Here is a 61,756-nt window from a genome sequence, read left to right on the forward strand (position 1 = left end):
GACAAGGCATGCCCAGAAGAAGAGGTGTAGGCTCTAGAGGTCATTTAATGCCAGAGGCTGAGCAGGGGTTTGGTACCCAACAATGTGGGGTGTTGACAATGGGAGATAGGTTAACAAGTGCCTTTCGAATATCACCTCACTTCCTACTGAAACCTGAGATTTAGGATTTCAAGTCCCATTGTTCTGTGTGATGGTCAGGATTTTAGGAGCCTGGGTTGTCAAGGGGATGCTGGCACCTGTTGTTACTCCTGAAAATGCTTTCTTTTACCACTGAGACAAGGATGTGAACAAGCAATTTGCTTCAGAAAAAACGATTTACTGTAGAATCCACAGTAAATATGTGTCCTGTTATATATTTAACAGTTAACACTCTTAAATGAATAAACAACTTAATTTACTTGTTAAAATCAAATGAAATAAAAGCAATCTGTAGCAAAGAGTGTGCTGTGGAAGGCAAAGCCGGGTGTAGTTAGGCTGATGGTGCTTGGAGGGAAAAGTACTGCAGCTAAACCACCTCCTTCATGCTACGTCAAATACAGCCTGTGCTAATGCCTAAGCATGGCTTTGGGGTCACAAGAGAAGGAGGGGTAGGCACCAGTTAGTCCATCAGAGGGACTGGTCAGACCAAACAGTATGTACCATTCTTCATATCTTTATTTTCCTTTGGGGGAGGTTGTTTTGGTAGCGTTAGGTGTTAAGCAAGGAGCTGTCTCCTCTTGGCTTGGATCGTTTCAGGGCACTATAGGCTGTAAAGGCATCTGTTCAGGGCCAGAGGAGAATGAATGGGACCTTTTCCTCTCCACAGCAGAACAAGACTTTAATGGTCTAGTGGAAGTAATTCTGTATTGCAAAGGAAGTTGATAAAATAGAACATAAACTTCTCTAATAGAGGATTTAATTACGAGGAAAGCCAGATTGAATGAAGCATTTGAGCAGAACTATTTCATTGCTGAAAAGGTAAAGATTATTAATCCCCTTTCTTCAAGGCCACATTATTTATTCAGGAAGCCTTCAAGTTCTAAGAAATCACACATGTGTCTATGTGTGTGCATGTGCTTGTATGTCTTTGTGTTGTTTTGGGTTTGATTTTTTTTTTTTTGCATCCAAACAGACTGTCACTACCCTTAAAAAGTCTCAGATTTTCTCTGACTTCACCCAGATTTCCAGCTAAACTGGTGTATCCACAGGATCAAGCTGAAACCAGCCAAAGTAATCAGGTCTTAGGGCTGGAAAGTAGGCACAACAGTAGTGAATCAAAAGGCTTAAAAAGCTCTTAAATTGCTATTTCATTCTTCAACACACAAGCATGGCTATCAAGGTTTAACTGGAATAGAGGGATTTATTTATTTTATTTGAGAAACAGGCACTTCTCTGAAGCCCTCTATTAGTCGATATATCAGCTTGTTCATGTTTTATGCTGTTGTTTTTCCAATATACACTTGGAAAAGAAATAACTGTGCCTGACGATGCTGGGGTGTACGCTTGTAAAGTTTTAAACGCAGTTCTGGTATTTAGCCTTTAAACTTAATGAGATTAAACACAGAATCCATCCATACAATTTACCCTAATGACTGCTTTGTAGTTGTTTTTGGCAGCCAAATCGTGTCACGGTTTCTGCCATGGTTGGGCAGTAGCAGCTACTTTTGGAGGAGAAAACAGGCTGGGAGCCTCCTGCTGTGAACTCAGCCGTGGCCAAACTGCCCAGGAGTGGGCTGAGGGGCTGCCAGGCTGCTGGGAAGCCCCCGTAGGGACCTCCTCACCTCCACCCTTTGCCCTTCATGGCCAAAGCTGTGCTTGTTCCCTGCATCAGTACCGGGGCTGGTCTCCAGAGCCCCTCTGTGATGCTATGCACGGCTTTCGCCAAGTTAAGATTTTGGGCGTTTACACTTTTTAATACCAAAATAATGATAAGCTCATCACCTGGAGGGTGGATAGCGGCACAAACTGCCGTTCTGCTGGTGTAACTTCTCTGCTTTCTGTTTAGGACAGCGTTTCACTGCCATCACCATTTTTACTGGTAGAGAAGTAATGCTGTGACTGAGAGTGTGGCGAGGGTGGGACTACGGGGTTTGCTTTACCTGTATCCAGTTAAAGCAGTAAAATTTATGTGTGCAAATACACTTCGAGATTTACAAATACTGAGACTCTGTTGCTTTTATTAGCCAAGGCAAAAATCAACCGTGGGAGGCAGAATTGGGTCAGCTCACAGTGACTTTTTTTCCACACAGACAACTTCACATTGCAAATGCCTTCTTCTCCCCCCCCCACCTCCTCCTTGTCCCACCCAAATACCTAATGACATAGATCCAAGCTAAGGAAATGCAACTACAGCAAAGTCTTAGCTTGTAAATAAAGCTATGCATAGCCCCTGCCCTGCTATGCTGGGGAATGAAACCTGTGGGATGGTCTGTGTGGGTCTGGCACTGACTTCTTCAACACAAGCAAGCAAAGAGCTGTGAGGCCAGCGAGCTGGTGAGGCTCTCTGTGAGCTGTCAGGCTCAATTTCATCTTAGAACCAAATCTTCACAAGGAGTTGTCCAGGGAAATCTCTTTCTAGACAATTTTCACTGTTAGTGTATTTATACTTCAACAGTGGATGCTTCTGAAAGGCTTTGGAAGCTTTGGTGACACCAGTGTTCTCTATGAGGACTGGCTGAGGAAAATCATCTGAAGGCAACAGGTGATGCTCATACAATAATGCATGTTAAACCTTTGTGTGGATGGTGTCATTTGGGCCCAGTGTGACTTTAGTCTGCTGTAGCTGAATACTAATAATTTAAAGTAAGAATAAACGAAGGCCACTCCACCAATGAAGAAGAAAGCTGCAGAGACGTACTGACCTTTTGTTCATCTCTTTAGTTTTCTTAAGTAGCTTTATACAGCAAATCCCATGCAGTGTGAGTTTGCAAAAACGTATTTTATTTTTATTAAGAAAGATCTTTGAGAGTAACCTGGAGGGATCAAATTGGAAATGGACCCTGTTCACTCTTCTTCCAGGATAAGACACTGTCCCTGTATGGCTTCTTCTACATGAGTGGGCATATCTCTCTTTCAATATAAATATGTGATTCCTACAATGCACCAAATCCAAACTGAGTAAGAACATGTTGTCTTTAGATCTACAGTAGGTGTGTGTAAAAATACGTACTAGCATTTTAGAGCACATTCAAAGTGATTGCTAAGCCACAGTGAAAAACGGTCAACAAACAATGAAAGAACAATTTTACTTGGCATTTTATTCACTTAACAGAAACATTCACTTATCAGGTATCACTGAAGTGCAATTTACAGAACTTAGCAGCAAATTCACATATGTAAATTCAGATTTGTTTTCTTTTGTTGTCTTTTTTGTTTCTTTTTTTTTACAAATATTACAAATGTACATCCATTAGTACAGTATTGCCATTCACTCATGCGTGTTATGTACAGAATCTTCACTAAAGAATTACTACTGAGCAATTTCTCCTTTGCTTCAGGAAATGCTGCGTGTAGGTCACGTGTGCTTCTGGGATGTGGTCCCATCACACTCTACCGCTGCACATAATGAGAAGAAGTAGACATTTAAGGTCATATTCAACCCTAGTGCAAGCAGGTGCAATTCCATCGCCTTCAATGAGATCAGCTGATGCCCACTTGCAGTGGGGACTCTGTTTGGTCCCTACTACTAAATTCGTTCTGGCAGCTGAATCCAGGATTGCATTTATATATTTCTTGCAACAAAGGATAATTCAATCCCACCACATTTTTCTTTTTGTCCTTAAAAATAACCAGGCACGGTGTTTTGTTGTCACAGTAGCTGCAACACCAGCCTGTGGAGCTATATGCATTAGTTAAGCTGATGTCATGCCAGGGCTGGAGGAGGATAGATGAGGGCAGGCAGATGTAAGGAGAAGCCGTCGAGGTCTCTTGTATGCTAGATAAAGACTAACTTGGAAAGGAAAAGTAGAAGACATTGCTTCCTCCTGCCTTGTGGATCTCCACATGAGAAACCTTGCTCTCATCTAGTTGCCCTGTGGTTTCTCTCCCTCAGTGGGAGCAGGCGGAGCCCCTGGGACCACCGCTGCCAGTGTCACCTCCAGTCATGGCCCTGAGCCCCTGCCCTCCCACTGCCCCTCTGGGCACCTTTGCTGCCCAGATCACACTGGAGGTCTGCACCAGTGACAGCTGTGTTTGTTAGAGGACGGGACCGTGTGGAGGTACCATGAAGCTCCAGAAGGTGCCAAAAATATTCTGAATATTAACCAGAAGAGCTGACAAAGTGGTCAAAGTACTGACAAAGTGGTTATCACAAAATGTTTCCATTATTGAAACATCTCAGGCTTTTGTTTGTTTTTGTTGTGTGTTTTTTTTTTTTTTTTTTTTAAACTATTTCTACCCTACTTTTTGTTAAATATTTTTGGTAGTTAATATGGAATGTGTTACTTTGCTGAAAAGGTTTCTGGAAGGGGAGAGCTTTGTTTTATCTAATTTAAAAATTCTAGTTTATCACAATTGTTTTTATACAAGACACTATAGATACATCTTGTAGTTTATAATCTAAAAATAAAATCTCATCAAAATACTGTACCTATTCTATTGTGGGCATCAATAAACAATGTATTTACTGTATATGGCTCTCCAAACATGATAAACCCTATACAAAGAGCATCTATCTTTATTGATAGGAAGAGTTTCCCGTGTAAAGGAAATTACATGGAAAAATATGAGCCTTGTGTTGTTTGAAAAATAACTCAGCTTGACAGTTCTGAGAAAATACCAAGACAATTATCACAAATCAGTAGCAGCGTGTTATATACAGATTTAAAGAGAATCACAGGAATAAAAAGAAAACAGTAGTTATATACCCGCAAATCCTGTTATTTAAAAATCCAAAAACTGAAAGAAATGTACAGGGCGTTTGAAAGTTGGTTCTGCAGTGGGACTATCAAAGATCAGTTCTCCCATGACTGTGTCTTCTGCATTCTGATGAACTTTGAGATGGTTCAAAGATGAGATTATACCACACCCAGCCACATTTACGAAGAAAATATTTAACTGATGGGTGCTACTCGTCTCCTAACTGAAAAACCCCACCTGCTTTTCAGGCTGCAGATGAACATGAATAACAGCAATACTTGGCATTTACACAGAGCTAGAATCTGAAAACTCTTACATTGAGTAAGACCTTACCCAAGCCAGTAGTTGCATCTGCTGCACTTACATCAATTGGACTATGTGGGGAGGTGAAACTCACTGCAAGTAACAGTGACAGAATCTGGCTTACACTGCTGCATATGACCACAGCACTTTGATCCTGCCAAGTTCCTTAGATGTGAAGTGGGTAAGTATTATTATCCCCATTTGACAGGTGGAGAAGCCGAGGCAGGAAAGACCCAAGTGTCAAATGTGCTCTCTTGTTTGGGATGTCTTAGTTGTGGCTACCCAACCTGGTGTTTTTTCGGATGTGTGGAGCATCCTGAGCTCACACCCGCTTAATTAGAGCTGTGGGTCATCAGAAGCTTGGAAATCTGAGGCTCTGGGTCCTGGTTCCAGCCTGCCTGATTTTAGGCAGCTACCTGAAGCTCCAGAGCTAGGAGCATCGTCACATTGGTCTTCGCTGGCAGCCCCTGCAGAGCTGTGCACCCCCACAGGCAACGCAGGGTTGAATCACCCTCTTGACAAGCACCTGCATCCCAGCTGGTGTCTAGAGGGCATGTGTGATCAACTGGGCCTGCATAATTAAAATTTGCAGTGTGCAAAACTTGTGGCCAGATTTGAAGATTTGGTGGGAAGTGGTTTGTCCAAGGCGTCAGAGGGAATAAGTGTAAAAACCAAAGGAATCCCGACGCCCAGGTTTGTGCTTAGAGCCAGCAGTGGAAAACAGAGCTTGAAAATGCTGCATATCTTTGAGGCTCAAATTCTTTCTCACAGATTTAGGCAGCTAACAGGATGATTTTTGCATAGAGGTTAGACACCTTTTTTGTGGATTATTATGGATGCTCTGAGACCTGCTGTCACACCATGTGCCTGGGGTACTTCCATCTTTGCTCACTATTTTCCATTATTCAGTGATGACTCTTGCACTGATTGTGTGAGGGAAAACAAAGCCTATTTTGGATCAGACAGGTGTCCCGCTAACACCTCAAATCAGTAATAGCCAACAGCAATAAACAATGAAAAGCAAAATGTTTGTGGGGGTGGCATTACAATTTGGGCAGGTATATTCCTGGGATAAAAGCAGTTTTCTAAAGTTGAGTTCAGTGCATCAGCACATTTCTATTTACGTAATTCCAATACAGAATTAAAAGCAAATATTCCCATGGAGGTTGCTATTAAATCTCAAACTGCTTCAATTCTCTCAGCTCACGCATCCTGCCTAGCCTTCTCTCCAGCTGATTTGATCCAGTCATGTAGCAAAGGTGTCAAGTGATTTATACAGTTAGTAGGAACTGATCTTGCTCTGGGGGTTTCTTCACCCAGGTGCCCAGACCGGCTTTCTGAAATGCTTTAAACAGCTGCTGCTTGACAGACTGGTATGTCTGAGCCACCAGTTTTGCCTCGCTGTACACTGACGGCATGTCTCCATGGCTTGGTATTCGTGTGCTCAGCTGTAGAACAAAAATCAGGGAAGGGGAAAAAAATAAAAGAAAAATAAAAAAATCAACCGATGAGCCAAAAGAAACAGGAGGCCTCAGTAGCTGTATAATCTTCCTGTCTACATTTCATAAGCAACAATCACTGTGCTTTGTGTGCTTGCTTTTGGTTTAACAACAAAAAACCAGGGAAGCAATAAATGCCTGTGGCATGGGTTTGAGCCATCGCGGAGAGGAACAGGGTAAACAACTTTGCCTTGGAGTGGGCATAGGCAGTAGCAAATCTTGGTGTGTTTTACAAAGGCAAAACCTTACTTTTCAGTTAAGATGATTTTTAGTGACAAAAAAGGGAAAAATCCTTTCTGGGGATCTTTAAAGAATGCGCTCAGTTTAGCCTGGGAAGCAGAGCAGCTCAGTGCTTCCAAGTAATGCCAAGAGGCACAAGAATCCCACACTCCCCCCTTTTCCTTCTTCAATCTTATTGTTGGAAATACTGTGAAACCTGCCCAACACAGAGCAGAAATCAGGCATCAGGGTTCGTGCTGGTGCTGGAAAACTGAGTGCTCTGCTGGGATCCCCAGAGCTGCCTGCCGGGAGCTGCCTCGGGAGCCAACGCCACATGTCCACCGCCCCTCATCACCGGGAGCACACACGCGGCAGTGAGCAGAAGGACTTTGCAGAAGGACTTCACTTTGCAGAAGGACTAAATAAACAACCTCCTCTGACCTGTCCAAATCTTAACAGTGCCGAACCAACAGTGAGGCTCTGACATTATATGAAAGAAACTGAAAATGCCTTAGAGCAAGCAGAGGGGTGAAAGTCCAATGCTTACAAGCCAGCGAAATAGCATACTGTAAGAAAATGCACCCTCAAAGCACAGCCTGGTGAGCAAACAACACTCTCTTCCTTCTCTCTTAAAAGGAGAGATGCTGAAAGACAGATTAAAGGAAAAGGTGAACACACAGCCTGAAATGAGCTGATATGGTCTTCATGGTGCCAGCACGCCATGGGGCTGCGCTGGCCGGGGGTGTATCGGTCCAGCCAGCAAGGGAGGGTGATGCTGCCATGCTTGTCCTCATACCTCCCCACCTGCCTGTCCATTGCCTTCCCGAGTGACTTCGTTGCTGGAAGTGGCTCCAGACTTCCCTGCCATCACTTTGCCTTGTTCTTTTCCACTCATTTCCCAATAGGAAAAGGGTTTTGGCACTTAATAAAATACTTTTTTCTTGTTCTTGTCTTCTCCCACTCTACATGCACTCCAGGACAATTCTCAACAAGCTTTCTTACAGCAAATTAAGATTCTAGCAGTGTAAGTAGGTGGGATGAAGAAACAGCTTGCGTTTTCCCTGCTGCTTCTCCTGGAAGTGGTGAGGTCTGGCTAACCACCTTGTTATCTATGTCCTTCTCTCCCCTAGCACTTCCTTGAAGGGTCAGGCAAGAGGACAAATGGTGACTCCAGAACCAGGAATAATGAGGGGAAAAGTTCTTTATTCCACATCAAGCTTCTTCTTACATGTCCTACATCCCTAGGCTCCACCCTGTAGTTTTTGGCCATCCATTTGTCCTGACGTTGTCTCCTGTGGGAAGGAACTGAAGTGTGAGGGCAGGTTGACTTCAGTGCCATTTCAAATAAGGAGAGTTCATGGCTATCTTCCCTAGAGAAAGCAGGGATGTCAAGGGGTGATGGCCATTTTAATTAAGTACAACCTGTAGTTTTAATGCCATTAAATTGTACTGCTGCTGAGTATAATGAAATCAGAGAGCCTTCAGCACCTGGCCACTCACCTTGAGAGGAGCAGCCTATCATTGTATGGATTAATCAGCACATCTGGGAGAGTGGAGAAGAGAAGGGGAATGGGCAATCCATAGCACCTGCTTTAGTCAGCTAACTTGGGTGAGATTGGGAGTGGTTTAGGTTGGGAGTTTAAACCCCTGTGGAATAAGGAAGTGAGGTAGATGCCTGCAAGGTGATGAGAAATACTTCCCTCAGACCTCTAAAACTTAGTGAGTTGAATACTCCCCTTTAGAATCAAAGGGATGCTTGGGGTGAGATGCATAAAAAATTACCCAGTTGTGCTTGTATGGACACTTAACACTCTCCTATGTTTTGACTGCTCATCTGAGCATGGCTCCATCACCAAGGACAGCCAGAATACTCATCTCCCCTCCAAACTCACCTGGTTTTCTGCCCTTGGCTTTCTCTGGACTCTCCTCTCCCATTGCTGACCCTGCAGGCTCTCAGCTCCTGGTCCTCTCCCAGGCCCTACCAGGAGGGATGCAGGACACCTGCGGAGGCTGCAGCTTCATCATGACATTGCTAAACAGGGTTGACTCTGTGGTAAGGACTAGCCCACCTAGGGCTGGCAGCACTGCATCAGACCCACCTTGCCATGAAGCTTTGCCCACCGAGTGAAGAACATGTGTTTGCAGAGCCGTGAGGGACTCCCGCAGTTCCTCTTCCCCGTCATGGCATTGATAACCTCCAGGTCGGTGTTCCCCACAATCCAGTTCACACTGAAGATGGGAGATTTTCCAGGCTGCCGAGCATCAGCGTGGCTAACCCCTGACAGGAGAGAAGGACACCAGTAACATCCAGTGCTCAAAATTGTCAGAGGCTGCTAGCACGTGTTGGGTCATTGTGGCACATGAGACATCCTTCGGGAAACACGCTGGTGTTGTGCACTGCACGTGCATGTCACCATTGGTTAAATGTTACCAGGCCAAGTACCCTAGAGAGACATAATTTAGTGATTCCTATAGATCTTTTTCCACCTTGCAGACAAACCTTTTGTTAGCCTAAGGAAAGCCATTAGATTGTAGCGTGTGCTATTGACAACAGTGTAATGGTTGCTGAGTGAAATCTTTCAGAAAGGCTTTAATGGGATAGCTGGTTTTTAAAAGGAACTAAGCAGCAAAGTGCTTTTGCCATGAGTTCCTCCAGGTGAGCTTTCCAAGGTCCAGCATATTTATCTGCTATTAAGTGCTGGAGCCTTTGCTGTTATGGGAAGTCTAGATCACAGGGGGTATAAATGGGGGATAAGAAAATAGAAAACATGCATTTTATCATCACAGAGAGATTATTAGTCCCAAGTTAATAATGACCTTGTAGACATCACAGACCTAAACAGAAAGTTCTTGCTCCTGACCTTGTGCCTGCCTGCAAGATTCCTACCCTGTATGGGTGCAACAATCTCTTCAAGAGCTAGTTAGTGTCCTAATGGCAATATTTTGGACATCTTTAAGTGGAATGCATCTTATTTAATTTTAGACAGCTACAGTGATGATGCTTTCAGTCACCTGGGGTGACTGCATGACCTTTGTGTCATTCACCTGGCCAATTTTGGACATCTGAATCACATACTGGAGTCCACTACCTAGATGGGTGAGATCTCCCTTGGCTCCAAATGCAGATCAGGGCTGCAAGGTCAAGCGTGGGTGTGTATGTGAGAGAGTTATTTTTAACCAGGTAAATTCCTGTCTCTTCTTAACTATTTAGTGTAGTTCAACCTTTCCGTGACTCCTGTTGCTTTCTCGTTTCTTATACCTGAAACCAGGGAAGGATTAGTCTTTGCAGGGAAATACGAGGAATAAAGAAAGTGGTTGGTTTATTTTCCAGTGCAGGATAAATGTAGCCAAGTGAGCTCTGAATTGCTCTGCTCATTAGTGCTTTTGCGAGCAAAGAATCAACACTGGGAGCTTCCAAGGCTGGAAAAGATAGAGTGACCTGAAGCAGTTTGAGTATTTTGGAAAACGTGGGCATTAGATGATGCATCTGGATCCAGCCATTGAGTCTCTCTCTACTAATTTACTGTGTGGGTCACTAGCCTGCAAACCTGGACAACAAAAGCCACTGTGAGGAGCAGGCAGGTGGGGACCATGCTGGTGGGCAGGAGGTGCCTGGCACTGATGCCCTGGCACAGGCCAGCACCAGGACTGGATCTCTGTTTCCAAATGGCAGCTCCCACTTCAGCCCCTGCCTGCAGCAGCTCCAGCAGCAGCTCCAGCAACAGCTCATGGTTTGCACAGCTTGATGGGACCTGCTTTCATTGCTCCTGGGTGGAAAGGCAACAGAGAAAGGTCCTTTGCATTTTCTGCTGAAGGGTTTCAAAGAAGTTTTGCAGAGAGGGAGAAGTACTGATACAGGCTGTTCAGAGAGGAGGAGATTAAAGAAGAGGAGATCAAAGCCCTTCCTTTCCAAAGTGCCCCTTCTCGCTCAGGTATCTAATTTTCGGAACAGATGCACAACATGACCATCTGCTGATCTCAGGCACAACAGGAGGAGTTGGGAGCTGGTGGGAATGCAGCATCCGTCACCGTGTTAAAGATGCTGAGCTGGGTAAGTCCCTCAGAGATACCACAGGAGAAGCAGAGGGCTGTGCAGGGTCAGTTGTGGCGGGGACGCTGCCCCTGTAGGCAGCTCCTGCCTCCTGCCTGGAGCATGGCAAGCAATGTCAGTGAGAGATATGCTCCCTCTCTCTTCCTGACCCCTCTGCCCTGGGAGGGACCTGCGAGGGCCAGCTGGAACTGAGCACGCATAGAGAGAGAAAGGCGGCCATTGAAGGGAAAAAATAATATGATACAACCGCTTTGTATCGATGGCAAAACTGGAACTGCAGAAATTATCTCCCAGTCACTGGGACTGAACTTGCTACTGTGTATAGAAGAAAATGACAGCTAAGTCATAACCTCACCCAGGATTTGTAAACACATTCATGTCGTATTAATACCTCTTTCAATTTTCCCCACCCCAAGATAACAGATCAGCCTGCATCTAAAACTCCAGTTCACCTAGGCAACAGGATATAAACCGAGAGCTTGAAAATCAGATAGCTCTCTGGTGCTATTCAAATACCTCTACATAGAACAAGAGGCAAACAGATCAAAATCAGCTCTTTGACACTATGCACCACTCTCCATCGAGATAGCACCCAAAAGCTTAGATGACTTGAATGCCAAAAAACACAACAGCAAACATCCTGCTGTGCAAAGTTGCCACAGGCCACTAAATAAATAAAAATGTTGTGAAAACACTGACCAGAGGGAAAGAAGGAAAGGCTGCATGGAGGACAGAGCAGGCTGTGAGTGCCCATCAGATGGGGACTCTACACCCCTGCCCAGCCTGGGACCTCCCTCTGCTGTCAGTGGACTACTCTGAGAGCCGGGAGCTTGCTCCGGTGCCTGGAAAACCCTCTGTGCTGGTTCGGCTTTCATGATTTCTTTTTCTAGCTATCACATGTAAGCACATGTATTTAGGTAAACAGAAGATTTTTTCACATCATTTTCCGAATGCCAAGAGAAGAGACTATAAAGAAAAAAACATGAGACTCATGACAGATGCAAATATAGAGCCTAGATATATTCTCTGATTGTTGTTTTGATCTTTTTTTAACAGTTCTTTCATGTTTTTCTTTTGACAAATAATTGTTCTTATTTTATTTGAAAGGTAATACCCAAATAATCTAGATCATTTTCTCTCCTTTATGTAAAACATCCTGCTTAAAACCAACACAACAAAGAGTACAATAGGAGACTGTAGAAACTGGAAGGAAAAAGAACAGTCTTTATACAAATAATATGAACTTGAGTATTGTGGGATATGAACTGAAATCTGTTCTCATTGTCCTCAATCTCCTAGTGAAACCTCATGCCTCTTCAGGATACCCTTTAGAATGGCCTCAATCTTAAGAGAACAGTAACTAAAAATGGCACAGGGCTTGCTTTCTTCTAAAAAATACACCCAAGAGTAATCCCAGTAAATGAGTGGATTTCCAACTGGCTGGGATTGGTGTGAGTGGAAAACCTCACTGATTATTTTTCTGTGGGACCAAGGAGTTATCTTGGGATATCTCATCACGCATCATGACTCTCCTCTCCATTGAAATGTTTGCATTGCTATGATCAAGTGACAAAATAATTGGCATCCTTATAATTGCAGGATTCCTGCAATTTGAAATATCTGGCTGGCCTGATCTCTGAGATGAGTGTGGGAGATGGAGTTGCCTGGCTGAGATTGCTGAGGTTTGGTCTCTAATGCATTTGGCATGGCTTTTGCTAGGTGCCCATCTCCTTAGTCACTGGATATGCTGCCGGCAGTTTTCCAGGTAAGAGGCATGCAGCATAAGCCTCAGCAATATAAGTTTTAAGCAGTATTGGCTCCCTGGGATTTGTGGGGGAAGGAAGATTACAAATAATGGCTTTAGAAACAAAAACAATGTAGACAGAGAGAGACAGATTCCTCCCACTGCTTCTCCTGGGCTGAAGAAAACCCACAAACACAACTGAAAGCAAAGCAAAAGCTTTTCCAAACAGAAGTCTCTGGGAAGGAGGAAGCCAGCCATGAAACATGCAAATATTTAAAGTGACACAAAGGCCCTGCTGATGCATTTCTAACTCCCTTGAAAACTCTGGCAATGACTCTTGGATGTAAATACACACCTGGGCCAAGTATGAGCCATTACTTTTACTCTGCAAGACCAACCCAGAAAAGCAATAGCTGTTCTGTGGTTAAATCTCTTATTAAATCCCTTATTGCGTTTCCAGTCCTTCAACAGTTCAAATGGGTTTCCCTGGACATCCTGCAGACAGTGAAAGTGGGTGTAATTTTGATCTTAACGTATGGGTGGACTTACAATGAGTTAGGGCTGGCACAGGATGAGATCAGCTTCACCAGTGGGAGATGACATTCTGGCAGACAGGACTGTGTTGCCAAAGTAACAGCCAAGTTCGGGAAATCGGGAAAGTTTTCCTGACCAGCTGTGAGTCCTTTCCTCCCTCCCATGATGTGGTGTGGGAAGGAAGAGGGGGCTGAGTCTTGCCCATGCTGGACCAGGACAGGAGGGACAGGAGGGGACACAGGGTGGAGGAGGGGTGTGGAGCACAGTTTCCTCCATACTTGCATTGCACAGGCTTTGGCTATCTGCATTGAAGAGTTAAAAAATGGGGATAAGCTGTTCAAATAAGGATAAGGCTTTTGACCTACTCACCTCATAACACGTACATGCACATTACACTTGCCAGATGTACTAAACCACACAGAACCTGAGAATTTCCCCAGTGGCTAAACTATCACTTCTGCCTCAGCCAAACTAATTTTGTCACAAGGACAGAAGAACATGAAATAAATAAGGGATAAAACATCACTCTCCTGACTGAGGAACCTAGAGGACTTTGAAAGGCAATGGTGTACTCCACTAAAGGATCCTGATCTCCCAATTCTGTAACCCTGACAGTATATTGGTGTCTCAGGGAATTCTCCTGAAGAACAATTATCAAAGAGTAAAATAAGGGTCTAATCCTATGCAGAACTGGTGGCCCTTAGCACTCAAATGCCTTGTAAGGATCTGCAGGCATTCAAGACTTTGTGGGATTTTGCTAGGATGAGGCCAGTCAGCTGCTGCCTGGCTGGGGGTTAGGGAAGTGGGAGTCAAGGAGATGGAGAGAAAATGACCAGAGATCTGGAGTAGGGACAGGGACTGGGAAGGAGAAGTCGTGACAGTGAGAGTAGCCCAAAAGATAGCTGGAAATCAAAGAGATGCTCACACGACAGGCTGCAGCCTTGTTAGACGGCAGCAATGCCTCTCTGAGGTCTACTAAGCAGGCAGGGTCTCCTGCATGAACAAACAGCCCTTTTCTTACAGCCACTTGCTCCAAACATGACAGCTAGCAAGCGGTGAAGGAGCAGGGGCTCCGAGTGAGGGACACTGGTGGTGGGGCTGCATGCACGGTGCCAGAGATGCGAGGGCTGGTTCTCCTGACTCCACACATTTGTGTGTTCGCTGGGCGAGGGAGAGCAGGACGGGAGAGAGTTAAGCCTAAAATTTGCTGAAAACTTCCTCCCTGGTTTTTAGAAATCTTTTTCTTACTCATACAGGTTTTTTCCACTTTGAGCATTCTTTGTACAGTGTTTGTTTTCCTGGTCAGCTTATATCCACTACTGATCCTTTTTGTGGTCACTGCATATGAAAAAAGGAACTGGATTTAAATGGATGAGTTTCTTCATTCTACAAATTCATACTCTGCAGGAAAAAAGAAGGCATGAGCTAATGGTTTACTTACTTACAAACAAGTAAACTTTCTTGTTGGTGACCAGTACAATTAGTGATGGGAGAGGGGGATCATTTGTCTTTCAGGCAGGTGTTTGCTTACCACTGAGAAGCAGCTGATTGCGCCGGTATGAAGCTGGCAGCTGACCAATGTCTTCTATTCTATGGCTCATTACCCGGGAAAGGTGACCAGTGTGGTACAGGCTTCCCACAATGATGCTGTGCAAGTACATGGGTTCGATGAAGGAGCTGAGGAGAGCACCTTGGAGCCCAAGGATGTTCCATCTGGAAAAGAAATTCAGGAGCAATAAAACACTTGGGTGGAGGAATGGCCACAAGAGAGCTGCCCTAGGAAAATCAGCAAAGGCCAGCACACAGGTTGGAGGGATGAGGGATGAAACCATTCCTGTCCCTGTCCTATGATGCAGGAAGCACCGCATCTTTGGGTTATTATACACGCGTGGACTGATTGCCCCTCTACGATGGTTTTAGATTGCTGTGATGCCACTGACTTAGGGGATGTATTTCTGTCTTGTGTTATTGCAAACAGAGGCCTCTTGTTGAGAGGTATTCTTTATAAAAGCATTTTGTGTTTGATGAAAGCTCATTTAGCATGTCTTAGGTAGAATTTTAATTTTTTTCTGCATCTATAATTTTACACTTGTAATGGTAGAGCTAAAATGAGAGCTTTTGTTATTCTACCTTTATTTACTGTTTGTAATACATTAGTACCATCCCCTAGTTATACAGCCAAAATAACACATGACTTAGGTGGCCAAAATTCCTACAAAATTGTTGTCAATAATTTCCAAAAGCGTCGCAGGCTGAAATTTCTATGTAAAAATGATCATGCAGATATAAGGACATCCATAAGAATCAAATCCTGTTCCTGAAGAGAAAAAAAAAGAGTTACTCTTTTAGGCAATTTTTTTTTAACCAATAGTTTGACCTGCTCTAAAGTGTTGAGAGTCATGGATATGTTTCACCCTGTTACTGTCTTAAAGGTGCAACAGAGTGAAGGTGGAAACTTTGGGGCCTTCAATCTGTTATTGACTGTAAACTCCATACTCTGATGTTGGATTAGTTGCCAGAACTGTTCTGCATTTTAATAGCCTACGAATTTCTGCATCAAGCTAGGCACAAATATGACAGGATGCTTGCTCTAAATTCTTCAGAGGACAGGTAATCAGTTAAAAAGTGGAAAAATTAAAAAGGAGAAAAAAGTCATGAGGCAGTTATCTTCTTGGCAAACCTATTTAGCTCAGCTCATCTTACAAGAAGTTGTTCCACACCACACAAACACTAACATGCTCTCTTACACTTGGATAATATCTTTATATAAGTCAAACACTGTCAATCTGTTTGAATAGTTTTGAGTTCAGGAGTTCAAACTGAAAACACTTCAGAAAATTTAGTTTTGGAGAGCGTATTTTGGCTCATTAAAAACCAAAACACTGGCAACATTTGGAACTTTGTAGCTGACTGAAGGAAAGGGTAAGAGGTGCCTGCAATTTAATGCAACATCCAGTGGCTGCCATGCTAAATAATGTGTTTAAAGCGCAATCTCCATCAGCAGCAAGCATTATGTAGCTAATTTCTTACATCATTGTTCTTTTCATTAATTAACATTTCTCAACCGTTAGTGCAATTATTGCAGTGCCTCTGTGCTGTATGTCTCTTTTCATGATTAATAAGGAGTCATTATATTTCCCTTTCCTGAAGCAGTCAATTAACACGGAATACTTTCCATTAATTACTGAATGTTTAAAACCAGCATGCTGTACCTGGAGAGCAATCTGCTCTAGGAACCTGTGACACCAATTGCTTTAAAAATTTCTCTTTAAATTTTATTCCAAAAACACAAACAATTTAGCTTGCTATATTAATTTGCCTCTGAAGCAGGGCTGTGAATGAGAAACATCTTTTAATCTCATGCAAGAAAAGGCAGCCATCTGGCTGCTGAGGATTTCAGAGTCAGTCTCTCTCCGTCTCCCTCTGTAAATGCAGGTCATTAAAGTAATGTGTTCATCTACATAAAACTCAAATGGAATATAAAAGGTAATATTTATATACAAACAATTTAGTCCCACAATTTAAACAGTCATTGGTTTTATGAAACATTTACTTTAGTCGATCAGATTTGCATAACTTCATTTAGGGAAAAAAAAAAGTGTGGTCATTCCTGCAAATAACATCACTTTTAAAGGAAAGAACTAGCTGCCTCTTTGAGTAAATATCTTATCATGATGCAAAATTAATAATGCAAGCTTAAGAAATAGAGTCGAGTTCAGCTAACAGTACTATGCCTCTGACCAGCTTCTAAGGTGAGTAAAAATATTAGACTGTGATATCTTTGTCCAGATGGAAATTTGTAAGATATCAGTGTTTTTTTAACATTTGACATTTCCTTAAAAAAAACCTTGTATATTTGATTGAAGGAGAGAAAAAAAGCAGCTAAACAGAAAAACAACATATGTTCAACAATATTTGAATTTTAGCAATATGCACATCACAAGAAACCATCCAAGCTTTATTTACCAAAATAGGGGATTGTATTCAGATCATAAATTACAAGGTAATAATGATTATTTAATTTAAATTCTTTGCAAGGAACCTGCCTTTTCTTTAGAGATATTTCTCTGCCTAATTCTGAACATGTTCATCCTAGGGAAAAAGGGATTCGGATGTTAATGGAGTTACATTATTAGAAATCATAGTATAAGCATGATCAGGTCATCCTCTATGTATTAAAAGCATTTCATAAACATTAATTAATTCTCACAATGCTACTGTGAGGTAAAGCCCCACTTTTATACACCCTGGGGAATCAAGGCAGAAAGGCAGTATGATTTTCTGAAGCCTGCTGCGTTATTTGGAGGCAGACCTGGAGTCTATGGCTTCTGGATGCGATAGTTGTTCCTCAGGATAGCCCTGTTTTCTCATCCCAGGCAGGTGTAGGGGGCAATGAAACTTCTGTATCAGCCATGCTGAGTTTTGACTTCAAGGCAGAAGTAAATACAAGACAAATTGGACAGAGGGGCCAGACCAAAAATACAAGGGAGAAGAAACATAACAAAGAATATAAGGCATGAGAGCAAGCCTTGATGGGTAGAAGGTGGTGTAAAAAGAGACTGTCCCAGAACCAGACATCATCCAACAGTAGGAAGGACAGAGAAATCAGAAAAGGTGCTGACATCGAGAAGGCAATATTCGGTGGGGACTGCTTGCTGGGTCTTCTTGAGCAATGCTGAGGCTGGTGTCCACCATGGTGGTGGTGGTGAAATGGGAGGAGGGTGATGGCACTGCCACCTGCACACTGGGCACTTCCCAGTTCGACACAGCAGTGTTTTAGCAGCATCCATTCAGAGAAGAGGGATGAAAAAGCAGAGAAGGAACTTTGCTTTCAAGTCTAGCCCAGGTTCAGCAAATTGTTGGCCAGTTGTTTCTTTCTGGAAAGCAGCCCCAAGCACCCACATGAGTCCCACTAGGTCAGCACAAGTCCTAGAAAAAGAAAGGTCCTGTGCTGAGCTGGCCAAAACAAGACTTTCGCACTGCTGTGCTGCTCTTGTCCTTCAGAGCACAGTAAAAGCACATTGACAGGGGAAATTTTTGGTTACCCATTCTGCTTCTGTTATGTGGATAAAAAGACACACCTTGGAGGACAGCCAGTTCAGTGTTTTGCATAAACAATAGATTTAACTGACATATATTTGAGGGAAGGTATCTTTCATCATGTACATTGTTGATCCCTTGACCAACACACATGGCTAATGTATTGACTTGATCCTTTGATACCTGAACATCTATGTCAGTAGATGATAGGGGAAGATCTGTCTGAGCAACAATGAAACTATCAATAAGGGTGTCCATTTTTGAAGGAGCTATTTCTCTGTAGTCTAATTTAGGTCCATGAAAGTAGCTGTGTTCCCATCTGTAACAAAGTGCTCTCTTCAAATGTGGCTTTTCAAAATAAAATTATTATTCAGAGCAATGCAGTGTTACATTTTGGGTCTTCAATATATCAAAGTGACTTTTCTTGCCATTAGGAAATATGCTGGATCATTCTGAATTTTCCTAATTGTGCAAGATTTTAAGGGCTGTTTTCAAGGGCACACATCTCTCTAATAACTTGTATGCTGTGTGTGGCGTAATAACCCTTCCAATAAAGTGAAAATCAGCCCACTTCTCCCTTAGTCACAGATCTTATTTAAAAACCCCAAATCTTCAGCCAGCAAGATCAACAAAACCAAATGTCTCCCCTTTTCACTTAAATAAAGGAGCTTTTGGTGCTTTAAATGGAAGGAAAGTATACCCTTCCTTTTGTTCAAACAGCAGATATTACTGCACTGTTTACAAAGACAAAATCCCGCGTCCGGTTTTCAATATAGATAATCCTTGAATAAATACATTTTTGCCTGTTTGTCAATCATGGAAATGCCAGCGATGAGCTGGGAGGCATCCCAGAACAGCCTTTCTTTAATCAGATGCCATGCTCCCTCAGCCCGGGACATGGGGCGGGCCGGGGCTGAGCCCCTGCAGAGCCCCCACGCTCCTAGCAGCCCAGGACCACTGGCGAGGTGTGCAGAGAAATGTGTCGCCAAGTCATAACCACATCACAACCTCCACACCCACATGCTGTAGCATCATCTCACCATGCAAGTTGGCCATGGCCCCTCCCGGGACCAACTGAAATATGAACGATAAAAATACTGAGGAAGAGGCTTGGGGACAAACCCATGGGGCTGCAAAGGGCTGCAGTCTCACTTAGGTCAGCACGTGGCTCCTCAGCCATTGCTGAGATGTGATGTGACACCTGGAGCCCCTTCACTGAGTATTTCCAGCATCAGTTTGCACACAGCATTACTCAAAGCTGAATGCTGACACGCTCCTGCCCTTGAACACCTTCGAAACTGAGGTGTGGAGAAATTTGCACGATGCTTCAAAACATCTCAGGGAACTGTGTCCACCTGCCATTGAAGCTTGGTGAGACTGAAGTGTCTCCTCAGGACCTTTGGAAACCTTGCCCATTAAAAAGCACTGCTGATGAATTTCAAAGCTTATTTTGTTAAGGCTTTTTACAAAAAACACTTTTTTTTTGGTCATTGTTAACAGCTTTAAGTCTTACCCGCTTGGTGTGTTGTTAACCTTCTGTACCACAGTTTCTGTTACCAATATTTCCAGCTATGCTTCACACAATATAAATTGTTATTCCTGGTGGCCTGTGCTCAGCAGAACACCTGTGGTGTTCCTATTTATATGACCATTTAGCTATTATTGGTTTGGAAAGTGGAACTAGTGCATTAGTTTTTGATCTGTATTTTAGCAGTAGGTGGTTTATATATGTTTTCTGGAACATACCTTGTGGTGAAAGATTGAAATTGAAATCTCAGTCACACAGAAAGGGGTTAAGAGAGAGAATTACAAATCACGTACACAAATCATCTCTAATTGAAGATCTAGCTGTGTTAATTGATTTTCATTTACATTAATATGTACCTTTTGAAGTAGCTTTTCTTATGAGTTACCTTGTCAGGCTGAGTCTTCTGTTAACAATGGCTCTGGTCGACAGGCTAACACTAAAATAGATCTAAGAATGTCAATTTCTAACACTGACTTTTAGTCTTGCATTTTTATATGCTACATTTAAATACAGCTTAATGTGCTGAACTCGTCTTGTAAAATGCTACTTCAGACTCCCACTGCTAAATCCTGAAACTGTGCCTTAAGACTACATTACCTCGCAATACTGTGAACATATTCTCAGTAAAGATTCCTTCCTATTCTCTAGTTCATGGACCCAAATAATCCACAAACCTTAGCCATGGGACATGAGTAGACTGTCAATGCTGTAATGCAAAGTTTGGCGGTCCTTTGTTACTGTTTGTGTCATCTTACAGGTGAGGTATAATTTAGATGTTCAAGGTCTTGTTTAACCTCTGGGCTTAATGTCACTGTTTTTGTGAACTACAAGGAAGTGTACGACCATTAACCTGGTGGCAAGAAAATACACAGTCTTTTAAAGGTGACCTTTTGAGAAGCAATAGTAAGAAAACAATTTTAAGGCCAGAGCTTACTAAATAAACACTGAATTCTGGCTTTTATTTGCTGTATAAAGACAGTGTTTGTGAGGATTGTTCCCTCCAAATCCTGCACCCTGCAAAGTATGTTCCTCAAGCCTGCACGCTGCAAGGGGACTTCTGAAAGAGGACAAGTGCAAGAGCTCATGCATTTACAATACAGTCTATACACTGTTGGTGTGTGTAGATGCACGTTTGATGCACAGAAGCTTGACATCTCTCTGAAGTAAGTACATGAGCCGGCAGTGTGCCCAGACGGCCAAGAAGGCCAACAGCATCCTGGCCTGTATCAGAAATAGCGTGACCAGCAGGACCAGGGCAGTGATCATCCCTTTGTACTCTGCGCTGGTGAGGCCACACCTTGAATACTGTGTTCAGTTTTGGGTCCCTCACTACAAGAAGGACATTGAGGTGCTGGAGCGTGTCCAGAGAAGAGCAACAAAGCTGGTGAAGGGTCTGGAGAACAAGTCTTTTGAGGAGCGGCTGAGGGAGCTGGTGGTGTTTAGTCTGGAGAAAAGGAGGCTGAGAGGAGACCTGATCGCTCTCTACAACAACCTGAAAGGAGGTTGTAACCAGGTGGGGGTCGATCTCTTCTCCCCGGTAACTAGTGATAGGACAAGACGAAATGGTCTCAAGTTGCCCCAGGGGAGGTTCAGGTTGGATATTAGGAAGAACTTCTTCACTGTAAGAGTCATTAGGCATTAGAACAGGTTGCCCAGGGAAGTTGTGGAGTCACCATCCCTGGAGATGTTCAAAAAATGTTTAGATGTGGTGCTTAGAGACATGGTTTAGTGGGTTTAGTGGACATGGTGGTGTTGGGTAGAAGGTTGGACTTGATGATCTTTGAGGTGTCTTCCAATCATAATGATTCTATGATTCTATGAGTCTATCAGCTAGATACCCAGTGAACATGCTCTGCCCTGGCCACAGTGTAAGGTCTCCAAGTCCTCTTGCTAAGGTCTATCAAGGAAGAGGGTCTTGGGGAAGAGCAATGCACTGCAGAACTCTGTCTCTAATGCAACACTCAGATAAGAACTATTTTTTAAAATAAACATTAGTCTTGAATGTTTGGATCAAGATCCTCATAATAATTTGCACATGCATGGTAGCAGAGGTGATCTGTTGACATAGGACCTGGGCATGCCTGTTTATGCTATAGGTCTGCCGTGCTGTGAGACGGTGTGGTGGCCTTCTCTACATGCTCTTGCACTTTTCTGCCAAACCACAGGGAACGGCAATCACTAAATCTTTCTGTGCAGCTATCTGGGGGAGAACACCCTGCTATTTTGGATTGGCTGATGCTAAGAGAAGTAACGTCTCCAGTTTATCTTCATGGAAGAAGAAGGGACCCAGGTGCTGCTAATGAGATGCATAAACTTGATGAGCTCAGAGCATAGAATAGGGAACTTTATACAGAAGGGAGGTATGTGTTGTCAAATCAGGGGCATGGTGGGCCTAGAGGATGAGCTATGGTGGAAAGAGACTAGCTTGAAGCTCTGACAGTGTTCCCATGAGTCAGAGGACTAAGTGTGTGGAAGGGAAGGCAGTTTCTGTACTCTGTGTCAGTCTCTGAATTTTACCTACAAATCTATCCAGAGGGGGGATCGACTTGAGTAAGAGAAGTGCATAGTTCTTTCATATTTTGTCCAGTCTTTCATATTCCTTCTGCTGTAGGAATAAGAAGTAGAGAAATTTGGAAATTCTTGTTTTATATATGCATGCATTTGATTGTGTGAAGTATCACCTGCAAATCTGGCATACACATACACACTTTGTGTGCTGTGGGAAGCCAGCAGTGTTGTGCAGGGGAGAGGAGAGGCTCAGCACTGGGCTGGCTTTGTGTAGCTGGAGACCGTGTCACTGAAGGGGACACAAAACAGAGAGCCGGTGTCCCTGAGGCCCCACGGCACTAATGGGGTGCTGCAAATCCCAGCGCTGCAGCTGGTAGGAATCTGAGCACCTCTCAGTCCTCACTGGTCTGAACATTTCTGGGGGTCCAAGACAGAATTTAGTACTGAACCTTCCTAATGTTTGGTTACTGCACTTAGGTCCTCAAAGGGGAGCTGAACTCTAGAGATATCATTGTTTTTTTACCTAAATGTGTGTGCTTGTGTGTGTGCATGCCTGTGTGTGTATGTGTGTACATATGTCAATTTTCCTTCAAACATTGGTCTGCTCCCAAACAGCAACTGCAGAGACTTCCACCACCAGCAGCATTAACCTTGCACGGACCTTCTAATAAGCAAAGGTATGAGCTGCTCCTGTGTCCAGCCTTAGTGTGAGAAAGGGAGAAGAAAAGAGGTTTAATTTGACACATTGTATGAATGGGTTTGCTGTCACAAAAAGCCTAAATTCTCTTAGGGCTATGAAGTCTCTGTTGACATAAAGGTCTTCATATAGGTTATGATTAGCATCAAGAAAATGTTACGAGACAAATTTTTCCCCAAACAGCTGATCTTTTTCAAAATTATTTGGCTCATGATGTTGCTGCTTTTTCACAAGTGTATGCAGTGTACATTACAGAGGAAAATGAAGGACAAAGTGTTAGGTGTTACTGTAATTAATGAACTATGGGTCTAAAGAACGTGGTTTAATCCTAAAATCCATGGCACTGAGAGGCTGAACTCACTTCAGCTGCATTGTGAGACTCACAGAAATGGTGAGTGTAAAACCTAACAGTCTCTTAGGGTGGGTTATCTGGGGATTCACAGAGCCCAAACTTTAAATTTGCACATATAAATGCATAGGTTTTTAAAGCCAGAAGGAACCACCAAGATCTACTCTGACCTCCTTTATAATGCAGTCACAGAATTCCACCTCGTAATTCCCTGCCTGAGCCAAATAACATGAGTATTCATGCCAGAAGTGTTTGTGCTTTAATTCAGTAAGGGAATAGGTATGATACCAGGCTGTTTATCCTGCAATCTCAACAAAGCCACAGAGCCCAAATAATGCATACCAAGCATCAAATTCTCTCAAATTTGTGGTGATAGTAGTAAAAATTGCTAAATGCCTTTGAATAACAAATAAATCTGATTAAACCACTCTCTGGTTATGGCTATCCTGTGAGCAAGAAAGAACATAAATTTTTAGATACATGATTTATAGAGTTTTATTCACTTTTCTGAGTAATTTTCTCCGTTCTTGGGTCTTTGATATTCTGATAGCAAAGTCCTTTGCAAATAATGCAAAATGATGTATATTTTAGCATTTACTGGCTAGGTTCTCAAGAGGAAACATTCTCTAATAGCCCAGTGCTCCTGAGGGACTTTAACAAGCAATAAAATCCAAAGTATACAAGCCAGATTTTTGTCAAGTCTTGCTTATACCAACATGAATTTCAGCTTTGTAGATCTTTTTTCTCATTGCAAGACAACTCCAGATGATGTGTAACCAGATTCCTGCATCCTGCAGACATTTGAAGAGTCAGCTGTCTGCGTGATAAAGCATTTGGAGTCTGAAGCATGGCACCAGAAACCAGTTACCGAACTCTTCAGTGGGGGCAGGAGTGGGGAAAGAGCCCTCACACAGCAATCTCCTTGTCCATGGAACTCCTTTCCTGCCTGTACTTTCTATTGCCAGAGGTGAAAAAGGCAGAAAGCAGCCCTGTATGTGCTGAAACAAGGGTCAGGTGAAGAAACCTTTGACTTCTCCCCCTTACAGGTCAGGATAATAAGGATAAAGATTGATCATAGATTGTATTTAATGTGGTAAACTGAAATTTGGGATAAAGTTTATTGAATGTGCCATATTCAAACCTTTTCTCACCACTCTTTGCCAAGCTCTATATAAAATTTATAGCAGCTGAAAGTCTCCAGCAATGTTGTCACTAGTGGCCAGCCCTGAGGTACCGCTTATTTTCTGCCATGCAAGAGATTTTTTTTTAACCAGGTCTCACAATGTGACTGTGAGAGAGAAAGGAAGGGAAAGGCTTGACCTCCAAGTGTAGCCAGGGTTGTGAACATCTCTTGATAGCCTTGGGCACTCTCTCCAGAAACTTTGAGACCCTTCACTGTAGTACATGCCATGGTGATGCCCCCACTATTCTCTGGACTCCATTTGCCTTTCTAGATTTCCCTTGTGAAAGGGTATTTTTTTTTTTTTTTTTACAGTAAACTCCATGCTCTCTACTTTATTAACTTTGAATTTTTCTCCTCAAAATCCCTGTTGAGGCCCCTCTTGTCTGGTTTCCATCACTTCTAGTTACTGGAGCTGGCTGCACCAGACCCATAAATAACCTCTTCTATGATCATTTCCCATCTCCATCCTTCCCCTTTATTAGGAATGACCATTCCCTCTTCAGTGTAACCTTTATCGGTTTCTGAATCTCCATACTTTCTTGATCTTTTCTTTTCATCTGCTAATTCAGTAGTTGTTCTACTCATTTTCCCTGTACCAGAGCTCTTAAGCTGACCAAGAAGTCCACAGTGCTTGGAAGTGTCCAAATTTCTGAAGCATTTGTAGTGCCACAATATTACCACCATTCCTGCAAATGTTGCTTTTTCCATCCCTTTTCTCAGCCTCTTTTTTAACTGTTCCTTACTGGTGGGAGTAAACATTTGCTGTTCAAAGCAGAGAATAATGATTGCTGATTTTTCTTTTTGGTCTAGGAAAATCCCATGCCCATTTGAGTTACAGTGCAAATAAATAATAAAAATTGCAGTAATTCATACAATATTGCAATAATAATATCAAAGATGAGAGCTGCAAGATTTTTTTATCCTGGAAAAACTTTGTGGTACATTCTTTTTTTCTTCACAGACTTTAATGCCGTTCAGATATGTGGCAACAAGGAAAGGACTCACTGAAAAGTGCTTAGCAGATGTGCTTGGAGAAAACCCAACTTCTGAGGCCCTGCATTACAGTCAACATCACTATCAATAGCAAATGTAATACTGTTTGCAAAGCTGATATTTAATTCACTGGCTAATGACATTCAAAACCACAGAGAGTGCAAGATTTCTGCTCTTAAACTTAAATTTGTTTAGGTTTTTGAGTCCATATGAGTCTAAATTTGGCAACCCCAACTGCATCTGAAAACAGTGCAGGAGAATCACTGAAAACAGTTTGGGTTTTCTGTTATCTCTTTATGAATAAATGAAAACATTATAGCAGAAGTTGCTCTTTATCCTTCATGCAAACACAACAGTTGTGATGATTACACGTAGCAGAGGGCGGATTTTGTGAGTCTGTTAGTATTTCCATTTGCTGGTTCAGTCATACATTTTTCTGCCAAAATGGCAGGCTTTGCTAAGCCTACAGACTAATTTAACTTCAGTAGGTCATCCGGTTAAAGCTAAGAGCAGAATTTATGCATTTTCATTAAACAAAAGCCTTATGCTTTTTTGAAAGATTATGTTTATATTGGCCTTTAATAATTGGGCCAAATTCTTGGCTGATGTAATTTACCTGAATTCTTAGGTGTGATATTCCAGCAGAGGATTTGATCATAACATTTACATTTTTATAGCTATAATGTAACGTATTTTACATGTAGAGCTACATCTATAGCTAATGCACATAATATATATATATAATTATGAGCATAAGTATACATGCATGTATAGCTATAGTGTAATAAGTATGCATCCAAATGCACACACTTTGTTTTCAGCTTGTGAGAGCCATCATTTGCTATTAGTTAACGCCCTAAATTGAGAACGGTGAATATGTTTACATTTTATGTGCCACCATTGAATAATTATGAAATATTTATTATACGGCAACTCTCCTACATAAATATATGTCGTATTTACAGGACAGAGCAGAAAGCCACAGAGGTGGCTGTGACTTGAGAGTTCTGCAATGACATTGAAAATAGTAGAAACATTCCTAGCAGCTTTTAGGGCACTTTATCCAACAGGGTGCAAACGAGCTAAGTTTAGCTGCATGATGGTTGGTTTTCAAGTTTTGAGGTAAATGATCCAATAAGAGCAGAGTGGATGTATTTTATCTGCACACTGAAATTCTATTGGCAAAAATGCTGCAAAGACAGTTTGTATTTTTGTCACACTGTAAAAAGCAACTAACGACCCATGAAGAGTTTGGGAAAATGTCCTATTTACATTCCGTCCTATTTATATGGTCTGTTTTTGCATACAAAGGAGGTCTTTGTTTCCACAGGGTTTTTCAGCACCTGCTAGTTATTCCCCACCAGTAGCCATAGTCCTCTGTGGCATCAAAATTCATTTCCACATGCAAAGAGTTTTGTGTTGTATACACATCAGGTACCTGGCGATTTTGTCTGTACAGGACATGGTGATGAGCTGCTCTCCCAGCAACACGCCGTCCCACGTCTGAGCTGCATTATGACACCGGACGGGTACGGTTCCTTCTCCAGACTCAATCTTTGTTCGGAGGTGCCCACGATATTTTCTCACTATGTGCTTGCTGCTGTTCACTGGGCAAAATAAACACAAGAATGGCAATAATTAAACTTTTTTAGAAAGAACCTGAGAGGCTGTGTTGCTGCCATAGCTTGTATTTGTAGAACCACCTGTGGAGGTCCTTTAAGTTGAATGCAAAATTAGATGAGATCACTGCCTAAGAAAGCAGCACAGTGGAGAAAAGTATGTATTCCCTAGCATGGTTTCGTTTTGCATCAATCAAAACTCTTACACAGAACATGCTGAACTCATGTTCCCATTCCCATTCCCTTATATATTTAAAAAGAACAGAGGTGCTCTGTTTTTTTAAAGAAGCAGTATAATTTCTTGGTTTTAACCCATGCTTATAGGATTTAGATATGTCAGGGGAATATCTGGAAAACCTTGGTTCAATGAGTGTCATCAAAGACTCATCTGCATGATGCAGTCCAGCCCAATACTCTAGTGTGGTATTCAGTGGCATTTTCTGAATAATTTCAGAACTGAGGTTTTGATTTGTAATCACAAAATTTCACTGAAAATTCTCAAAAGTTGAAGTTTTATACTCTGGATCAAAAGTAAATCAAAACTTGATAGTTATTCATTGCTTGCTTAAATTCCCTCTATAGTCTCCCTACAGCGAGGCAGCCTCCTACCTTTTATGCAACTGCCATCCACCACCTCAGTGATATATTTGAGTGCAAGGCAGCTGCCTTTGTGGTGGCACAGGGTGAGCAGCTAATGCACTTGTCCTGCACTGCAATGAGCTTAACTGAGTCCTGCAGATATGCAGTAAGTGCGGAAGATAAAATGTACATTTCTAAAGTACTTCACCTTCGTTTTTATGAGAAGAGAAAAACTGAAGTTCATTATCAAAATCACTCTTACCCTCTTTACACTGCTATTTTACCCCTGGGCATTTTGTTTGTAAAAGAACAGCAAGGAAGAGCAAGGAAATCCTCTGGGTCTGCTCAGTCTTACCCTCAGAGGGTTTCACTGGAGGACACCTTATCTGTGAAGCAGACCTTTCACAGTTGCCCTCTAGCCCAAAGGAAAATAATGAAAGACAGTACATGATGGCCTTTGCTTTCAAGGAAAAGGAGTGCTGCTTCTACAGACATGAGACTTTCGCCCATATTTCCAACTGTCCTGTGTGTTTTCCCATGGCCTGCCCCTCAGCTGGACCAGAAGGCTTCTGCTTGTGAAGGTGATGCTCTTCAGCCCTCAGCAGGCTGCGGGGCTCCTGTGTTCCTGGCACTGAGTGACACAAGGGTGTCACAGGTTTCAGGGCTGATCAAACCTCTGGCTGTCAGCAGCTGGCTCTGTACACGCTCCTCAGCTGCCCGCTCCCTCCCTCTGTCATTTTTTTACCATCTTTGCTTTGTATGACTGTTGTCTGTGCTGCGAGCTCTGGTGGAAGGAATTGATTGACTTTGGCTGGTGCCAATGGATGGTTTACAAGAAGGGAATGGAAAAATAAATCACTTCAGCCCATTGGGATTAGCAGAGGCAGCGAACACATGTAGAAGAGCAGAGTCAGCTGTGACCTGCCAGCAGACGGGCGGCTGAGCCCCCACCGATCATTGCCTCTTCGCTTCCTTTCTGCTTTTTCAAAATTTAAGGTAAGGATGTGTGTGCCAGCAGTGGGCTGGACCAGATATCAATTGGATTATTTGGCCATAGCCAAAAGCGATGCCCACCCAAAACCAGGCTCCATCATATCTGAAACATTTCCAAATACTGTAGGGTTTGTTTGTGCTGCTACAGGAGCTGAGTTTGGGGAATAGTGGTTATTGCCCTACCATCCCCATCAGCAGCTGTGTCCCAGTGGGGATGTGGGGGGTCCTTGTGCCCGTCTATCACAGAGCACCTCACAAACTGAGACACTGCAGTAACCACCAGACTTGGAGTATTGTGGCTTCTCAAATTTCAGTTCCAAGAGAAAATGGGAAGAACCAGTGGACAAATAAAAAAATCAATAAGCAAAAATGCCAAAGTCTCACAAATGCCTCGGATCCCTCTTCCCTCAAATTGCTGGGTTGTGCCAACACTGTCAGGAAACCATTTTCACGGTCATGTGTGCTGATCCATTGTACATCCCTCTTGTCTGGGATGCCTCCTGCAGTATCATTCAGGGGATGCTCTTTGGATGGGATTAGCTATCTGGGAACTGGTCCATATTTTTGTTGGGACTCTGTGGGGAAACTCGTTTTTTAAAACCTTCAAGCAGTAGTGAGTGGCATTTTTTTATTATGAAACCACAGAGTTGTGAGGAAGGTACCATGAAATTTGGACAACAAAAGAAGAAAAAGATGACTTCTGCTTAGCAAACACATCTCGCTGAGCAACAGTGAGAAATGTACAGCAAAACCACTTTGCCTTAGTCTTCACACAGCAAGAACTGATGGCACTGCAGAGCTAGACCTCTGCCAGGGAAGCAGTGAAGAGTGACTCAAGAGACTATTGCTGTTTTGGCTGGTAGAAAGTTTGACTTCAAGCAAATCTGTTCTCTTTTCCTAAGCTTTCCCACAGGTATAATGAAGATAATGATGCTTCCTTCTTCTACAAATTCATTTAAAGGTACTGCTCAAAACCTATTTATGAAAAACAGATGCTATCCTTTCAATAAAGATCTACCACAGGAGTCCACCTGCTGTAAATCCCTTGGGACAAAATTAATTTTTAGTGTTTCTTTCTCCATCTTTTTTTTACAAAAATATTTGCACTTGCTATGCCTTTCTCTTCTCCTTTCCCAACTCTCTCTACATCCCTCTCACTTTCTCAGCTCCCCCTCTGACCCTCACCTGTAGGTGCATTGGTCTCCTAGATGATTCTCTTTTTCAGGCAGTTCACCATGTTGATATGCCTACATTTTGCACACATGCAAAGGGACATGTAACTATTAGGGAATTTTAGTGACTGCATGACAAGATGAGCAGCCCATCATTTATGTGACTTTGAATTCACTACGTAAATATTACCTAGTGAGGGGCAAAGCATCCCACAATGTGCTGACAGAGATAAGATGCCAGTTCAGGGGAAGAAAAAGCAGCAGCCCTGCAAACAACTGTTGAGCACTCAGTGAATTTAAAGCATAGACCAACAACTTGGGGAGAGAAGGATTCAAAATATTTCTGTGAGTTTGAGGGGTCTACTTATTTGATTATTTTTTTTTTGTCTAGTTGATTTTCTCAGTTTCCCTCAGGACTGAAGGAAGTACAAAGGCCAAAGTACTCCACGTCTGTTTTTATTATAGCATCTCAATCCTGGCCTGCAAGTACCAGAAACTGAATAATAAAGTTTTTTAAAGTGTTTAGGAAGTGTGTGCAAGTGCACAGATCATCTTAGTTTCCAAATGCTCATATTAACTCAGCCCACGTGTCAAACTTTGCTCCCTGTAATGTGCTCTCTACATAGGGTGCAGCCAAGCAGACGGCATTAGCTGATAGGATTCAGGCAGCTGTGGCCAGCGTACACTCACCCTGGGATACACTTCCACAGCACTGATAAGGGGTTTTAGCTGCTCAACTGCTATTAAATTCAACAGATAGGGTGTGACTAAAACCCTGTGCTGTACTGCCTGTCTCAGGCTGCTCACATTGCTGGGATAGCTGGCACACATGCTCCAAAAGATGATCTGTAGCATTTATATAAAATACAAATAACCCAAAGCTCTGAATACTTTCAGATTGCCAATGATTAAACAAATCCAGATCCACAATTGGAACGCACTTAGTTCGTTTTTAGCGTGTTATTAAGTAGCACAGGAAGGTATAAATATTGAACAAAGAAAAAGATGAGGCTCTGTTTGTTTTGCACTGAAGCCGTGGACAGAGTCTAGCACATAAGCTGCTTGCCAGCAATAAAAAAATGCAGTCCACTTGCTGGCACAGCTTGCTACGGATCATTTTAAAGCAGTCTCAGAAATATATTTATTTATGCAACTTACAGTCACAAACTACAGCCTACTGCTGTTCTGCTGTTCAGAATGATCAAAGCATCAGTGACTATGAACATTTCTGATCTTTGCTGTGCTGGTTCTCCAACTGCTTAATCTCAACTAATTGCAGGGGAGAAGGCGTCTGAGGATGCCACTTCAACTAGAACAAAATGTCAATTCAAACCGGAATTGGAAAGGACAAATTTAAAAATCATTTGGAGTGGATTTATGATGTGTGCTACAGTCAGATGTGGAAATTATTCCTGAGAGTTCCTAAGATAAAAAGGTGCTGGATTATTAATTATTGGATTAGAAATTTACACAGATGCCTTGTATTTAAAAGCTGTGAAACCCACTGATTTCAAGGCTCGCCTCTTATTTTTGTATTTTCTCCAGGACCGGTTCTGGCTCAAATGGTAATGAAAAAAGCCACTCCATATTTATTATTTAGTTGAAGAGTGAAGAGGAAATGGACGGTGATTAAACAGAATCACACGAGTAAGGCTCTGTCTGAAATTTTGCATGACTGCCTCAGAGGTTCATTTTCTATTTCCTTGCTTCAGTGGAGGCTGTTCTCTCCTCATGAAAGAAGAAATAAAACAGCTTATCTTGCATTTTTTTCAGTGCTGGACCGTCCATTCATCAGCATGGTTTATAAAGCTTCCTTAGAGCAGTTTGAAACAAAAGGTTGGAAAGAAAAGTGTTAACATCTGACTGCCTTTGTCTTTTGGTTGTTATTAGAGATGCACTTTCCTTAAGCAGATGCTGAATAAATGTATAATATTACTATTTCTGGAAGTGTTGAAGTGAGCATTATGGCACACTGAATGCTTTGGATGTGTCTCCTTTGCTGGGTAGGGTGGATGGTCAGATAAATCTCCTGTGCGCTATGCCTTAGTGACCTGTAGAGAGGAAGGCTAAAATGAAATGGGCCAGATTTTGAAAGCAAGAAACTTTAGGGATATTCTAAAAGAAATCTGGATTTAGGAAAAAAGAATAGGTCCCCTCACAATGTGCAAAGCTGAATGATGGCTTCTGAGGGTAGGATTCATCACACCGAGGGCTAGGCAGGTAAAAGCAGTTGTCTTGTCCGAGGGTCAACAGAGCTGCCTTTGCGGCAAGTGCAGGGATGCATCCTTCGCAAGCGGGGACACAAGCCTTGGCTTGCATGGGTTAAAAATACATTGAGTTGAATCCCTTAAAGTTGATATATGACTTTTACATACAGGCCAGGATGCCTACCACATCTGAATGCAACCCCAGGGGAGATCTGCTCACTCCCAGAGCCATGTAGAGCCTACCATGTGGCAGTAGATTTCAGTTCAGATTTGGGGTTTGGACCATATCATTAAGCCCTATATGCAAATATAAATACTGAATATATAAGAATCGTATTCCATAATATTAAAGTTCATCAATGAGTGTTTTAATGAAAACTCTTGATTTTGGTCCATCAAAGTGCCTTCTTATATGATCACTGAGGGGCAAAATGTCATCTGTTCAGGTGACATAGCACTTTTACCAAGACCTTTTGCAGAATAATATGAAATGTGTTGAAAGCTCATCCTAGATAGAGCTGCTAGAATACCTTTACGAAACTAACTGCTAGAGCAGAGAATGGCACTCTAACACATGAAACCCATTTTGTCATTGGACTAACTTCTAAGTAAGCCCTGGTCTCTCAGCAAGCTTTAATCCCTTGCGACAAAAGAAAAATAACAAAAAATCTGAGAAACAGATCAAAGTATGTACCCAACAAACTGGTTTTCTGTAATGTCTGTCTTTGAGGAATCCCTAGGATCAAAATGTGGGTAACTAGTTAAAATTCTCTTTAAAACAATTTGTTGGCAACAAAGTCATGCATCATTTCCTCTGAGAGTTATAAATAGCTGTTCCAGGCAAGGAGGAATGAGCAGTATTAGGTCAGGCATGGGGGGATCCTTCATGTCACCTACAAACCCAGGCTGCAGACTCCAGCCTGCTCTGGAGTAGAAATGCATTAGTATGTTGAAGCCAAAAGCACAAGATTTATCAGTGGAATTAAGATTCTATGCATGTGGCAATCAAGGAAAGTACAACTCAAACACTCCAAGATTATTATTCTTAATTACTAATTGCTCCTTTCATCTAAAATCAGATGTGCAATGCTGTTGCTTTGGAAGTACAGCTGCTCCTGCAGAGCAAAGTCTAGAGACCCAGCAAAGGACTGCGCTGGCGCTGTGAACTCCGTGACGGAGAAAACTTCTGCCTCTAAAGCCTTCATGAGCCTTGTCACCAGTCACAGAGTCACATTAGCTGGTCTCCAGCAATGATAAGCTCATCTTTGACAGCGTGGGGATGCTGGTGCCCAGGTCAGTGGCTGAGGAAAGCCAGAGCAGTGGCTGGAGACCACGTGTGGAGAGCGAGATGCTGTGTCAGTCAGAAGCCAGTGGCGACCAGTTGTTCTCCTGTGTCCTAAACCATGCATCATTGTATCTTATTCCTTTTTTTTTTTTTTTAAATGAAAAACGTTTTCTCTTAAAGCTAGGCTTTATCTTTTAAATACACTTTGTGTGAAAAATTGTCAACATCACTGGAATTGCCTGTTTGGTGACAATTCTCTCCCCTGCCATGTTTTAATCAAAAAGTTTACACAAACATAAAGAGAATGTGTTATTCATCATAACCCTCTTTCTTTTATCAACAAAACATGCTGCTATTCATGTGGCTTTGAGATTTTTGTTGTTGCTTGGAAATTGAAATCTTCAAGAGTGATTTAAGAAAAATGTTGTGAAAGAAGTCAGCAAAATATGAAAACAGAAAAAGAACCCTGTGAGACAGAAACAACAGCAATCTGTCAATAATATTGACAGATATGCAGCCCTCCTGTGGTTGGCATGAGCCCATAAAGGCTGTGGTTCCTGCTGTATCACCAGACATACTCTAGTTCAACTTCAGCTTCTGGAGCTGTAGATGGAAATTATCGAGTAAAGTCCTACGGTCTCTGGCTGGAGAAATTCAATCTAGATCATCAGGAAATGGTCCCTGTTGGTCATAAAAATCTATGGATTGTAGTTACTAAATTATTCTGCATAATGTAATAGTGCTTCGAATATATAGTGCTTTCCATTTTAATATCCTACTCTGAGCATTAATTACCCTTCCTCAAAGTTGTGACAGCTGGATACCTTTTATTGCCATTTTGCAGGTATGGAAATAGAAACGACCAGAGTGAGGTGAGTTGCTCAAGGCTAGCTAGAGAAGCTAGTTAGCTAAGTCATGGTTAGGATTAAATTGTTTGCTACTCTTATGTAGCTGTCTTCAGATTTCTCTCTTCATAAGACTCTAAGAAACTCCTCAGGAGTCTAAGGACTTTCAAAAGTCCCACAGAGATCTTAACTGGTCCTCGTGTTGCCTGGCAAGCTTTATAAAATGCAAGTCATGAGCTTTACCTGTGACTTCCACTCAGTGGAAGGGTAAATTAGACCAAACTAGATCTGAGTGTGTGTAGTTTTTGACCACAGAGATTTTTCCCAATTATGGTTTGATCTTTTCCACCCGAAATACGTGCCGTAATTTGGTGCATATCTCTAGCAGGCTATCGGATGTTGGAGGTGGAACTGGGAAAGCCATGTCCAGGAGCATGCGGTCAATTTGTCCCTGCTGCAGAGGACCTTGGAGAACCTCAGACATCATTATTCCTCGGGTTGGACAAATTCGGGGACAAAGAGCTTTTCTTGGTGAAATTTTCTACTGCTATTCTGAAAACTTCTCAGACATGGCCTTTTACTGATTAATGTAGCCTTTTTATCACATCTGAACATTGCATCCAAATGCAGTGTTTTACAAAGCAGCAAAACCTATAACAAAGCAGAATCAATAAATTCAGCACAATGCCCTTTGGCGATTCAAACATTCTGTTAAAATTAGGATCTGATTATAGCTGTGGAAACCTGTTTTCCTGAATCCTAACAAACACATTTTGCTTTACAGGAAAGCTTTTCAAAGCTGTGGCCAATGCTGGCTTTGAGCAATCCGTAGTTTCCAGTATATTCTTTCTCTTTTCCCAGATAGATACACACTGTGCTGACACATCCTCCTAGAAAATCTTATTTTCTACTTTAAAATTCCCCCTGAAACAACAAAACCCAAATAAGCAAAAGCAGCTGAGAATATCACAAGAAGAGGGAATTGGGACATTTTCAATGCATTGTCAAAGCCAAAGAATTTTCTCATGATGTATCAGTTCCGACAAAATTTTATAACAAAGACTGAAGAAAGGGAGCTGTCTGGCTCAGCTGATAGAGAATTCACTGAAGCCCTGATCCAGGACTTGGGACATACAATTTCAAGTTTATCTTTGAGTCTAAGTGGCCTTGAATGAAAAAGCTCACCCTGAACTACGCATGGAAGGAAATCAAATGGGGTTTTTTCTACTCCTTGTTACTGTGCCGCTGACCAGGACACATGAAAAATACAGGATGTGATCCAAATTTCACACAATTATTTTATTTAAAAAATTTGCCCAACAGGTTTTGATTTATTTCCAGGTAGTCAGTACTTTGAGACCTGAAAGTTGTCCATGAAGTGAAGTGGTTATTCACTAGTCAGCTTGAGCAAAACTCCACTAAAAACCTAACTACCCAGCCTGGTGGAGATCAATAACAAAATATGAAGCAATAGCAAACTTTCACAGGTTGATTAATTAGCACTGAAAGCTTTAGGGCTTCCAATGTAGCAAAACAAGAGCCTCTTTTGGAGGTGCATTCTGGGGTCTAGCATGATAATACCAACAATAAACCCACGAGTGCTTTCACAACTTTTCTAAGCCTGGAGACCACTGGTTTCTCTGTTAGGTTTAGGGGCTAGAGTTGACCCTAGGGATTGGCAAAAGGTTTAGCACGGCAGGTTGTGTAAGGAATTGGACCTCTCCTTTGGAATACCAAAAGCGATGGGATTTCCAGTAGCCAGAACACATTGACCACGTATCTGCAGACCCTCTAGCACTGCTGCTCTGTCTGAGCAATGGGTCCATCTGAGCATGGAGATGCAACAGCTACTGCTTCTGCAGCTTTTCCCTCAGGTGGCATCAGAAGGGTTCACAGCAAGGGGCTTGCACCAGTCCCCATCTCTACTCATCCTGGCCCCCCCGACATGAGTCTTTCCTCCCTTCTCCATTCTCTCCCTCCCCCACAGCCCTAGATGAGCAGAGAGTGAGTAGGAGATGTTGGAGGAGGAAAAGCTTCTTGCAGCATTGGAGATGGCTCAAACCAGTGCCTGCAGGTCCTGTGTGGGTGCTGTGCATTGGAAGAGTCAGAGGGGCTCCACTCATCCCAAAGCTTTCCAGAGTTCCCTCAGCCCTCACAGGCTTTATGTTGCTGTCTCTCGCCCACTCCTCCATCAAAGCTGAACATCAGATACCCCCACCCAACTTTCCCATCCTCACTGTGGCCCTCCTGTTCCAGAGTCCCACTGATCCCTCTCAGCCACATTTCCTTCTCCTGAAATCCCTTTGCTCACCTTCCCCAGAAGAAGATGGCTCCCCCACAGTCCCAGCATGGACTTGTGTTGGATGTTGGGAAGAAATCTTTGAACTGGCTACATGCAGCACGACCTCCACACCTGGGAAGCCCTGAGCTAAATCAGACCACTGCTCAGACCTGCAGTGCTCGGGGGGACAGAGGACCACTACACCTGGGCTGGGCTCTGCTATCATCTTTGCCCATTCCAGCCAGGAGCACACTTCACCTCTGCTCCCAGCCACGGGTGATGTGTGTAAGTGATGGACAAAACTAACCAGAGGGGACAGTCCTGTGACCGTGCTTTCCCTAGCAAGTCAACTTGAGTGAAAGCAGCCACATTCTGAAATAGCATTTCAGCAGCCTGGGAGGGTTGAGTTAGAAAACAGGGCAGTTGCATATGAAACTGATGACTGCTAACAGTCCTGAGCAGGGATGTAAGCTCCTTGACAGACTAGCTTATAGTTAACTGTAGAAAGACTTTGCATTTCCTCTGTATTTACTTTGGTAAATTGATGCTGCGTCAGTGGCACAAGCAGGAAGGGGCCATTGCTTCAACAGGAGTTGATCTCAAAGGAGGCTGACAAAGGGTGCTGTGCTCACGCTTTGAACCCAAACCTTTTGGATCCATCCCAGTACAGTCTTAATGAAGTGAAAGGACAATTTCTCCTCACCTTCTTTAATAACCAGTTCCCTAGCCCCTGAAGTAATCCAACAGCCTCATGCTGTGTCTGCAATTTCTGCAGCATCCTTTACATGACAAAGCAATCTGAGCTGACCACAATAATTCATCCAGTGCTAGGATTATTTCTCCCAAGGCAGTGTTCAGCTCTGCAACCTACAGTGTTGCGTGTATTTTTTTTCTTTCCTCTTCCTTCTGGGTATGGTTCTCTATGATAATTTTGTTCTGAGATCCCCCAAAGTATTGTTCTGCTCAGTCATATGAAAAATAGGAAAATAATGCACCTTCATCCCAGTTCCACAGACGGGCCATTCATCAGCATAAAATCAACTTTACAGCCTAGGAGGAAGCTGCTCCATGCACTGAATAGCTACGAATTTCCAATATGGTTTCCCAAGCTGCAGCAGGCCAGCAGCCGTGACAGAGTGATACGGTATCTGGGAGCACTTGTACAATGGAAACAAATAATAGTGTCCAAGCCCAAGAGATAACCTATGATTACCCTCGATTTTTGTAACAGGGGCAGCATATCACTTTGTTAAGACCTGCACTTTCTGGTAGTTACAGATACCTAATTTATTTTGAGATCACCGAGTTATTTAGATGATTCTTCTTGAAATGCTTTCCCTCCTTATCATCTACTCACAAGAACAGGATTTGTCCATTTAAACAAAGCATAGAATTGGCAGAAGGAAGGCAAAGATTTCTTCCCCTTGCACGCCCTATAACGTTCATCAAACCCAATGCTTTTGGGAGTGATTCTAGCCTAGCTGCTGACATAAGCATTCTCATTGTATTTCCATCCTGATACCTGTCTGCAGGACCTCGAATGCAGAGCTCTGGGGTTAAGAGTCTCCTGAGTCGCAGGAGATCATTTGTGTCCATCTCTTGGAGATGGACAGACTCCTTAGATGGCCTCTGTTTGAATCTAGCCCTGTCCAGCCAGTCTGCTCAGGATATGACTTTCAGGGACTCTGATCTGGGGATCATATACTGGTGCAATCTGAGTCAGCCCTGTCTGAACACAGAGTGCTGAGTCTCTGGTGTGAGCAGGGTGACCCTTCAAGGCAGCCCCAGATTTGGGGGTTAACAGAGAGCATTTTATCTGAGAATGGGATGTAAATCAGCTAGAGTCACGAGCAGGGAAACCTCAGGTTTGCAGTGAAATCACGCTTGAAATAGAGAGTGCAAACTTGTCTTTATGGGTACTCTGCAGTTCCCCAACTTCTCTGAAAACTGCAGTGTACATCTTTGCCCCATCACATCACCTACCAAGGCAATGATCCAGCTCATGAGGTTGCAAGTGGATCCTGTTTAGATGAGAGCTCTGTCAAATGTGTGTGCATGAGAGCTTCAGCACAGCTGTAGGTTAATAGACAAGCAAGAGGAAGACCCCATGTGGAGCAGATGCAATGGTGTGTTTCAGACCTAAAGGGAGCGTGGGATAAAACAGGAGCTGGGCTATCAAGGAGTCAATGGTACAAGGCAATACAGCATGTTAGCAAGAGATAGAAAAGCCGCCCAGGGGAGAAGAATGGAGACAAGCCCTGGGGCAGATTCTGTTTGTCTCTTTGGCAATCCATGTAGTGAAAAAGAGAGAGTGCATCTCTAGAAGAAAGATGGACAATGAGGTAAAATCCTGCCAGGGAAGGAGGAGTGGAGAAGTGGAGGATTTATTAACTCAATTTTTTAAGCAATTCATTTTGCCTTTCAAGAGACTCTTAAAAAAAAAGCCAATGAGTCAAGAAGCCCTAAATTAGCTAGGAAGGCACTTTAGCAAATCAAGGGCTTGATTATTATGAGGTTTGCCCTAGATTCAGGAGAAGGTGTGAAATAAGCAACAAATACTACAGGGCTAGCTGCCCCCATGGCTCCACTTCATGAGCTGGTGTGTGTGTGCTGTAATGGGAAAACATCAGCCCCCTTAAAACCTTCAGGAAACCCACATTAACTTGGTGCTGCGATATTGCCCTCAGGAGAAGTCAGAAATCCAGGCATACCTTGCTCGGACGTACACAAAGGGAGAAGGTACTAGAAAAGGAGATGTTGTCCCAGGTTCCCTGGCCTACAGCACTGAACTGAAGCAGCGGCAGAAGCTGAATGTGTAAAGGAGCAATTAGTGTTGTGAGGACACTGGGAACAGGCTGCTTGGTCACTCTATCACTGTGCTACAACCTTGTGGGTGACCTTGGAAAATAACTAAAAGAGTCTGGGGAAGGAGACTGGCTGGAAAGAATGAGCCAGGACAAATCCATAAAAACTCTCACAACTGTCTGAAACCCCTCTGGCATTTCCCAGCCTCCTATTTCTGCAACACCACTGACCCTGGCTGGTCTCCTCTCCTGCTGTCACTTGCTCCTGCACCTACTCTCTTGGATTGCACCTGCCTCTCCCAAAGCTTCAACTTCACTTGAATCCTCCCATAAGCTCTTCCAGCCTCCTGACCTATAGGCACCAAAAAAGAGGAAGAAAACCCCTCTAGGCTCAGAGCAGCCCTGGTCTGGCTGGATTTTGCCTCTCTTTTAGAGCTGCCTAAGGATGTATCAACACACAAGTCAGCTCACCTCTGATCCAAGAAGGGCATAATTGCAAATCAAAATGAGATTTTTGTCTTTTTCTCCTTAATCTCTTACTTTCCTGCATGAACCTGGCATGGATGTGGACTCTCTGGACCTTTCCTCTGCATTGCAACTGTTCATATGAACCATGGTAAGGTCAGACTTTTACACATGACACCAACTTGGTACCCTGCACTATCCAGTAAGAAGTAAACTGGGTTTCAAGTGCATGCTAGCTTATCTTCTCCCTTACCAGAACAAAGCTCATAAGAAGGAAATGTGAGGCCTCCCTGAGGCTGCTGGGAAGACACGGTGGATAATAGGAAATTTTTGGAAGGAGATTTGAGAAGTGGATTTTACTTACTCCCTTATCATATTCTTTTGCAAAACCAGAAACCACATGGCGAGACACCGTTTTTAAATGTTAATGCATCTTTAGAGAATAATCAGTAACGTTTGATGGCTTGCATTAGCTCTAGGAGAGGTTTCTTTGTTGTTTAAGAAATGAAACAGCATTCATCTGGAGTTTCTTGTCATTACTGGATGAAAGAAAGGTTATTTCTTTAGTAAAAAAAAAAAAAAAAAGAAAGAAAAGAGAAGATCTGAATGATAAACCAAAAAAAATACTTATCTTCCCAGATGTCTCTGGGATAATGTGAGCTAAAAGGAAATGCTTATCTCACTGAAGGACAGCTTTTGGCAACATGGCTTTTTACACAGTGCTAAATTATTTTAAGAGCACAGGACAAAGGTAGAGGGATCTCTTTAAAAGACTGAATTACAAACCAGATGTAGTGCCCCTTCAAGTCCCCTCTACTAAATCACTGTGTAACTTTGGGTAAGCCACACAGCCCTTTCTGCCTCAGCTTCTGCATAGGGACAATAATTGGTGTAATAACCCACATGAAAAGTATTTTTGTGGCTACCTACAAGTTTACTGTATGTATCAGGTGTTGTGTGATTATATACTTTTAAACACAGCTTTCTGTATGTACTGTTATCTAAAGAAACATTCCCTCATTAGCTTTTTGAAGCAATCCATGAGCCAAATACCGTTCACCCCCAGAGCTGGGTTCAGCTGCGTATCAATAGACAGCACTGACCCAAAGCACCTGCTTCCTCACGCATGAAAAAACAGAATTCATCCTGGACAGCCTTTGGTTGTTCTCAAAAATGGACCACATATTAAAAATAATTACAGATTTTGGTGCTTCCACTTCTGTTGTGAAGTAAGAGGTGTCCCAGGAAGCCTGCCTTCTGGAAAACTTGAGGGCCTTTTTAGATATATCTAGATAAAGTGGGAGGCCAAAAATCACTATTCATTTTTTATATTCATAGGCAATTTCTTTTTTATTTTTAATTTGTTTTTAAGATGATGCTATGTCTCCTCATTTTGTTACTTCATCAGGAATTGTCAGTTTGCTGTTTGCCTTTTAAACATGTACTTGCTTTTCTTAATTTTATAAACCCTGCTGACAGAATGTAGAAATCATGTCAGGTAAGGAAGTGCATTTCCTTCCAGAATAGGCGCATTCTGCTTTCTTGCCCCAGCAAGCTGCTGTTTCACACACGACAAAAAGATTCCGGTCTGAGGAGAATAATACCTAATCTTTAATAAATAACTTTTACAAATAAGAACCAGGAGTGAAACTACTGTCTGATGGATTTGTCTGTGAGGAAGTTAGGTCATTGCGTGACCTTGGATGATTAATTTTACATTCCTGTGTCTATGCTTCCTCCTCTATCTGTTCTTCTGTCTTACCTGCTTCGCATTCAAGGTAGTCAGGGCAAGGACTATTTCTCATTATATGTACATTCAGCAGCCAGCACTATGGGTATTACAGCACTATAAAATGCATGTATGAGAAACAATAGCTAGGGGCAGAGATAAGAGTGAACCTTGCACATCGTGCATTGGATCATGGGGTGACAGACACATGTGATAACAAACCACAGACCTCTTGGATCCCCTGTCCCTTGTTGGGGGCACTCCCTGTGGCTAGGCAGGGGCAAATCTGGTGCAGTGGGAACGCAGAAAGGACACGCCTCTGCAATGGCAGGGCAAGGACAGGGACATGTATGTTTGGGGGCGGTGACATGATGAGAGTGCTGGGTTGTGTGTTGGAGATGGGATGTCTCTGCATGGACAACAAGATCTGCAGGTCCGTTAGTGGCACACACTAGCTCAAGACCTGATTTGTTTACCTCACTTGCAAGATCACATCTAGAGGAGAAATCCCTAGAAAACCATGTTTTTGCCATAGGTACGGGCCCAGGGACTCCAAGGCTGTCCTGGGGGACTCCATCTAGCCCATCTGCCATGCAATGACCATGCAGTTGATTTGACATAGGCAGGATGGCCTGGGAAGGATCCTTTCCAGAAGGGTCTTGACATTATTCACTGCAAGGGCAGGTGGTATTTGGAGAGAGTCTGACCTTCAACGAACACTACAGATGTGCCATATCATATCATGTCATTGCTCTTCTTCAGACTCCAGTCGCTGCAGCCTGAACAGCTCAGGTTTAGTGTAAATGCAGCCCTTCAGCCCGTACAGACTGCCTGAACCCTCAGAAAAGTCTATGCATCCCCAGCTAGAGTCCTGATCCTTTCGTCCAGCCCATGGCTGTGGCTTCAAGGAACTCTTTGATCGTGGGGACCCTTCCCAAGGCATTTATTTATTGTTGGGGTTGCACTTCCTAGCAGGAAATGGAGGCTATTGGGGACATATTCCCTAGCAGACCCTCTTAGCCTCAGACACGCAAAGTAGTCTCCCACTGCCTTGCCCAGCTCTGATTTTCCCTGCACACCTTCCCCCAGTACACGGGACCAAGCACCACTTGCACAGACACACACACGTGACACAGCCTGTAGTGTTTCTGCTCTCAAGAGAAACATTTTCTGCAAGCAAAGAAAGAAAGAAGGACTGATCTTAAAAAAAAACAAAACAAAACAACAAAAAAAAACCACCTACACAAACGGGAAAAAGGAGATGGAAGATTTTTTTTCTTACAGTCGGTTGTGATTTCGTAGGGGGAATTGAGGCGCGCATCTCCGCAGGGTGAAGTGCTCACATACAGATGGAACAGGATGTTCTCCCGCAGCCGGTAGCCTCCCTCTTTTAATCGCACAAAGATTGATCGCTCCCAGTCTTCTCGCCGTTTGCTATGATCACAAAAGAGGTTCCAGGTCATTTGTTACACACCAAATCAGAAACATTTCTGCCTGCTCTCTCTCTCTGTGTTTCTGTTTTTCTCCCTCTGTTTGTTTGTTTTTATTAGCACCTGGCATCCTGTATTTCACCTAGTGACAACAAAAGAAAAACAATAAGCTTCCTCAAGTGAAGAAATGGGTGAAGGTTGTCAAAACTGTCAAAGTGCTTTTGGCTTGCTTGCCTAGAATATATTCTAATGATAAAACGTGTGGATTTTTGAAGGGTAACTCTCCTTCCTCACATGCAAGTATGCATAAACATATTGAATTTAAAGAAGTTCTCGTGCATGGAAAAAGGAAAAGTTCTCTTAGGCTATCACGTGAACAAATCATCTCTGCTTATTCCAATGGCTAGGCACGTGCTTAAATCCCATTAACATGACTGCAACAGAGATGTGTATTTATATGCTCCACTGAAAAGGGCCTCTAATGAAGCACCCAGGTTTTACGACTCCTGCCAACCCTCCCTGCTCCCCAGGCATTGCTTTTCTTCCCCATTCAACCAGAGCTACCTACGAGTGCTCCATCTAAGCCAGCAGTGTCTGCTTCGTCACTTGGCATTTTTGGAAACCAGAAGCCATCCTGAGAAGTGAGGACAAAACTTGTGCGGGCTTTTCTCAGCTGAATTGGAAAAGATACTTATTAAGATGAAGCTTTTATCTTCGCAGTGGTTCAGCATCTAGATGGGGACACAGTGCACGTATTCCATTAGCAACAGCTGCCTGGGAGGCCAAACCTTCCCAGTCCTGCAGTTTGCAGCAATAGCTTGCATTACAGGCTATGATGCCATGCGGTTCCTCAGATGATTTACATTTGGGAAGATATGGGTGATTTCTCTGACAGACAGTTGCCTCTAATACGTACATTTGGGTGACGGTCATGATTATAATTTTGAAGGTGAAATTGTGATTAGTGAAATTATGATGGGACTCCTTTCCTTTTGATGCCCCAGTCCTTCCCTCAAAAACTCGAGGGTCTTTTTGTGGGAATATCTCTGAGCAGAATGGCACCTGCAGGTAATGATTTTCCTAGGAGGCTCTTAACAAGCCAGAATCCTACCCATTTAATTCACTATAGGACAGCCCATTAACCAAGGCGATTTCTGCTGGTTTCTCTGCCTCCTGTTAGTGTAAACAGGGGTGCTTTCTACTCAGCCTCGGAGCAAGTCCTTGGCTTTAATCCAAGCTGCCTCTGCCTGTTTTCTCCCGGTGCAGCCTCTGTGCTATTGAAGCTGTTTGGCTGTCACTCTTCCACGGTTTGGGTGTTTTGTCATTTTTTGATGCCAGGATGCGTTTGCTGTCAGGAGGAATTTACAGGCACATTAGCTCGCCTGTCAGGGACAGGGAGCCACACTGGCTGCTGAGCCGGGCCTGCCACATGCAGCTCCTTCATTTTCTGCTGGCTGTGATGGAATTTCCCAACTGCACTAATTATATTATTGCCCTGATATAAGCCTCTGAAATAATAAAATACCTGTAAGTCCTGCTGCTTGGACTTCAGAGCAATTGCAGTTAGTTTTAAATAATTCACTGCAAAATCAGCTGGGAGAATACAAAGCTGTGCAGTCCTAATGCCTGCTATTATTATGTTAAACCTCACCAGAGTGGGGGGCAGCTTGCAGTACTTAGAAACAGTTGCTATGTAGGGTTGGAGCAGTCATTCTTTGGGCTGGATTTCAGGAGTTCACAGTAATCAGCACCCATCTTGTTTTTTTCTGGCTATTCTTTTTCACTGATTAACCTTGCTCTCTTCTCTCTCCTTGAGTACCAAGAAGGGTCTGCAGCCAGTGTGGCTGATGGCTTGGGTGATAGACAGCTGCTCTAAAAATAGATGGCAGGGCTGGAGGGCAAGCCAGCTTGACTCTTCCTCCAAGAGGCTGAGATCCTCCATATCACCTATGGTCCTGACCTGTCTTTGGGATGGTTTTCTGGGGGCTGAACTCAAACATGAGATTCTTTCCTGCACAGTGGCTGAACAGGTTTAATAACAAAACTCTGAGAATATTGTTATAAAAGAATTTGGGATGCAATATTGTCTGCTGTGGCTTAGCAGAGATTCTTGTGCATGGGATGCTTGGGGGATTTCAAAGCACAAGTAGACCCAGGGACCTTGTAAAAATGGTCAAGGTGGAACATGAGATGCCCTTCTAGAAAGTCATTCCAGCACCAGTACGCTTTTGCCTTCCCTCTGGGATAGTAATTTTGAGCTGTGAGGGGGAGAACGTTTGCAGTAGCAGCCCTTTGCAATGCCACTTGCACAGCCATACACACCTGCAGAAAGCAATGAGGAGAGAAGCCTACAGTGAGCCCACAAATGTCATCCATTCAGAAGGTGGCATTAGAGAGTGTCATTTCCAGATGCTGGCCATGGCTAGAAGAGCAGAATTTGTCCCTAAACCTTTGCCTTTTATGAATTTCTGTGGGAGAGTTAAGATTTGAGGCTGATTCAAGAGAAACATTTCAGAATGTGCTAAATTCTAATCTTGTGCTTAAGTTCATTATTTAGCATAACACATGCATATGTTTTGAGCTGACTTCAAGAAGATACTTAAGCACATACTTATGGTTTGATATATGCAAAGTGTTTTGCTGAAACAAGGCCTTACTCTCTAAAAGAGAAGCAGAGGAGCTGTTTTTAGCATGTAAACATATGTACGGGAAGTTTCTAGTACTACATGCTACAGCATGACATCCTAGAGAAACTAACAGCAGGCTTAAAAGGAAAGTCCATTAAGAGACTAGTAGGACAAAAGTAAGAAATAGTAGATGTACAACAAGCAGCTGGTTTTCCTGGGAAAAAAACTTAACTGGATTGGATGAAGACTATTTCTTGCTTTTTATGTATAAAATAAACAGTGGTTTGCATCTGACTCGCTGGAAGAACTTAGCTTCTGGTAAAATCATCCCTCCAGCACCTGCAGGGCCACTACAGCAGCAAGCCTGCTATAGTGCTGATTTATTTTAAGACTAGACTATTAGTTTTATTTTTCTTTAAAAAAGAAGAACCAGATTTTCTTTTCTTCCCTGTTGGCCAGTTTGTACAAATAATCCCACCGAAATCTATGTGAATTTTACTGCCATCATTGCAAGAGAATCAGACTATGGTATTTGTGTACTTTTTGATGGTGATTTTTAGAAAAGGGTTCTCAAAAGGTCTTTCTTGTCCTTCTTTTGTACATCAGAAAATTTATGTCTTACTTTTCTTCTTTTTCATGAAAGTCATGAGAACTGAAGGATTATGGTTGTCATAAAAATGAAATCTGGGAAGGCTAAGGGTTTTAATCAGACTGGTTAGAAGCTGTCAAGTTTTAGTTGTGCTTTTAGCTTTTATTTAACTCAAGCTCTAGACAATGGCTTGTTGGAAGAAAGTTTCCTTTTGAAGTACTTGTCACCCTTGCTTCTTAGAGAGGATAAAGTTCTCATTCTGGAACTCTCTTTCCCAAGAAAAGTCAGGAACGTCACACCTCTAACATTTAGCAATATGAAAAGAAGGAAAAAAAAGGTAATTTACATATTGCTGAAACTTTGGCCTGTGGATGGGATTGTTCTACAGTTTAAATATCTGAAGCAGTCACACTATGCTCTCTTTATAGAAACGAAAAAAAGTTTGCCCCAGTACATGGCAATTCATCTCACTCACAATAGATACTTGAATAGGTCTGCTGAGTCCCACTCCAGAGATGCCCACCTCTCTCCACTGGTGATAAAAGAAGCCTTGGGGATGTAGTTCACATCTGACTGACTAACTTTTAGACATCTCAACTGAGGTCTCAAGAATTAAATTCAAATCGGTGAATCCATTTGTCCTGACCATGAATTCTCTGTCTTGGCCTTTGCTTTCTCCAGCCTGCTTGTCCCTGCTCTTTGAAGCCTTCATGCTACACTCAGGCAAGTATGTGTTTTGCTTTCACTGAGGTCAATGGTAGTGTTTGTAAATTCTGGAAAAGTGATTCCTTTTCAAGGACAGCATCAAATAGAAAAATATTTCTTATGCTGGAAGTTCCTGAAGTTTGAAATCTAGCTATGTAGATCACTTTGAGCGGGTAGGCTTGGTGAGAGGAAGATAGATAGAAAACAGAATACTCTTGACAGAACAAACTTGCCTGTTTCATAGGCAGGGATGGAAAATTTAAGCTCTTTGAGGCAGAAACTATGCTTTCATTCTTTTTTTTTGCATTAGGGAACCAGCTTTTTGGTCTCAGTTCATATACAACTTTGTACAACAGTTCCTGGCCTGGAAGAAGACTTTAATTTGGGCTAGGTTAATGCAATGCATAACAATGCACAAGCCACATTTATGTTTCCCCCAAGCCTGAGGAGCTGGTGTGCAGGGAGTCCCAGTGGAGCTGAGTTAACATGGCTATCCTAAAAAACCTGTCCTTTTAGCTATGCGGTAGCACCATGTGATCTTTCTGTCAGTGGGAGTTGTCTTTCTTTTTCTAGAGAAAAAGCAGTAAATGTGACTTCAATGTGCAGAAAATCCATTTTTCATTTCATTTTGGACACCCCTGTTTTCTTGCCATATGACAAAGCTCCTGATGATGCCATAAAACTGAGTGCAGCAATAAATACTAGAATTGAAGAATATATTATAACACACAGTTTTCCTTCCCCATGGACTTTAACGAAGCAAAATCTGATTTGACAATCTCTCCAGCTCTGTCTTTCAAAGGTACTTAGCCTTGACAATTTTGGTTGAGATTTTTATTGTGTGTGCTGGTCAGGGAAGCAGTAGTGCCTGCTCTTGGCTGAACAGAGAGTGATTTGAAGTTATTGTGAACAGACCTTGCGCTGAACTGAGGATTCTCTTAACAAAAGACTGTTAATATTGATCCAAATAAAATAATAATATGACTGAACATGTTAGGGAGGTGGATCAATACAATAGTTTAAGATACAGTGGTAGCACTTGTTTCCCAAGAGACCACAGCATGAAGCAAGTACTAGGGCTGCTACACTGCTGAAAACATAATAATTTAATGTAAACTTGAAAGCAATTCAGATTGAAATAGAGAGAATATTGGTTTTGATTAAACCCTTCAAGGCTTTTGTCCCCCTTTGTTAGCCAAGCTCATCTACTCAATATACTGTCTGGTCTTCAACTCCAGCCTGAACTGAAAATAACCATTATTCCTATTATGGGTGCTTCGGTGCAACAGTATCATAGGTGGTCACAAGAACACACAATCCTGCTCAGATTAGTCCTTGTGTCCGTGACCTGATGCAAAACCTTCTGAAGCCAAAGGGAGTTTTTGCACTGATGTTAATGGCATTCAGATAGTCACATGAAAATGCAAGCAAGAATGGAGGGCAGAAGACTGACCTATAGATAAGAGGCTTTTTGTTTGTTTTCTTTCCTTGCTTCCTTCATTCCTTCGTTCCTTCCATATAATAAATGCCACCTCAGCTTCACTTCTGCTCAGTTTTCATAGGATCATAGGATAATTCAGGCTGGAAAGGATCTCAGGTCTCTACCTCAAACTCCTGCTCAAAGCAGTTTTCAAGGTTGCTCAGGATTTTATCCACTCAGGTTTTGAAAAAACAGGAAGGAGACTGCACAACCCTGCTAGGTGACCTGTTCCACAGCTCGCCTATTCCTACGGGGGCAATTCGTCCTAATATTCAGACTGAGCTTCTCCTGTTTCAGTGTGTGCCTGTTGTCTGTCATCTTCCCACTGTGCACCTTGGTAAAGATGCCAGCTCCATTGTATTGCTGACATATGTTCTGCTGGGTATGCCATCCCACCTCCAGGCTGGCAGGCCCAGCTCCCTCAGCCCCTCCACACAGGCCAAGTGCCCTTGTCCCTGAGCATCTGGGTAGCCTCTGCTGAAACTGCTTCAGATGGCTCATGTCTTTCATGTATCAGGGGACCCAAAACTTCACATGATAGTGTAGATGTGGTCTAATGAGTGCTGAGTAGTGGGGGATGATCACATCCCTTGACTGACTCTTCATACAGCCCGGGATCCTGTTGACCCTCTTTGCTGCCAGGCACACTAATATCTCATGTTCAGTTTGCTGTCTGTCTACAAACCCTGTCCCTTTTCAACAGAGCTGCTCCCCAGCCAGTAAGGCTCCAGCCAGTGTTGTCGCTGGTTGTTCTTTTGTCCTCGATGCAGGGCTTTCCATTTGTCCTTGTCGGGTTTTCTGTCGAAGTTCCTGCTGGCCCAGTCCTCCAGCCTGCCTGGATGACAGCCTAGCCCTCAAGCATATCGACTGGTCCTCCCCACTATTTGGTGTCCTCTGCAGAGCTTATAACCAAGCACTGCATAACCTTTTCCAGATTGTTGATAAGACATGATTAGCAAGGTCCCAGGATAGTCCTCTGCAGTACCCCACTTATTACCAGCTTCCAGGCAGTGTATGGCCCATTAACCCTTTAAATGGTAACAAGTAGGGTTTGGCTGAAAGCAGGAACAATAATTCCTCTGTAATGATTCTACATGCTATAACATTTTAAAACATCGTAAAGAAGGAGTGAGTGATAGCATCTTGCACTTTGGCACAAAGTTTACTGTACTATTAACGCTCATTCGTTCTCTAGTGAGTCAATGAAGGCATTAATGATCAATAAATCACTTCCTTGAGATATTTCAGCAGCAGCAAAGGAAGACAGGAAAATGGCTGCAGTGAGCAAAATGACCCCCTTCCAGTCTCTGGCCAGTGAATGATGCTAATAAGCCTGCACGTAAAGATTTGTACAAAATCATCAGGCTTCATAAAACCCAACTTTATGAGTCATATCTAATAGCTACTGAAAGAAAATCAGCTGAAGTAAAGGAGCTCATGACCCAACACTCTAGATTATCTAACTATCTCATTTTTTTCTGTGCTATGTATTGGTCCTTCATCAGCTAAAGATTCAGAAACAACAATATAAGGAAACAAATAGTTCAAATGTCTGGAGGATGGATTTGTTCCACTGAAGGCCATATAACATTCCCCAAGCATCAACAGAATTCAGTTACCTTAAGTGTAGCTCCAGCTGTGAGTAGAGGAAGTGAACAAATGCCCTTCTTGCCACAATTTCTGCATGGCAGTCGTTGACTGCAAGCCCTTGGTCATTAATATATTCCCCATTTATACATTTGGTACCCGATGATAGCACAATAACCTGAGCTTGCCTGATGTCCAAACCTGTAGGAAGAAAAACAAAAGGGTTGTGAAATTGCCAGGGCTAAGTACGGTATCGTGATTGTTAAAGTTCTCACAGTCCACGCTTTGATGTGGCAGCTCAGACAGCCCTAATGGGATGCTTGTTAAGGTGATGATATGGCCTTTGGAACATGCAGGAATCTCACATCTCTGTGTTATTAGAATAATAAGGGCTATATTTCAGTCTTGCTGCTAATTCCAAGATGTAAGCTTGCCATGAAGTTTACTTGTTAAATCAATAACTACATCATAGGAGAGCATACGCTGCAGGGAGGTAATAAAGATCTCCTGCAGTGCTGATAAATGGCCAGCTTTTTATGAGCTGTTGAAGACATTTTCTGGTGGGAACACACACTCCCTGTAATGTTAGGTTTCATTGCTGTTGCACTATAAGTACTAAATAAAATGCAAGTAACACTTCTGGAGCTGCTCTTTAAAAATCTCAGAATAAAAACAGATCTGACTTTCAGTCCAGTTCCCTTTTCATTTCTCCAAGAGCAGCTACATTGGTGCCTTTTCCACTGTGGTTTCAGGGATAGAGCATTCGTCACTGAGACCAGCGTTGTTCCTCCATTGCCTCTCCAGATAATGGTGATAGTAATTGAAAGACATGCCTTTCTTGGTCCAGACAGACACTTTACAGAATTAAATCCTGATTTCTTTGGAGTTAGTGGCAAAATGATTACAGAATTCACCAGGACTTGGATTTCACTCTAAAATGCAGGTCATTCAGCCCTGTGGACAATTTCAAAGAGTCAAGAATGAACTGAGCCCAAACTGAAATCATCCATTGAATGGCACATTTCATGATGCATCTCTCTGAATACCAAGGAACAAAGGAGCAGCTCTTGGGAAAAAGGGCTCTTCTGGCTCATGGGTGCTTCCTGTAGATGTGACAAAGTAGCCTAGGAGCGTTGGGCTGTGTTTGACAGCTGCACATGGTGACTGTGCGTAGGCAAACACATGTATGGTACAGCAAGTCAGACTGCTGGAGTTGGCTTGGTTGTGCCCATGTAGTGTCACCTAAGATGCCCTCAGTGTCCTGCCTAACCTCTGGCTGCTGCTCCAGGGAAGTGGGGTTGTCTATGAGATTCTGGACCCTCCCCACACATCTCACATGGAAATCCATAAAGTGACCCAGTGGAATCAGATGCCCATGTTTAAGCAACTGAATCAAGCCCTCAAAGTCTGACAAGTCAGTGACCAAGACAGGCCTGAGGCTGCAAGTATCCATAGGGGGAATGGAAACAATCTCACCATGAGCCATGGTGATGCTGTTTCTATGATGTTACTTTAGCTGTAGAAAAGCTTTAGGAATTATTTTACAGAGTCAGTAATATTATTTTTTTCTTATGATGAAACTAATTGAGTGGCAGAAAAACAAAAAAAGTTGCAGATTTTTTTGCTTTGCAAGCACCATGGCTGGGGTCATGTTCTAGTGGAAGGTGTCCCTGCCCATGGCAGGGGGGGTGGAACTAGATGATCTTTAATGTCCCTTCCAACCAAATCATTCTATGATTCTCTCATAAGATCCATTGGTGTGATATGAGAAAACCGCTGAATGAAGAAGGAAACTATATTTTAAAAATAAAGGGCTGGTGCTGCCAGTGATGTCCCAGTTAGTAAATAGGACCAATAATACTTCATAATCTCCACACAGTAATGCTATAGCACTGTTGCCATGCTTAATGTATATAATAGCAAGTGATATCAAAATTATCTCATGCCTGCATCAGTATGATATCTACATTAGTAGTCCAAAAAGTCTAGTAGCATTGTGGCATTGCAGCATTGTGACATTTGTAGGAGAGGTATATGTATGGTGAAAAATTCAGTTAATCATCACACCTGATCCTCTGGTTGTGACAGTCTCATACAGAAGTTGTTATAGGTACTAGTGACAAAGTACACATCACTGTATGCCTGTGCTGGAAGTTTAATCTCTATTTGTTACTATAAATGTGGCCCTAAAAAAATGTTTGCAAGTATTTATACGAAAAAAAAAAAAAAAAAGAAGAGCTGGCAATCTAGAAAACCCAAGAAGTGAAGATGGAAGCACATGGGAAGCAGTGGAGAAATGCAATTACAAAGTGTTTGTGTTTATTCCAGTTTTATTACTAGATAAAAAGCTGGGATGGGCAAATGGCTCCTCCCCTACAAAGAAGGGTGTTTATACTCTGTACATTAGAATTGCTTTGATGTCACTTTGCTTTAGGGTCACTGCTTTCATGAGAGAAATAATAGGTATCCTAGATGAGACACATGTCCATCTAGTTAATTGTATCCTTCACATGGACTAACACCAACCTTTTCATGAGGCACTGCCTGCAACAGAGGTGTTTGAGTCCCACTCCGCATCCCCAAAAGTAGCATGTACTTTCCTAAACAGTATATAGTATTTTCCTTGGTTGGAAGGTCCATGATTAGAATCAGCTTTTTTTTGGTTCTATTTTATTTATTTATCAGTGTAGACAGAGTCTGATTTTCCTCAGTGCAGAAGTACATGAGGAGGCAATTCCCTTGTTCAGAAACCCATGAGCCCCTCTGTCTGCACCTGAGGACCTCTGTCAATATTTCTTCTCAGGGCAGTGAGACTGACTACTCCCTTCTCCTTACATTAGCATACCCCTAATGTGCCTCCCATCTTCTCTTTCACCTCGCAGTCAAAGCATCAGACTCTGCAAATACAGAGCAAACCATCGGGGGAAGCCATCCTGCTCTCCTGCTCTCCAGGAGCTATACCTTACTCACCCCTCCCAATCAGTCCAGTGCATGGTGTGATGCCTTTTATTATTTCAAATGTGTTATCCATAAATAAGCTTAACTCTTTCTGTCTTCTAGTATGAATGTAAGATGATGAACGTACTCAGGATTTTCTGTGTGGTCTGGATTTATTCACAAATGAAACATGAAGTCACCTGACTCCTATTGATGCAGCAATAATATGAATTCCATTGATGTTGTTTGCTATCAGAATGTCCACTTGCACAGTAATAGCAAGTGTGCTTGGGGTGACCATTTTTGGGTGAATTAACTCCATATGTTGGCTTTCAGTGATACGGGGCCCCAGTAAGTAGTCACATGTGGAAACAGCCTGGGGTGTCTGCCAGTCCTGGCAAGGTGCATGTGTTTGCAGAACATCGCTTAGATGTTGCCTGGGGCTGGAGGAAATGGTTTCCAAGAGTTTGCAGAATGAGTCTGAGTGTTAAACATTAAAAATCTCCATATATTTTCCATTTGTAATGACAGAAAGTAATCCATGTTCCTCCATGCTCAGAAATACCCCAGAGTTAAGTCCTGCTGCTATGGCACTCAGAAACACAGGTGTACATGACTTATGCATTAGCTTTGAAACTTCTACACCTCACTGGGGAGCCAAATGGGGAAAGTGATCTGTGACCAATGTGACACCGTTCAATGCCGCATGTGAGGGTACCCAGCATGATAAGAAATACTTCCAACAACCTGACAGTTGCCCAATGTGTTCAGGAGCATATATGCTAACAGCTTGTCCTCTTGTTTTGTACATACATAGAATTGGAGGTTTATCCCCTGTGAAATGCTTGATATTCTTTCCAGTGAACATAGGAGGAATTTGTCTCTGAGAATAAGACACGTGATGTCTAGTTGATGAAGGCAAATTTTAGCACTGACTGATCACATTGGCATTTTACGCAGCATTTCCAACTCTTGAGCCTAGATACTCGTTTCAGTGACTCAGAATTAATAGGCACTTCTGTACATTTGTCTATTTTGCACAAAAACCAGTCATTACTAAACTCTTGTTATTAATGTTTTCTTCCTATTCTATTTTGCCTGCAGAATATTTCAAATTTCTTGAGTCATTTCTATTTACAAATGTCAAACTACCTCCTGAACATTGATTAATTTAACCTCAGACATGAGGCAGATCTAGACAGCACATAATCAAGTTGTGCCTAGGAAACCTATAGCATTGGGTGTGGCAAAATCCTAAACTAGCACTAACCTGGCACCACCGGACATACGCCACTTTCCTTGCCTAGGGGTGTACTGCAGGATATGATCCTAGACGACGATTGCTCTTGGCAAGACCCATGTTCTTACTGAGGGAAGCCAATCTCAGACGAAGGAGCCAGGGGTCTAACTGCGTTCAAGTCATTTGACAAACAAGAAGAAATGGGCTACATTATTATGACCTTAACTCCTGACCCACTGATTGTCAGAGTTCATGAGGCATTTATTTCCCTCGTCGCCCTTTGCGAAGTAATGTTTGAAGAGACATTAGGTTAAAAGTAACTAGTGAACGATTTATAACAGGCACCTGCATTAGGTTTCTATTATTTGCCTAAAGACTCCTAATAGTTTTCAATTTGAAAAGGAAATGGAGCAGGGGAAAGGAAATTGGGGAGCTGTGTCAGCATACTGACTGGGTCCTGACTAACGCCCTGTTGACAGGGACATCTGAGAGAGCCGGAAGGGAATTCGCCACATTTTTTTTTTCAAAAAGTCTGTCAACTAATTAGTTGTGTTATAGAACAAAAATGTACCCATAAACGTCTTTGATCACAGATTCAGTCTAATGATCTGGTGAGGTAACGAGTCTTTCTGGTGCTCTGCTGAAAGCCTGAGCCCTGTCCTGGGGCCTAGTCAGCAACTTCTCCTTTCACAGCCAAGCAGCGGGAACCTCGACCCTGCTAATGTTCATTTTTTGTGTGTCAGTGATAGTCCAGACTTTCACATCATAGCTGAGCTGTTGAAAAGAAAATGGGTTTTATTACAAGCCATTTTCAGCTTGCTGACACCAGTGGTGGGATTCATTGTAGCTCTTCTGGATAACTAGAGTTTAGATGTCTGTAGCTGAGCTAATTGCTGTAGACTCTGTAGTCAAAGGAGAGGAACTTTCCTGGGAGGTGATTCATCTGGCCTATTTTAGATGTTTGCTTTTGAACAGTCTGCTTTACACCTCAGTATGCTCTTTATGAACTCTGAAGACGGCCAGCAGAAGTATAGCTTTCTACACTTGTAGACAGAGGCTTGTAGTAAGATTTCTCTTATTACAAGTAACCAGATACCATGTGCAGATCAAAACTCCCCAAACTGTAAGATGGCAAGCAGAGCAAATCTAGTGCCTTTTAAATATTTTTTCCTGAAGTTTAAACTTTTTGAGGTAATTTTTTCAGTTTTTTCCCCACAACAACTCAGGATAATTGTTTGTATTAATGTTAATGTATTCATGGATGGTCATATTGCCTTGAGCTGGGCTATTACACACATAAAGCAAACAATGCTGTCTTCCTTACATGATCTCCCAAAACATCAGTCCTGCAGCCACAGAGCTTGCAATAGAAATGATTTAGAAAGATGCTGACAGAAGAGACAGTAAGCAAGAAAAAATATGAAGGTTTGCTCAGCAGATAAGTTTGATATGGAGAACTGGCTGACATCGTATGGACTACAGTTAGGAGCTGTGCTTTTAAGTCAGTCATGGCCATAAATGCAAACTGTCTACACCCACCTGCTTTGAGATACAGCTCTACCAATAAAACCACAGAGTTTTGGCTAGTCTAATCAATGTTTCTACTGACTTTAATAGAGTTACTCTCACTTCTCACTTCTAGTGTGCTATGATCATCAAGACCTTCCATAACACAGAATTTGTAGCCCTGCATATTTATGTGTTGGAAAAGGAAAATCAAAATCACTAGGTAATTGCAAGAGGTATTGACTGTTACGTGCAACCAGAAAACTGAATCACACTGGCTGTATATCGGAGAACTTCTGTGAAATTCAGTGAGCTTAATTCATAATGAACAGGATGGAGTTTGCAACTGCTAATGCCCGTATACAACTGGGATCACACTTTGGCTTCTCAGCAGCTGGTGTAACACGTAGAGAAACACCAGTCAGTATGAAAGTGTCTATTTCACTGCATGTTTTAGACCCTGCTAGCGGTAATGAAATCTATCTTCTTTTTCAACATGACACCGTGAAGTCAACTCACTGCTTGGAATATATTCATTTTAACTTAGAAAAAATAAGCAGAAAAATCAGGTTTGATTAATTAAAAAAACCCCTACCTTTTTTATTGGATTGGAGACAACCGACACAAAATCCTATGCGGTAAAATGGAAAGCCAGAAATAGTGATAGTGTAACATCAGCCCTTGTGAATAATTCATGGAGTACAATTTCATGTTATTTTAAACGGTGCTGCTTCTCTTTCTGATAAGCAATAATTTTATGCTCTTTCTTTACCTTTTTTAACAAATCAGTCAAAAGGATTGTCTATTGTTATCTGCAAAAAAGTGTATTTGGAATAATTTTCAAGGCAGCTTAATAGAGCTCTGATCACAGAGGAGTTGTTTTTTTTTTTTTTAATACCCTCTACTCATAGCTGAGTAAGTTCAGGTTTCCATTTCAGGTTTGTTTACGGAAGGAGAATTTCTTAATGCTACATAGCACTGACAAGTCCCGCATTATTTTCCGTTATCTTCTTCCCTGGCAGTTCTACCACATCCTTAGAATGACTTTAATTTTGTAATAAGAGATAGTCAAGACATGAAAGGGCAGTGATGCTGGAGAAGCTGTGGGGACATGCCATGGGCACAGTCCTGCATTCCACTGTCCCAAGGCAGGTCCCTCAGCCTGTGCAGAACCCTGCGGGGGACTGCACTGCCAGACTGTGGGCTGCGCTTGCCACCCTGGGAGTGGGCAATGTCCCACGCAAAATGCTTCTGCAAAAGAGGTGAAGAGCTCTTCTCCTCATCTTCTCCTTGAAACAAGGCAGAAAAAGGCCATGTTTCTCTGAAAAGGAGTTGAAACCATTGTCCCTGTTTGTTAATGCTTGCACAGGGCTGGGTCTATGGTTAGAAGCAAGGGGTGTGTTTACTCAGGTCCATCAGTCCATTTACCCTGTGACTTGGTAATGCACTTATAACCCCCTCTTTTCGGAGGTTTCAAGAGGAGTGAAATCAAGATGCATGTGCGAGGAGGGAGCTGAGGATTGAGGGACTGGTGTGTGTATCCTGCCCTTCAGTTTCAATGTAGAATATGCATTCCTGACACAGGGAGCTCTACTGTCCCGAGTTCTGCATGGAGAGCGAAACCACACCCACAACTCCAAAAAACCCGAATACATAGCCGTAAGAGAAGACCTGTGTACAGCAGGCATGATTAACAGTATGCATATAGCTTTTAACAGTACGCATTTATCTGCCAGCCTTAAAGACTCTGCTGCAGCTCAATTTTGTATCTCAATTTTCTACTGTACAGGTAGTGGTGATTGTGATCATTTCAGTGACAAATATCATGGGACTTCTGTAAGCACCCTGGCTGTATCCCATAGCTTGCAACTGGGTGTCCCGAGGAGCAGCCCTGAGGCAGATGAGAGCAGCTGATGGGAAGAAGTGGCTGACCAAAAAACTGAGAAGGAAGAAGCATGTTAAGGGCTTATGAAATGTAATAGCAGAAGTCTGAACAAAAGACAAATACATAGCTAGCAAATATTAGGAATAAAGAAGTTGCTAGCAGTGAGGTTAAAGGTATTTAGGGGTGTAAATGGAACATAGTCTTTCAAATGCTGGAATTGTGCAGGGATTTCTTTTCCTGATGTCAAACTGTGGGTTATGTGAAAGTGAATATATTGTATTTCTGTGGAAGGAGAGGGTGTAGAGAGAGCCTCTGAGAGCCTTGTATTTTCTTCCTTTATTAATGTGTTGGGTAATCCTGCCTCTGACTGTGCTGCCTAGGGAAGGCTATTCTCTGCAGTGCTCTTCATCTTCACCAGTGAATGAGCAGGGACAGAGGTGCAGTCCTCTCTCCCTTGATCTCTGATCCCTTTGTGTTGGAAGCAAGAGCCAGGGTATTGTCTGAGAGCAGCCATGACTCTCCTTTCACAGCTAGGCACAGTAAACTTCTCCCAATACTGGGGGATGTTTCTTTGTGAACAAATTCCAAATTCAGTTTCTCTGGAAGAAAAATCCCTTTCTGACTCAAGTCAGTTTTGAACTGCTCAATCACATCGTCAGATGCCTGAAAAAGGACTCTTGCACTAAACCATTTTGCAAGACGTTCCTATGCAGGTCTTTCCAGTAAGCCTCACTCACAAGGAGGATTTCCCAGTCCAGAAAAGAATGGAGAGGAGGTGGCCAAAATGGAGGTGAAGCAGAAAACAGGAGCAAAACTGCTGAGGGTTGTAGAGCAGAGTGAGCCAGCAGAAAAATACCAGTACAAAAATTAAGCATGTAAATCTGTGGTATGCAACACCTATGAATGTGGTCTAACTGCTTCTAAGTATCTGAAGGGTGCAAACCCCAAGGAGAGGGGTGCGTACCAAATTCAGAGCAGTACAACCAAGGACCTGGGATGACATCACTGAAAATAAAAGTCAGGCTGAATAACTAGTGAGAATTATTAACAATGAGATCCATTACACTAGAATGGTCTCGCAAGGTAGTGTTGAAAGCCCCATTGCTAATTGATTCATTTAAATCTAGACCAGAAAAAGCACTTGGGAATGCACCACGGGGAACAATCTTGTGCTTGCAGGGAAATGGACTGGATGACTTAGTGGTCTTTCCCAGTTCTAATTTCTATGGTCCATTTCTCTCCTCCCCTTAGCAGATGGAAAGGATGAAATTCCATCAGCTTTGCTTCTGAGGAGTGCGTAACAGCGCTGTGTTTGCAAGCACCTTTGCCTTCCCTTTCTTTCCTCAATGTGGGCTTTGGAAATCTGGAGGGGGAGGAGGGACAGTCAACCCAGGCCCCTGCAGGCTTCATCCCCATACCAAATCCATGAGGATTTTTTTTTTAACCTAAATTGATAGTGGTAGAATCAGTGTTATTTGAGGGTCCTTTCCTTTCATGTGAGTTTGAACACTGTTTTTCCTCTCAGGAACAGATCTGTGTAGGGGCTTAGAAATAATTCTTAATTTTAAAACAGGACTGAACTGCACTTTTCCTGCCAGGTTCTGAGTGCAGATATATGTGTTTCTCTAATAAATGCTGTGCTACTGATATCTGAGCATTAAGTAAATTGACAGTCTTATATGCTAGTGAGATCCTTAATTGCAGTGAGAAAGGATAAAATCCTGAGTGTGGATTTTGGCAGGTAAATACAGGAGAAACTTATTCATACTTTTTTTTTTTTTTTGTTAAGTGTACTTGCATTTAAAAACATCTTCCTATGTGTTTTTCTAGGTCAGTAAAGTAAAAGCAATGGTTGATGTCACTAAGCCTTTGTTCACCCAAGAAACTTCTGGTTTTAGGATGAGATACACTGTTTGTATTGAGATTGGGACAATTTCCAGTTTGGCTTACCACAGAGCAGAATGAAAGTCTGAACGTTCCAGCTCTTTGCTTCATGCACTTAGGGATGGAAACAGAAGTGCCGATTTTTCATTTCCATGTTTTATGTTAATTATTATACCCATCCTTGTGGCCGATGCAATTATATGTGACACAGAGCCAGTGCCTTGCCTGCATCCAGGTTTTGAGATGTGTTAGTTACTATTTCAATCAGAAATGTTCTTTAAACTGCAAGAACCAAAATCTAAGTCCAGAGACAGTAGATGGTCTGGGATAAAAGGCTCAGTGTCTAAGAAGAGCTAGCTGCTCTGAAATGGAAACCAGAACAACCAGCAGGCACAGCGGGGAAGATGTTTGCTGCTGGAGCTGTCCAGAAGGCACCAGTAAGATATCCTGGAGACACCTACAGCTTGTACAGCAGGTGGAAAATAGGGGCTCAATTCCCTTCCCAGGTTGGGTCATTCTCCCATGGGAGTGCCTAAAATTGCTGATATGAGAGGGGTGTTTTCCCCTTTTCTTGCTAAACCTATGCTACCAAACAGCTGAGAGGACAGAGTTAGGTTAGGCAAGGAGAGGCTGTGCGATGTGCTGGTTGGAGTGCTCATCTCCAAAAACAAAGCCTTGATTCTGTACTTAACTCCCGGCTGGTGCATGCATTTTATCTTGTTTAGTGTAAAATATACAATCTGGCCTGGAGAGATGACCTTGAACATGTTTTTCCCCACCCTGTGGAAGGCTACAGGGCTGTGCCCCATCTCATATTTTCTGTTTCTAAGTAATGTATCTTCAACTATTTTGTGTTCCTTAGCACCGATTTAACAGAAAAGATGAAGAAACACCCAACATTGCTCTTGTAGGGGGAGTACTTGCAGTGGCATGCCTAAGATCGTGTTTTAAAAGAAGTGACTAACCTGGTAGAGCCACAATTTTAACTGCAAAATTTCAGATGTCCTTTGAGCTGGAATCTGGAAACCTATATCTGTTGGGCTGCAGGAATCCTAGTCTGCCTGTTATAGGTCCACATTACAAAATGCAGGAATAGAGTTGCAGCTGTGGAAAAGGGGTGCTCTTATGGCGTTCAAAATTATTTAAAGAGAATCTGAAGATTATTGGCTTCAGGTTTATAAGCAGAGGAAAAGGAATTTGTGAGAGTGACATATATGGTTTCTAGCTACATATCTATTTACCTATTTTAAACTATTTTAAGAAAATCTATCATCTGATAGGGATGTGTCGACCTGGGCACATGTAAGAAGTGGATAATGTTTCCAAGAATGTCAAATGACTTTGTGCCACATCCTTAAGAGCATGAGACAACAGAAGGTGAAGATACCTCATGAGATTTTCAAAAGCATGTCAGCAGTTTGGCCATCCAATTTCGATACTGGGAATTTAAGTCTCATTGAAACATTGAGTCTCACTGAGACCAGGCTTTTAGCATCCATCTAACTATGCAAATGGGACCTGAGAGCCTAAATTACTCCTGTGACTCTCTTCTTGAAGGGATCTGCCCTGGGGACTAGTCTGTAAATTATTTACAGTTCCTCTAACTAGTTTGGCTACTTGAATCTAACCTAGGATGGTGCAGATTGGTACTCTACATAGGGCCTGAATTTTCTATTGTATTTTACTGCTTCACAACTTTCCTATTTAAATTCAGGATTAGAAATCAATTGGCCATCAATATTCCTGATTGTACTTAGATGTCGGGCTTTATGAGTCTTAACATGATTGTAAAGATCCATGGAGACATATTGTCAACTTTACTTTTTTCTGTTATTCCACTTAGCAATGATTAAGATCCATTCCATGAGATATGGATGATAATTTCCCATCTTTTATCACAGCATGAAATTGCTATTTAGGGCTCTTTTGTCCAGTTCATCTTTATTTTATACAAGATAACTGAGAAGACATCCTAGTTTACTTTTAACAACAAAATGATTGTCAACCTAAAAAAAAAAGATAGAAGAAGAGAAAAAATTGAAGTGAGAAATCAACTCATAACCTTTTTCTATGAATGCCACGCTCCTGTGAAAAGGACTGAACTTTCTTAATGCTTCATTTTTAACAGAAAGCATGACAAAAAGTTCCAATCAGTATTTAAACTGCTAAAATTTGTCAAACACAAATGGGAAAATAGTGTTTAAATAGCAGTCTCATTTTGTCCGTAATGACTATGGGAGTTTCTTTTACAAAGACAACCTCAGCCATAATAGATCATCTCTGCACTGAGTGACAGGAATTCTTTGCTGCACCCAGTGATTTCAAGTAAAGCACAAATATATGCCCATATCTGTTCAGAGATGGCAAAGGCAAACTCTGTCCATGGTGTAAATAAACAGTGTGAATGCCGCCAGCCTTTAGAT

The 61,756-nt window shown here is 42.5% G+C and overlaps 1 protein-coding gene across 1 annotated transcript; it reads right to left on the bottom strand.

The window, feature by feature from the left end:
- Window positions 1-6,410: 6,410 nt before the first annotated feature.
- Window positions 6,411-51,367, bottom strand: LOC104169466 (double-stranded RNA-specific editase B2-like). Its single transcript, XM_009710386.1, has 7 exons — window positions 51,358-51,367; window positions 49,914-50,082; window positions 42,746-42,897; window positions 26,923-27,091; window positions 14,718-14,899; window positions 8,957-9,135; window positions 6,411-6,587 (listed from the first exon to the last, which is right to left on the bottom strand). Exons 1-7 carry the CDS (start codon window positions 51,365-51,367, stop codon window positions 6,411-6,413), a joined length of 1,038 nt encoding a protein of 345 aa, XP_009708688.1.
- Window positions 51,368-61,756: the final 10,389 nt, after the last annotated feature.

Source organism: Cariama cristata, unplaced genomic scaffold (genome assembly GCF_000690535.1).
Source record: "Cariama cristata isolate BGI_N322 unplaced genomic scaffold, ASM69053v1 scaffold19971, whole genome shotgun sequence".
NCBI lineage: Eukaryota > Metazoa > Chordata > Aves > Cariamiformes > Cariamidae > Cariama > Cariama cristata.

Coding starts and splice junctions, on each gene's coding strand:
- LOC104169466 (XM_009710386.1), bottom strand. Junction 27,092..42,745: donor CTACGAAATCACAACCGACT/GTAAGAAAAAAA, acceptor TATTTTGCCCAG/TGAACAGCAGCAAGCACATA. Junction 6,588..8,956: donor GGGCAAAGCTTCATGGCAAG/GTGGGTCTGATG, acceptor TTTGTTCTACAG/CTGAGCACACGAATACCAAG.